The sequence below is a fragment of the Quercus suber genome, unplaced genomic scaffold (assembly GCF_002906115.3).
Source record: "Quercus suber isolate HL8 unplaced genomic scaffold, Cork oak 2.0 scaffold_649, whole genome shotgun sequence".
In the NCBI taxonomy this organism is placed as follows: Eukaryota; Viridiplantae; Streptophyta; class Magnoliopsida; order Fagales; family Fagaceae; genus Quercus; species Quercus suber.
Genome location: NW_027070090.1, coordinates 25325 through 87388, shown reverse-complemented (window position 1 = coordinate 87388; position 62064 = coordinate 25325). Strand labels below are relative to the sequence as shown.

General features: G+C 32.9%; 6 protein-coding genes across 16 annotated transcripts; 1 reads left to right on the top strand and 5 right to left on the bottom strand.

Annotated features, from left to right (window-relative positions):
• Window positions 1–6000: 6000 nt before the first annotated feature.
• On the bottom strand, window positions 6001–44481 carry LOC112036471 (stromal 70 kDa heat shock-related protein, chloroplastic-like). Its single transcript, XM_065765735.1, is given in 14 exon segments — window positions 6001–6883; window positions 7750–7975; window positions 7977–8140; window positions 8473–8662; window positions 8872–8970; window positions 9057–9199; window positions 9300–9379; window positions 16520–16868; window positions 17596–17623; window positions 17625–18038; window positions 43070–43158; window positions 43433–43550; window positions 43898–43969; window positions 44129–44481. Coding segments are annotated over 10 exon segments (2031 nt in total). The 5' UTR covers window positions 17978–18038; window positions 43070–43158; window positions 43433–43550; window positions 43898–43969; window positions 44129–44481; the 3' UTR covers window positions 6001–6484.
• LOC112036498 (uncharacterized) lies at window positions 18021–25372 on the bottom strand. Of its 2 annotated transcripts, XM_065765733.1 has the most exons (15): window positions 25326–25370; window positions 22049–22119; window positions 21694–21782; window positions 21447–21535; window positions 21022–21095; window positions 20855–20927; window positions 20630–20752; window positions 20146–20209; window positions 19595–20013; window positions 19377–19455; window positions 19123–19261; window positions 18937–19035; window positions 18658–18707; window positions 18302–18382; window positions 18021–18132 (listed from the first exon to the last, which is right to left on the bottom strand). In XM_065765733.1, exons 5-8 carry the CDS (start codon window positions 21045–21047, stop codon window positions 20201–20203), a joined length of 231 nt encoding a protein of 76 aa, XP_065621805.1. In that variant the 5' UTR covers window positions 21048–21095; window positions 21447–21535; window positions 21694–21782; window positions 22049–22119; window positions 25326–25370; the 3' UTR covers window positions 18021–18132; window positions 18302–18382; window positions 18658–18707; window positions 18937–19035; window positions 19123–19261; window positions 19377–19455; window positions 19595–20013; window positions 20146–20200. The 2 variants fall into 2 exon arrangements, with proteins under 2 accessions (XP_065621805.1, XP_065621806.1); XM_065765734.1 differs by lacking the exon at window positions 21447–21535 and having other exon boundaries at window positions 25326–25372.
• LOC136064228 (putative disease resistance protein RGA4) lies at window positions 22110–25803 on the bottom strand. The gene has a single exon (XM_065765717.1). The coding sequence runs from the start codon at window positions 25626–25628 to the stop codon at window positions 22110–22112; it is 3519 nt and encodes a 1172-aa protein (XP_065621789.1). The 5' UTR covers window positions 25629–25803.
• Window positions 28684–33480, bottom strand: LOC112036495 (heat shock 70 kDa protein 6, chloroplastic). The gene is made up of 7 exons (XM_065765731.1): window positions 33281–33480; window positions 31752–31831; window positions 31507–31649; window positions 31321–31419; window positions 30922–31111; window positions 30199–30597; window positions 28684–29322 (listed from the first exon to the last, which is right to left on the bottom strand). Exons 1-7 carry the CDS (start codon window positions 33282–33284, stop codon window positions 28924–28926), a joined length of 1314 nt encoding a protein of 437 aa, XP_065621803.1. The 5' UTR covers window positions 33285–33480; the 3' UTR covers window positions 28684–28923.
• On the top strand, window positions 33559–35090 carry LOC136064230 (stromal 70 kDa heat shock-related protein, chloroplastic-like). Its single transcript, XM_065765732.1, has 2 exons — window positions 33559–33858; window positions 34615–35090. The coding sequence occupies exons 1-2, from the start codon at window positions 33655–33657 to the stop codon at window positions 34855–34857; spliced, it is 447 nt and encodes a 148-aa protein (XP_065621804.1). The 5' UTR covers window positions 33559–33654; the 3' UTR covers window positions 34858–35090.
• Window positions 44482–45135: 654 nt separating the features above from the next.
• LOC112036463 (putative disease resistance protein RGA4) lies at window positions 45136–53010 on the bottom strand. Of its 10 annotated transcripts, none has more exons than XM_065765722.1 (13): window positions 49308–53010; window positions 48813–48920; window positions 48474–48562; window positions 47968–48289; window positions 47467–47554; window positions 47310–47372; window positions 47072–47216; window positions 46572–46635; window positions 46263–46408; window positions 45768–46111; window positions 45612–45669; window positions 45427–45524; window positions 45136–45299 (listed from the first exon to the last, which is right to left on the bottom strand). In XM_065765722.1, exon 1 carries the CDS (start codon window positions 52834–52836, stop codon window positions 50470–50472), a length of 2367 nt encoding a protein of 788 aa, XP_065621794.1. In that variant the 5' UTR covers window positions 52837–53010; the 3' UTR covers window positions 45136–45299; window positions 45427–45524; window positions 45612–45669; window positions 45768–46111; window positions 46263–46408; window positions 46572–46635; window positions 47072–47216; window positions 47310–47372; window positions 47467–47554; window positions 47968–48289; window positions 48474–48562; window positions 48813–48920; window positions 49308–50469. The 10 variants fall into 10 exon arrangements, with proteins under 10 accessions (XP_065621794.1, XP_065621796.1, XP_065621800.1 ...); XM_065765724.1 differs by having other exon boundaries at window positions 45768–45847; XM_065765728.1 differs by having other exon boundaries at window positions 45785–45847.
• Window positions 53011–62064: the final 9054 nt, after the last annotated feature.

The following is a 62064-nucleotide window of genomic DNA, read 5'->3' as shown; positions in this document are numbered from 1 at the left end:
ACTAAAGAAAAAAAATTGATTTTATAATAATTTATAAGTCAAAAAATTGGCAGGCATATTCAAATTTCTATTTCCAAAAACAACTAAGTATTAATCCAAACCAAAATTCAATCAAAATTATAAAAGGGAAAGAACAAAATCCTAAAACACATAATTAAAAAAAAAAAAAACCATCAATCTTAATTTGAGTTATAAGAAAGAACAAAAATCTTTTATGTGCAATTGTTCTCTTTATTGGTATTTATTGTTATATATTTTATTTTTACTTTTTTTTTCTTCTCATCTTATGCTGTTCAACATTTAAATTCAGTCACATCTTCTACACCATTAAATTATTTATATTTTCTCTCTTTTTTTTTTTTTTTAATAATTAAATATGGATATTTATTTAAATAAAAAAATTATCCTTAAAAAATTGTACTTTTTTTTTTTTTTTTACATTTACACTTTGTCCAAGCTTTTTCCTTACCTTTATCTTTTCATCTCCCCACTATCTTCTATCTTACTATCACTATTCATCTCCCCACATCTTCCATTTCATTAAATTATTTATATTTTTCTCTCCTTTTTATTTAAAAAAATTAAAAATTAAAAATTATACTTAATTTCAATAAATAAAAGTGTCATCATAAAGTGGATTAATACTAGGGACACACTCATTCTCAAACCCAATACATCAAAGAAAAAATATAATACAAAACAAATGCCAATTGGGAAACACTAAATTAAAAAAAAGAATAATGAGGATATCAAACCAAATTTAATATAAAGAAACTAATAGTTATGGATATACTAACTTAAGGGTAGCAAAAAAAAAAAAAACTACAATGCATATTTAATGCAATAAAATCATCATCAAATTTTGGATAACAGTAGGTTGCCTTTGGAGAGAGAGAGAGAGATGGTAAAGGAAAAAAAATCAATGTCAATTAGTAACTATTAATTGGAAAACAAAGAGGTTGTAAGGAGAAGTAAAAATAAAAAATAAATATGACCAATATGGAGAACATTAAAAACTTTACAGTGCAATAAAATCAACTGTTACATTCACTTAAAAAATTGAATCAATAATCAATAATTATACACAATCATAGCAATTAAACTCTAATTCATAACTAAAAGGAGATGTAAGGTTTTTATTAACTTAAAAGAAAATGAAAAGTCAATTAACAACAACAACAACAACAACAACAACAATAATAATAATAATAATATAGGGGTAATTACATTCCCCTTCCTTGAATTTTGAAGAAATGACACTCTACCCCAAACTTGAAAGAAAAAAATATTTTCACCCTTTACATTTGTTTAACCAAATTTTGTTAAATTAATATTAAAATATTGTGTACTAAACTGCCTGTGCTTAAGGTAGGTTCCAAAATTATCCTTAATTTTAAAATTAAATTCTCTTATTTTAAAATTTTAAATTAAGGTGTATTTCAAAATATTAAGTAATGTCTATTGCTTCTTCTTTCTTTTCCCTTTTCTTTTCCCAATGAGTTATGGAGAGATTTGTCATTTCTAATCTTTTGGTATTTTATAAATTTGTATTTTAATTCTAAAGTTATGAGTAATGTCTTTACTAACCATGGTTAAACATTTATAACCAGATTCTTAAATAAATTTAAAATATTTTGTTATTAATATAAACAAAATGGGAGAGTGTTATTACTTATTACCCCAAATATATTTAATAAGATCGCCCTAAAAAATAATTATCTCACGCAATGCGTGGGTCTACGACTAGTAATAATAATCGCGGAGACCTTGTCAAAGTTGGTCCCCTTTTGCACTAAAACAAAATGAGTGAGACAGAGAATTAGTTGGAAATTTTGGTCCCATACATGTTAATTTAATGTGCTTAATATTAACATTCTATAATGGAGGAGAGAGAGATTATATATATATATATATATATCTTATAAAAAAGTTTTCTGTTCTCTAATGGCATTAATTCTTTCTTTAATGAAACTTTCTTCTCAAGTAGTGTTGGACATTGGATGGGTTGTCCAAGACCATGCCTTAAAGTTTATAGAACATAATAGAAGTTCTCCACTAAGTTTTGTCTAATTAACTACTTAATTCCATTTTGAAATTCTCAGATACGGCCACTGGGCTTATAAGGAAAAATATAATTTTTTAAACATAATTTAGGCTTAACTACTTAAATGTTATGTTTAGTTGGGGTATAAGAGAGAGAATGAAAAAGAAGGGAGGAATATGTGATTTTTCACGATGTTGTCAAGAGAAAGGAGAAAGAAAATGAGGTAGATGAAGCTTTCTACATGATCCATCATTTTTTTTCCTTCCAATTTGGGAAGAAAATGGAAGCTAGGGAACTGGATTTGAGAAGAAAGTTATAAAAATATACATCCACTTTTCCGTCATTCCAGGTACTAATAAAGATATAACAGTAATTTACTCCTCATCAATTTATTTTTTCATTCTCGTTATCACATATACAAGGTGGAGACATGCCAAGTGCTTATCTTTTCTTCTTTGAGGTAAAATAAAGGTTATTTATAAGCTTTTTATAAAAGCCTTGAGATATATTATGAAATAAATAAATTCATTTCTCTTCCACTATTTAGGTGGGGAGAAAAACAAATGGATAAAGTCATAAATCAGCCTTGAGAGAGAATAAAGACCGTATGTTCCATACAATTATATTGCCATCTTTGAGTGAGATGAAATAGTTTTTCCATGATCTGTTTGTAACAATTTTGGCAAAAAAAAAAAAAAAATGAAGAAGGATTGTGAGTCTCTTATTTTGCAAATGATAATTATTTATCACTTTCAATTTTCCCTTAATTTTGTTTATAATCAAACTTTAGGCTGAATTAATTTTGTTATTCTAATAAGTTTTCTTTTGACTAAAGAACATTTTTGGCCCATTAAGTTTGAGATTGTTTTCATTTGAGCCCTTTACGGTCTCATTTCAAAACATTTAGTTTAATTTTGTTTTTATATTAGCAATATTCATTTCTATTAGTAATCTGGTGACACCTGGCATTATATCAGGTACATGACTTAATGGAGACAACTTATCTAGCCGTTGACAATTAGATTACTAATCTATATATATAATAATAGGTGAAACTGAGAGAAATTTAAATTAGAATCCCAAATTAGAGTTTCAATTTTGCACCATGTGTTCTAAATTATTTATTCTTAAAAAGTTTTATTTCTTAATTTTAGAATCAAATATGGGACCATATCATAAATATTCATCCAAGTAAGTTATTAAGTACAAAAACCAAAGAGTCTAGAATAAATTAATCGTTAAAAAAAAGTGCTTCACAATAATTTTAAAAAAAAAAAAAACATGGACAATTTACATTTTATACCTAATAATATGTTTAAATTTTTTTTAAAGTGTTAATAAAATATAAAAATGACTATCAACAATATTTAAATTATATATATAGGAATTATATTATGCATTTTATTATATATCTTTAAGTGTATCCATGCATATGCATGAGGTTACAAGCTAGTAAAAATAAATAACAAGATCAATATGAAGACATAATTAAACATAAAAGCCTAAGGGTCCGTTTGGTTCCCGTAAAATATTTTCTGGAAAATACCTATTTTCCGGAAATGCTATTTTTCGGAAAAGGAAAATTTTTTTAAGTGTTTGGTTGTATTATGAAAATTGTTGTGGAAAATATTTTTATGTGTTTGGTTGTATTAGGAAAATGCTATTTTCCTAACCATTCAACAACAAATTCCGGCAACAAATTCCGGCCACAACAACAATAACAACAAAAAATTCCGGCAACAGCAACACAACAGCAACGACAACAACAATCAAAATTATAAAAAAAAAAAAAACTGAGTCGTTGACGAGATTGAGGAAGAGAGAGCGATGGGTCGCCGTCTGGGTTTGGGTCGACGACGAGCTCCGGGTCGAAGGGCTGGGTCGTTGAAGGCAATGGTTCGAAGGTCGAAGGTCGAAGCCTCGTGCGTTCGTCGGTGGGGTGCGATCTTCGTTGGATCGGTCTTCGGTGGTGATCTGGGCACTGGGTTCGCCGGCGAAGTCGAAGATCAGTTTGTGGCGCGAAGGCGAAGTCGAAGATCGTGGGTTCGCGCTGCCGGCAAAGTCGAAGATCGTGGGTTCGTCGGTTCGGGGGTTCGTCCGTTCGTGGCGCCGGCAAAATCGAAGATCGTGGACGCCGACGATGGGCTGTGGTGGTGGATCGGAGCTCGGGGTGGTTCGTCCTCTCTCTCGCTCTCTCTTGCTCTCGCTGGTTCTCGTTCTCTCTCTAGTTCTCTCTTTTCCGGAAATGATTTGAAGTGAAATTAAAACATGAAAATCATTTCCGGGTCAAGGGTGAAAATTTTGGTCAACTGAAGCTTATTTTCCGGAAAATCCTATTTTCCTTTTCTTCCAAACAGTAGGCTGAGGTGGTAAATGATTTCCTGAAATCATTTACCACCAAAACAAACACAGCCTAAAATGAAAACTTTGATACGTAAAACAGTTTTAAGTGTCAAAATAAAAATAAAATATTTAAGGTCAAAATTTTAATCAAACCAAGATAAAACAAAAATGTTTTCTGCCATAACTAAGAGAAGAGGAAAAATTGTAAACGGGATACAATAGAAGATTAGAAAAATTAATTTATAATCTCCCATTATCATACTTGATATGGGTTATTTATTTATTTATTTTTTATTTTTTGAGTATGTTGATTTTTCAGATTAAAAAGTAAATATGTATTATTTGAAATCGTGCTTTTAAGAAATGTCAACATCATTAGATTACGTTTTTTTTTTTTTTTTTGTATAAAAAAAAGATTTATTTTTTTATTTTATTGGTACAATCATTCAATCATGCAAAGCAAAAGCAAGTAATTTGTCAAGAATTTACTTTACTTTGGAGCAATGTAATGATTGAGGAATTGGGAGGTATTGAATTTGAACCTGGTGGAATTCCTCCCAAGTCTCTCATAATAAATTTTTATCTCTTTTAACTTTTTTAACTTTCACTTTCTTACTTTTATATATATATATATATTAATTCAAGGATTGAGATTGGAAGTTGTTTTATCAACTCTCAATCTCAGCTATTGAAAACAATTACAACAGGTGCAATCCTAATCAATTATAAAAAAAAATATAAAGTGTTCTCCTCCAAAAATGAAACCAGCTGTAATAGATTAGAAAACATAATGGGAAAGCAAGAGTGGAAAAAGTCATAAAGAGATGACAGCAATCAATGTTTATGAACCCTACTTTATTTCAACGTGAATATAAGGCCTTGGGCCCCTTCTGCACCGAAAGAAAATGTGTGGGACGGAGGATTAGTTGGAGTTTTCTTACCTAGTTGGAAATTTAATGGGCTAGTTGCATCATCAATTTCACATTAAGTCCAAGAGTTGGGCCCCTGAGAATTGCACCAAACAAACCTTACTAATTCAAATTCCCATGTAAATTTCTACAATTTTTTTAGAAGGAAATTTCTACAATTAATTGTGTGATGATTGATAAAATCATATTTGCAAAGAGTTTAGCTACAAACATGCTTAAAGTTATTTTATTTCAACCAACTATATAACAATTAAAGAGGCCATTCATATATAATTTAAATCGCATAACATTTTTAACGAGTTATGTAACTTGTTTAAATAAAAAAAAAAAGTTTATATAAAAATTGAGTTGCAAGAATTTTTATGCAACTGAATACGTTGTAATTGAAAAAACTATCCATGTATACTTATAGTCAACAACATTTTTAATGAATTATGTGATTTGATTAATTAATATACGTAAATAGTCTTATAAATAGTTATGTAATGAATTGAATAAAAATTCTTGCAACCCAAGTTTGATATAAACCTTGTACTTTAAACAATACATATGATAAATTCCTCCAAACTGGTTTTGTGAAAATCTTTCTTTGTATGTGACTTTAGCCTTGTCTAAATACAGGGGATAACAATCAAGTGCTCAAAGAACTTTTTCTATAATAAGAAAAGTGCTAAGAGAGCTCTGAAAGTCTGAATGAAGATTCATAAAACCAATCATATGTAGGAAAATGTTTATTTACAACTTGTGTTGTAGGAATTTTTATTCAACTCCACGATACAAGTTCTCAAAGAGATTTTTTTAGGGGGGGGAAAAGTGCTAAAATAAAAACTGTTCTAGTAGTAACATACTTACATTCTATATTACCCCAAAAAAAAAAAAAATACTTAGGTTGTAAACAATTTTTTCAAATACAAACATTGTAAGATATTGAAAAATGGAAGACTCTTGATATTAACTAGCCATGGAAGAGACTAATCCACCTGCCAAGTTTTATGCCTTGACTAACTACCCATTGTCTAAATCACATTGATCACTATGAAGTACTGGGCAGGCTGGAGTCATGATGCACATCATAGCTAATCACAGCCAACAAAGCCTGTACAAACTAACATAAAAAATAAACCAAGTATGCATGGTTGAAATTTTGCCCACCACCAAGTTAAGTGATTTACTTGCTGTCAGTAAAATCTGCTTCGATCACATCATCACCATCAGCTGTTTTCCCAGTTGATCTTGATGACCCTGGAGTAGTAGCAGAAGCAGGATCAGCATCCGGTTGGCCAGGCTGGCTATAGATTGACTGTCCTAGTTGCATAACTTCTTGATTTAGTGCAGCCATTGCATCTTTAATGGCTTGGGTTGATCCACCAGAGATTGCATCCTTGAGCTCTTTCACTTTAGCCTCTACTTTCTCCTTGACTGGGCCAGGAACTTTGTCTCCCAGCTCTTTAAGTTGCTTCTCAGTTTGGTACAATACCGAGTCTGCTTGGTTCTTTGTGTCTATGGCATCCCTCTTTTCCTTGTCTTCCTTTGCAAACTTCTCAGCTTCCTTAACCATCTTATCCACCTGCAGTTATTTTTATTTTGTACATCCAAAGTTGGGATTTAGTAACATTAACAGAATAGGTTTATATGTGGAAATAATAGCCTCAACAATAACTAGTAGTAGAACATCCTTTTATCATGGTTGCTATGTGAAAAAGCATAGCTACTTGAAATGCTGAGATTCAGAAAGAAAAGAAAGATATAGGTTCTTTGGAGAACATGGTAGCATCATTGAAGGGGATAACTAATAAAAGATCAAGAAATAAAAACAAATTAGCATCATTTATCAACAAATTAGCATAAAAACAAGAAGAAGAAAAATCATTTTTTTGCCAACAATGGCTATGGTTCTAGGAGTGTAATATATGAAACCAGCAGAGAGCTCTAACACAATCTTTTCTTGATTTACTTGGTGTGCAGTGAATCTAGTGATGTTTATTCTTTTGAGCTATTATGAAGGTTGAGGAATAGTTATAAGGGTCCTTATGGTAAGAAATATTTATTCCTCACTTTAAGGGAATACTTGTAATGTAAATGCAATCAAACAACTAATTAGCTATTGCGTTTTACGGTTCTAGGAGTATACCATATGTAAGCAGCATATAGCAATAATACACAAATTATTCTTGATTTACTTGGTGTTTGGTGACAAAATCTCTCATAGTTCTGTAGTTGCATTTGTTATGTATATTCAGTTATTTCTTATGTAGTTAATCGGATATAGTCAGCTAAGATAGGTTATGCTCAGGCTATTAAAACCCACAATTTAACCACACATATAGATTTCAAGATATTTTAAATAACAAATCTAATTTGAACTACAACTTGCTTTCTCAACTTTGAAAAGGTAACAAACCCTCTTCGTTACAATAGTTTTTAGAAACATACCTCATCACTTGGCAAGGTGCTAGCACCAGTTATGGTGATGTCCTGCTTCTTTCCAGTTCCCTTGTCAATAGCAGTGACAGAAAGGATGCCATTAGCATCAATATCAAATTTCACCTCAATTTGAGGAACCCCACGTGGGGCAGGTGGGATTCCATCTAAGCGAAAGCTTCCAAGGGATTTGTTATCCCTCACGAACTCTCTCTCACCCTGACAGACATTAATCTCTCTGCCCATCTGCCGCAGTGGAGAACACCTCTGATTTGGAAGTCGGCAAAGTTGTGTTCTTTGGGATAATCTTTGTCATTACACCACCCAAAGTTTCGAGTCCTAGAGACAATGGAGTGACATCCAAGAGCACAATGTCACTAACTTCTCCAGCTAAAACACTAGCCTGGAAAAAAAAAGAAAAAAAGACCAAAATAAATATTGATGCCTCAACAATTAATGCAATATCAATAAGTATTACTGCAGATAATATCAGAAATAGAGATACATAGTCATTTATTTTTCAAATAGACTAAGAAAAAAAAAATTAGAGCGCGTTAAAATAATTGTTAAATAATTTAATTCACCATTTCTAGTAGCTTAAGCTATAAGTACAAGTAGTAACATATCTTCATATCAGAGAGTTCAACTGCTCTACCTCCTATTAAAAAAATCAAAAAATCCTACATGTTGCAACCCACTTAAGTGGTAGTTTATCTCAACAAGATAAGGACAAACCTGAACTGCAGCCCCAAGAGCAACAACTTCATCAGGATTTACAGTCACATTGGGCTCTTTTCCAGTCATCTTCCTCACAAGCTCCTGAACAGCTGGGATGCGAGTAGAACCCCCAACAAGGATTACTTCATCTAAATCTTTGAAAGAAAGATTTGCATCTTTCAAGGCAGTTTCAACTGGTCCTCATAGCCTAAGAAAAAAATAGATTTCAGTTGTAATCCACTGAACTTATGCAGGCTGATAGGCATTCATATTGGCAAAAACATACTGTTTTAAATCAATAGGCAGCAAACTCCAGTAATGGAAATCAAACACACACTGATCTTTCATATGAGAATTATTCCATTTTGGAACATGCATAGAGGGCAACCAGAGAGTAGCAGTTTTCAACTTACATACCTGTCTAGCAAATCTGAACATAATTCTTCAAATTTGACCCTTGTCAGGGTGGTGTCAATGTGTTTTGGGCCATCCGCAGTGGCGGTAATGAAAGGTAAACTGTAAAAACAGAAAGCTTTTCCTCAGTGATCATGCCAAAGAGAGAGATCCATTCATAGAAAGAAGGCATAGAAATTGTCACATACCTAATACTGGTCTGAGTCAGAGATGACAGCTCCATCTTTGCTTTGTTTGCAGTCTCTGTGAGACGGTGTAGAGCTTGCTTGTCTTTCAGAAGGTCTATTCCTTCATCTCTTTTAAAGTTTTGGGCAAGCCAATCAACTATTCTCTGTTTAAGCTTATAGAATATAGACGTGTAATTTTAGTAACAACTAACAGACCAGAAAACAAAGAATAGCAAAAGCTCTATTCATTTGTCTTGTTCAAACCTTGTCAAAATCATCTCCTCCTAGATGAGTGTCCCCTGATGTGGAAAGTACCTCAAACACTGCATCTCCAACCTCAAGAACTGTAGATTTAAAACATAACAGACCACAACAATCACTGACTAACAATTTCCTTGTGCACCAAAAGAAAACAAGTGAAAAATCACATATGACTAGAAAAAATGAGCTATGCCTTGTAAAGATCGGCCAACATTTATCTAAAGACAATGACACCAAGAAATTCCTGAACTAGAAATCCATTTCAGAAATTTCTCCTAAAACAAAAATAGCTTGATTTCAAATTACATTAAAGGGCATAACAAAAAAGAATCCAATAATTAAGAGGAGTAACAAAGCAATTGGCATACCTGAAACGTCAAAAGTATCACCTCCAAGTCCAAGGTCAAAAACCAGAATGGTCTCATTGTTTTTCTTCTCAAACCCATAAGCAAGCGAAGCTCCATCTAACCCTGCAATGCGACCTGCATCTTTCGTAGCTTCGTTTAAGCACACGGCGTCGTTTACAGGTCCCACATGCTGAACGCGCTTTGCATTACGGTGTCGTTTGTTTTTTTGTTTAGTTGTTGCTCTTTTAGGCTTTAAAAAATCCAACGCAACCATATAGGTTTTCGGTCCAGGTCCCAGACTGGACCGGTCCGGACCGGAATGAAAAGTTACTATATATAATTTTTAATATTTTATATTAAAAAAAAAAAAAAAAAACCCAAAAACACACATGGACCGGAATGAAAAGTTACTATATATAATTTTTAATATTTTATATTAAAAAAAAAAAAAAAAAACCCAAAAACACACACTCTCTCTTGTGGTGTTGTTATACATGAAAGACTTGGGGCTAGTAATGCTTAGGCAGCTGTTTCCTCTATGGCTCTCTCCTCACTTAATTACTTAAAAATGGTAAGAGTTTCAATTGAAAAATTAGAAGATTGGTCTTTCTTACTTGTATAAAATTCTAGACATGAAAATAATATGAATGAAGATGATTTAGTCTCTTGACTAACATATAATTTTGGCAAAAATATTCTTTTCGGTCTTGAAATATAATCTATATTCTATTCTTTCCCCTAAAATTTAAGAGGTTCTATACCCGTTCTTGAAAATTTAGAATGTCCACTATCTATTTTTGTTATTTTTTTGTTTCGTGTAATGGAATGCATATTCTAGGGATCAAAATAGAATCAAGACTATTTTCCGAATGAAAGAAAGTTTATCTTTGAAATATGGTTTAGATTTTTTTTTTTTTTTTTTTGTCCTTTCATTAAATATAAAAAAAAAATTAATAAGATAAAAATTTATTATATTTTAACCCATAATGAATAATCTCCAACGTTCTTTCTATTCTAATGCTTGAGATATAGCATAAACAACAATAGCGACCAGTAGATGACAACCCCCGGTATGATTGGTTTCACAGGCTTCTCCTTACATAGAAATCTTAAGCTCATAAAAACTGGGAGAAGGAAGAGATTCAAGATTTTTAAGGCCAGATCAAGGTTCAACCAATGTAGAACCGTTGTAGAACTGTGATGACATCAAAATTAATTTAATATTAATTAAAATACAAATAAATGTATTAAATGTGTAAAAATATGAAAATTTACCCTTAAAAATTTTTTAAGAAATTTAAACAACTTTCAAATGTATTTTTGTTATTTTTATAAAGTGAGTAGAAAATAATAAATATAAACAAGCTTTAAAAAATTGTATTTATTAATCTTTCAAATAAAAAATGCATTTTAATTTAAAATAAAATCATTTTTAGCATAAATTTACAATTTTCATATTCATATTTATTGATGTGAAAGAATAATTCTTGAAAAAAAAATACTATTAAGTAAATAGTGATAAAATTAAATCCAAAATTATTAATCTTGTAAAATTAAAATAAATAAAATATAAATTTCAAGTAGGTCACAAGGAAGCCAATTTGAAAGCAATATACTATAGTCCAATCTTTTATACAGAAACAGCTTTAATTGGAGGGCTGCTTTACCCAATTTGAAATGTTCCCCTACAAATTAACATTACTTCAGCCATAGAAGAGTACACTATAAGAAACACGAGGTGTAAATATTACACTTTAATAAACATTGTTTTGAAAGCTATATATTACAGGCCAAATTTTGCAAATACAAACCTTGTGAAATATTTGAAACACAAAATCCTCATAACCTTAAAATCCAATGTTGCTGTGAGACCAAACAATGTATACCTAGCTGCAATATGTTGAAACCATTTAGGCAACATCATTCATGCATGGACTGTGACTGATGTAAAAGGTGATCCTCTGTAGGCTAAAGCCTAAGCGGCACTCTTGGCTATTTCTAGTGCAATTATACAAGTGTGCATGGTCAGAATTGAAGTTCTATGAGTTTACTTGCTATTAGTGAAATCTGCATTGATCAGATCATCGCCCTTAGCTGCTTTCCCAGTTTATCTAAATGACCCAAATGTTGTACTAGAAGAGATCTCACAAATAAATATTATGAGGGGAAAAAAAAAACGAAAGAAAAATAGACAACCACACACAAGAGAGAACACCAAGGATTTACGTGGTTCAGCCTTTGGCCTACATCCACGGGCGGTGACAAGGAAAAAGTTTCACTAACAAATATGGAGAGTACAAATGTGGTGTAGACCCAATCTCACAAACCCAAACCCCAATACACCCAAATAACTCTATATCAAAGAGTTCTCTCTCAACTATAACATAATTCAAGGCTACACAATAGTGGCTGTCCATGCAAAGAAGTCAATCTGAAAAAAGCTAATAGACAATCCAATTCAAATTCACATCAACATTAACTACCACAGTTACATAATTTCTTGATTCAGGACAGCCATTGCATCTTTAATGGCTTGGAACATTGTCTCCCAGCTCTTTTATTCGCTTCTAGTTTGGTACAAAACTGAGTCAGCTTGGTTTTTTGTGTATATGGCATCCCACTTTTCCTTGTCTTCCTTTTGCAAAATTTTCGGCTTCTTTAACCATCCTATATACCTGCAACATTTTTATTTTGTACATGCATGGGGTTTAGTAATATAATTAGGTTAGGTTTACAGGTACTAACAAAAAAAGTGAACGTTTCCATTTTTTTATTTTTTTTTTTAAATCGAAAACCTTGATGCTTGAAAGTTGGAATGCTGAGATTTTTGAAAGAACAGAAAGATGTAGGTTCATTGTAGAACATGGTAACATCATTGAAAGGGGTTATAAAATATAAAAACAAGAATCTCCTTGTGTTGCATATAAATTGTAAGAAAAAAAATTGAAGTTAAAAAAAGTGAAGACATAAAAGCATTTTTCAGTCTACACACTGATTACAACATTAACAGGAGGGGAGGGGAGGGGGGGGGGGGGGGGGGNTAGTTTGAGCAAAATCCAAATTCTCTTCAAAACAACAGTTTTTGCAAATACATACCCTATCACTTGGCATAGTGCTAGCACTGGTTCTCCCTCATGAACTCTCACTCACCCTGATAGACATTAATCTCTTCACTGGTCTGTCCATCTGCTGTGGTGGAGAACACCTCTGATTTGGAAGTTGGTGAAGTTGACACCACCCAAAATTTCAAGTCCTTCTTTGGTGAGACATCCAAGAGCACAATGTCATTAACTTCTCCAGCAAGAAAACACCACTCTGGAAATAAAAGTAACAAAAAAATAATAACAAGTTGAATTACATAATAACAAGAAAAGGACAAACCTGAACTACAGTCCCAAGAACAAAAACTTCATCCATATCTTCCAGCTCCTAAACAGCTGGGATATGAGTTGTAATCCAGTGAGCTTAAGCTGGAAATAGACTTCCAGATGAGAGAAAAAGAGAGTTCAAAATCAAAAGAAAGAAAACTAAAGTGATGGAGATAAAAAAAATACATTGATATTACATATGAGAGTTATTCTATTTCTAAACATGCATAGTGTGAAACCATAGAGTAATAATTTCTATTGTTAAAAGGCTTACTTTTCTAACAAATCTGAACACAGTTCTTCAAATTTGACACTAGCCAGTGTGGTGTCAATCCAAAAAAAGCTAATAGACAATCCAAATAAAATTCATATCGACATTGACTACCACAGTTACATAATTTCTTAATTTAGGACAGCCATTGCATCTTTAATGGCTTGGGTAGATCCACCAGAGATGGCATCCTTGACCTCATTCACTTTAGCCTCTACATTCTCCTCGTCTAGCTAGGTACATTGTCTCCCAACTCTTTTTGTTGCTTCTAGTTTGGTACAAAACTGAGTCAGCTTGGTTCTTTGTGTCTATGGCTTCCCTCTTTTCCTTGTCTTCCTTTTGCAAAATTTTCAGCTTCATTAACCATCCTATCCACCTACAACATTTTTATTTTGTACATACAAACATGGGGTTTAGTAACATAATTAGGTTACTAATATAAAATGTGAATGTTTCCATTTATTTTTATTTATTTATTAATTGAAAAACATAGATGCTAGAAATGTTGAGACTTCAGAAAGAAAAGAAAGATATAGTTTCTTTGTAGAACATGGTAGCATCATTGAAATGGGTAATAAATATAAAAAAAGAAGTTCCTTGTGCCACAATATAGATTATAAGAAAAAAAAAATTGAAGTTACAAAAATGAAGACATAAAAGCATTTTTCAGTCTATTTACAAATTAGAACATACACAGGGGGGGGGGGGTGTGAGGGAATTTGCAGCCACTGCCAATGGCTATGGTTCTAGACCAATATAAGAAAGCAGCATATTCCACAAATGGTCTAAATTTATCTTTATATATATATATATATATATAGAAGTCATTTATCAAATAGATAAATTAGTTATCGTTAGCTTAGATAGTTTGGGTTTCAGGCTTATTCAAACTCATCCTAATAATATCTCCAGCCACAACATTTTCAACCACCAGATTCTAAATCACGCATTCTGTGAAGAACTAAAACTTGCTATATCTAGTTTGAATAAAAACCGAATTGTCTTCAAAACAACAGTTTTTGCAAATACATACCTCATCACTTTGTGTGATGGTGCTAGCACCGGTTTTGGTGTCTAAGCAAAAGCTTCCAAGGGATTTGTTGTCCCTCATGAACACTCTCTCACCCTTTTTTTAGAGAGATAAATAACTCTCTCTCACCCTAATAGACATTAATCTCTTCACTAGTCTGTCCATCTGCTGCGGTGGAGAACAACGTACTATGATTTGGAAGTTGGTGAAGCTGTGTTCCTTGGGATAATGTTTTTCATTACACCACCCAAAGTTTCAAGTCCTACTGCAGTGAGACATCCAAGAGCACAATGCCAATAACTTCTCCCGCTAAAAAACACCAGTTTGGAAATAAAAGTGACAAAAATAAGTATTGATGCCTCAACAGTTAGTGCAAGTCGTTCCAACCTCAACAGTTCTGAGGTTGGAAATGTGCTCCACCTCCAACCTCAAGAACTGCAGATTTAAAACATAACAGACCACAACAATCACTGACTAACAATTTCCTTGTGCACCAAAATAAAACAAGTGAAAAATCACATCTAATGGGTATTAGTGTGCTATTTTTAGAAAACTATAATCATATTTTCATAATTCTGGTAAAACTATCTCTTATACATGCTGTTTAATTGAATTAAAGGACTAGGATCCAATAGCAATGGTAAGAAAAAGGTAAAAGTAGTGAAAAGGCATAGTGTTCAAATGATTGTATGCTACCTAACTACAGTTGTGTTAAATCAAAAACCTTTTAAGAGATCAGATGTTTCAAAATCACAAGGTCCAGGTCACTCTTTTAATCTATAAAACTTCTTTTGGAAGATTGAATTTCGGGAATCACAAAATACCATATGTTCACTGAATGCTTATTAACACATGTAAGGATCGCCACATTACCACCTTTTGCTTGTTAATTTGTTTCATATGTATTCCTAAGAGGCTAAGACTTTCCTCAATTCTTTTTTGGCAATCTCCCCCAACATAATACCTGAATATAATACTTAAAATTACAGTTGGGGAGCAGATGCCAAAGCAGCAATATAGGTAAAACCTTTTACAACACTGTAAATAGAGCTTCCAAACTGCAGCTGGAAGAACAACATCCGAACCTGAGCTACATTTCATGCAATGGTATAATCCCACAAACTAGAAAAAATGAGCTATGCCTTGTAAAGATCAGCCAACATTTATCAAAAGACAATGAAACCAAGAAGTTCCTGAACAAGAAATCCATTTCAGAAATTCTCCTAAAAAATAATAGCTTGATTTCAAAATACATTAAAGGGCATAGCAAAATCAATTAAAATTTTCATATCATTGCCCAAAAATCCCAAAATGCTATAGAGAGAAGTCCTGACTCAATTCATGAGAAAAGTTGAGGCATGCTGATTATTTCTGATTGGTCATGTTTTTTTTTTTTTTTTTTTTTTTTTTTTTTTTTTTTTTGCAATTTGGTTGTCAGATATGTGTGTGTGTGTAATTTGTAGAGGATGATGGAAGCCTTAATTTGTTCTTTTGCTAACGGCCAAGCTGCTAGTTGCTCTTTATCAACAAAGGGGCTCATTCTATTTTTGTAAGTCCCAAATGGTCAATGCAGCCATTAAGTTGAACTAGATTGAGGAACCCAATGTACAACACCAAAGGAGATATACCTAAATTTTATGGAATAGTTTGCAGCAAAGCTGCTAGTTCTCTGTAATCTGCCTTGAAGAATTCCTCTGGTTTGGATAAAGATCTTATCATCCCCTAAAGAACAAATGAATAAAGAGAGTGAATGAGAGGAAATCTGTCATTATTAACCTATGGTCAAGCAAAAGCATCCATATTATCTAATACCTAAGACTGCTAGGAATAGATACAAGAACAAAAGGCACACCAAAATATGGAGGAATCACTCACACATGTAGTTATCTCATTTGTGTTACCCCCACCTCTCAGATAGTCAAACTGGGAAGAATTTCAAACATTAATATTCATCAAACTCACTGAATTATAACACATAGAATGAGTGACTTGGAACTTGAAAACCTCCAATTTAACAGACATTTGAGGCAATGACCAGAACTAATACATGGTGGAGAACCCAAAAGATTCTACTTCACATATGCAAATGGAACAACTTGACTACAATCCACAAGGATAATTCTCTATAAAATTAGTAAAAACAAACATATGAGGTGGATTAGCCGGAGAAAAATCCAATAAGAGGAGTAACAAAGCAATTGGTATACCTGAAACGTCAAAAGTACCACCTCCAAGGTCAAAAACCAGGATGGTCTCATTGTTTTTCTTCTCAAACCCATAAGCAAGCGAAGCAGCAGTAGGTTCATTGATTATTCGCAGGACGTCTAACCCTGCAATGCGACCTGCATCTTTCGTAGCTGTCCTCTGCGAATCATTGAAGTATGCTGGCACTGTGATTACTGCTTTACTCACCCCATCATTCAGAAACTTGGATGCATCCTCCATAAGCTTCCACAATACCTGTGCAGAAATCTCCTCAGCTGCAAATTGCTTGCCTATGGCCAGACAGTCAAGCTTCACATTGCCATTTTCTTCCCACACGATCTTGTATGACGCCTATATTGGAATATTGGAATAATGGTTAAATGATTAAATTCACACTAGTTTATCATAGTATCAAAAAATTGATCCAAAAATCCTTTCTCTAATTAGTCAACCACTAGTTAAAATATTATAAAGAATAACAATTTAAGCTTTTTCAATAAGTAATAGTTTCTCATGATATAAGACATCAGATGATCCAAATTCAAATTATCTCCAACATACTAATAATTAAATAATTTTATTAAACATTGTCTATCATGATATCTGAACATGTGATAGCATACTAATGGTTATAAGAATATAAAATTATCAAAATTTACCATTTAAGTGATAGTTTATTGTGATTGCATAACAAGTAACATCTAATCCAAATTCAAATCCTATCTATAATCTACTAGTATTTAAATGATTAAATTTACAGTCATTTATAATAATAATATATGTTTGATTCAAAAAAAAAAAAAAAAAACTATTCAAGATTAATCTAAAAATTGGGTTTTGATCAAACAATACTAGAACATGTCCCGGTATCCAACAAAGCAATCCTAAGTTCCTATCTCCAAATAGCATACTAATAGTTAAAAGATCATTAAAATTCACAGTTCAAGCTCTTGTGAACACTAATCCAAATACAAATGCTGTCTCTAATCTACAAATTCTGCCTCCAATTTACAAATGGTCAAGTTAAAATACTACCTTTACAGTATAAACTTATAAGAAAAGTGATAAATTTACCAACCTGTTTGGCCTCCTCATCAACTTCAGTTCCTCCCAATAAACCTTTTCACAGAAAAGAAAGTGTTCTCAGGATTCACCACAGCCTGTCTCTTAGCAATTTGCCCCACAAGCTTATCACCATTCTTAGTGTACGCCACAACAGATGGTGTCATTCTCTGCCCCTCAGCATTAGTCACAATCGTTGGCTTCCCAACTTCCACAGCTGCCACTACACTGTTAGTTGTTCCCAAGTCAATACCAACCACTTTCTCACACACCACCACATTGTTGTTCCCATTTCTCCTCCTCCTACTACTATAACTACACCATTTCGTTTTTGGTTGCTGACCCAAGAACAAGTTTCTCACCATAATAGACATTAACCTCTTCACTGGTCTGTCCATCTGCTGCGGTGGAGAACAACTCTGATTTGGAAGTTGGTGAAGTTGTGTTCCTTGGGATAATCTTTGTCATTACACCACCCAAAGTTTCAAGTCCTACTGCAGTGAGAAATCCAAGAGCACAATGTCAATAACTTCTCCAGCTAAAAAACACCAGTCTGGAAATAAAAGTGACAAAAATAAGTATTGATGCCTCAACAGTTAGTGCAAGTCGTTCTAATAAGTATTACAATAGACAATATCAGAAATAGAGAGCTCTACTTCTTCTTCTTTTTTTTCTTTTTTTATGTGAGGAAAAATAGAATGATCCCAAAACAAGAAAATCACCTTAGCTGTTGACTTGTTGCACTAGTTCATATGGCTTTGAATATGCCCTGATATCCTTTCATTCTGTGTTTCCAATTCATTCTATATCCAATTTCAAAAGTGAAAAGAGTCAAAAACATTACAATTTGAGTTACTAAAAAGGATAAGGATTGTTAATTAACATTTTTGTGCTATATATATATATATATATATGAAAACATTACGATTTGAGCAAAGTAAGGCCAACCCTCCCCTTTTTGTTGTTGACTTTAGAATATTTATTAGACTTTTTTGTTTGATTTGGAAGCAAATTGATTAACTCAAGCACCACAGTGTTGATAAGCACAAATTGGAAATCCCAATGGGAGTAGAATTACCTCATCTATATCTTTGAAGTAAGGCTTTGCATCTCTTAAGGATGTTTCAACTGGTGCTCAAAGCATATGAGAAAGTTAGTTGCAGTTGTAATTTAGTGAACTTAAGCTGGCAAGTAGACTACCAGATGACAGAAAAAGAGAGTTCAAAATCAAAAGAAAGAAAACTAAAGTGAGAGAGATAAAACAAATACAGTGATATTACATATGAGAGTTATTCTATTTCTGAACATGCATAGTGCAAAACCATATAGTAATAATTTATATTGTTAAAAGGCTTACCTGTCTAACAAATCTGAACACAGTTCTTCAAGTTTGACACTAGTCAGCGTGGTGTCAATGTGTTTTGGGATTTCCGCAATGGCAATAATGAAAGGTAAACTGGAAAGGCAAATATTTTTTCTCTGTGATTATGGAAAAGAGAGATATATCAACTTAAATAAAGAAGGCATAGAAAAAGCCACATACCTAATATTGGTCAGAGTTAGAGATGACCGCTCCATCTTTGCTTTCTAGCAGTCTCTGTGAGATGTTGTAGAGCTTGCCTGTCAAACAGAATATCTACGCCTTCATATTTAAGACGTTTGCAGAAAGCCAATCAACTAATCTGTATTAAAAATTATAGAACGTAAGGGACTAAGGGTGTAATTTATTAACAACTAACTATAACTCAGAAAATAAAGAATATAAGCTAAAGATGTACTCATTTCTCTTGTTCCAACCTTGTCGAAATCATCACCTCCTAGGTGAGTATCAGCCAAGCTAGAACGTACCTCAAATACTCCTTCTACAACCTCAAGACTGCATGAGAAAAATGTAACAGAAGTACATAACGTTCATTACCTATTCTCTATATATTAACATGCTCACAACTAAGGATTGTTCAAATTTGATTATGATCAAACATAAGATTTGATTATAGGCAAATCTAATAGAGTACCTTAGCCACGTCAGCTTCTCAAATCCTGAAACTATCCAAGCGATACAATCCATCATCAGATTTCCACAGAAATTTCTTCAGATTATCTGATTCTTCTAGATAATCGTTTGCAAGATGCTTAATCCCTATAAAATATTTCTCATGATAGTTCTTGTAATTAAGTTCATATGGATGCTTACAGTACTGTTATGTATATAGGTAAAAGAGTTACAATTTGAAATGCATTAAAAAAAAACTTCATCACAACCTGGTTTTGTTATTGAAACAACTAAACTAAGATAAACGTTTGCAATAAGCTTAGATTTCACAGAGGGTGGCTGAAAAGTCCAAGAACCAGTCACCCTGAAATTGAACTTTAAACTGAAAATAGGTAGTGCTCTTGTTGCTAACACCAAGCTACAGTCTTCATCCGATTCAACCTATCAAAAAAAGAGAGGAAAATAATACTAATTCTACCATCTTGCAATCAAATTTCCAATAATTCAAAACAAATGAACCATTTACCCTTATCTTTGAGATAAGATATATAAAGATAGGAGTGAGATATGCACCTCTTTATCTTCTTGTAGTTGCAGTAAATTCACTAAAAACCATCTGTTTCCAAATTCAAAGTTCCTACATACAGAATTCAACAAATGATAAATTCACTAAACCTGAAACAAAAAGGAAGAATAAAGAGAGCCAGTGGTAAATTCAAAGCGAACTTAGAAAGGAGATGCATGAATATAAGAAAATAGTGGCATTAAATCCCTCTGAATCAACTGACCAGATCTCAAGATTTTTTTGTTTCTCAAATATATTGGAGTTATGAAGCATCTGCCTAAGTGAAAAACAATTTTTCCCCCTCCTAGTTCCCAGATAACAATGTAATGAAATAAAACTAAATAAAATTTATAGTTGCGCTGTAGAGAACAACTTGATTTTTATTGTTCATTTTATGATTCATACGGTTACAGAGTAAAGTGAGTTACAGAGTAAACTCAGAATCATGGCCAACCTGTTTTAATTAAGAAAAAAATATAGTGAAATAATTACCTGTTTAGGTTTGAAAATTTTCAATAGCTTCACTAAGAAATCAGCTGCGCACATAATGAAGCCATTCTTGATAAGGAACAACTCTTCTGTTGTCACCTTGTTGTGATCTTTATCCATGCCAAACTGCCAGATGTAAGTTTGAGAACATACAAAAATAAAAGTAAAAATGAAAGGGAAAAAAAAAAACAAAAGATTTACCACTGATTTTTTTCATTTGAGTCTTACATAATTGCAGTATTGACTCCCTTTGGAGGTCACAAACTCTGGTCTGTTTTTATATTCCCAGCTTTTCCTCATTCTGCACACAAATTATACTTCTAATTGAAGGAAAACAAGAGGAATTTGGATAATTTATTAACAAAGAAAGCTGAAATTAAAGGAGATGTATGGACCTGTAGTATATCCTTCTGAAATACATTCAATTTAGGATGCGAGCAGTCTTGGACCATTCCCCAGCAATTTCTGCCTGGAATCATTCCAAAATAGTGAGGAAAAGAATATAAAACAAAGTTTCTAATATTATGTTTTATGTCAGTTTGGTTTACAAAAAAAAAAAAAAAAAAACTGTCCATTTGATGTGAGAATTCAATTGGTTAACTCTATATTTTTATTTTATTGATCATATCTTTGTATCCAAATATTGTGCATAAAGTTAAATCCATAACAGAACTTCTGCAAGTCCAAACTAAGTTATCATCGTACAGTGAACAAAAATCAGACATAATGTAAGAACCCAAAAACCTCACTGGATATTGTTGTTTGTTGATTAAAATAGGTAGTAATAATAAAGTGTTAAAGCTAACAAAATGACAAATACCTGAATATAAAACAGCTTCCTAGAGGGTAGTTGTCAATAATGATCATTCACCAGAATGTTATCGAATTTAACAAGTGCCAGATATTACTCTGTTTATTCAGAATCAAGAACCCAAACAAAGACGTGTCATGTTGTAGTTTATATAAAGGCAGAAATCATTAGAATGAACAAACAAATGAGAATCATATCTAGAATGAAATTTTTATGCAAAGGGAAAAGAGAATGAAACAAAAAACAAGATAATCACCTAAGCCGTGGACTCGTTGCACTTGTTCCTAAGGTTCTGAACATGCCCAGATATTTACACTTCCGTTTGTCCTGTGCTTCCAATTAATTCTATATCAAAAATCAAATAAAATTATAGTATTAAAATTTAAGAAGAAATCCTATAAGTCTATGCGGTTAAGCTGTTCCAAAATAAATAAATAAAAGTCTCTGATTTTTTATTACCAAAAAACCTAAACAAAATACCAATTCAATTATACCAGGGCTGAATATATATAATATTGTTTCTATACAAAATAGAATTCGAAAAAGTGTCTGATTTTAATAAAAAATAATAGTAAAAAGCTTAGTTTCATTTGAAAGCATAGAATGCGTACCAAGTGAAAGAGGGGAGGGGCCGTTGCAGAAGACAAAGTAGAGCCGTTTGCTGCTGTGGTCTCATAACCCTCTGATTTCCAAATTAGGGAAATCCTTATCGATTTTTTTTTTTTTGTATTTTTCCGATAACTGAGGACAAAAATAAATTTCCAGTTTTTGTAAAGACTTGAGACAACCATCATCAGGTAGTGTTGTGAGATTGGGACAATTCAAAATGGAAAGCGTTTCAAGTGAGATTGGATTCCTAATTGATTCGGGAAAAGTAATCAAATTGGAAAAGTCTCCAATTTGCAGCGACCGTAAAGAAGTGAGACAACTAATCTCAAGAAGTGATGTCAGATTAGGCTCGCATCTGTAAATCCCAAGATATTCAAGTGAGGTGAGCTCCGGCAAAGTCATTAAATTGGGACAGTTTGAAATGGTGAGGTGTTTTAGGGTGGAAATACATTGAAGACCCACAGGGAGAGACTTCAGTTTCGGAATGCCACTGAAACGTAAATGATGGAGGCAATTGAGGCATCGCCATTCCATGCCATCATCATGCATGTCTCTTAATGGATCGAACTCTTCGCAATTGGCAATTGATAGCGAACAGAGGGAGGTGAGATATCGCACCACTCTAGACATAGATGCTAGTTTAGGGCAGTTCCAAATTTGTAGTTCCTTGAGAGAATATAGTGCCCACTCAGCCGGAAGAGACTCTATATCTTTTATAGAATCCAACATCATCTTATTTAATTTGGAGAGAGGAGAAGAAGAGGATAATGAAGAGGAGGAAGAGGGAACTAAAAAATTCATTGACATTGTCTCCTGCAAAGGCTTTAAACTGGCATTCTTTAAATATAGCTTTTCTTCGAGATTGGGAAACAGGGGCATGGAATTCATTTTAGGGCAATTTCTAATCTGCAAATAAGAAAGAAGAGGAAATAAAGGCATAGAGTTGTGAGACTGATCTTGTTGATGACCTGGTGTTGACGCAGATGTTGTTGCAACTAAATCCCTCCCTGTTCTCCCCCACCATCCCTTCAAATTAGGACATTCTTTTATTTTGAGTGACTTCAAAGATTGGAAGAACGCTGCTGATAATGTTGTGGATGATGCATACACCTCTTTACTCATATCATTTTCGGATATGTACACCAAATCATTCATTGAATCAAGCTTTAGATATTTTAAAGAGGGAAGATGAGAAAATGGTGGCAGATATCGGCATCTCTCACAATTCTTTATCCTTAAATCAACAAGATTTGTAAGAGAAGAGGCCCAACTTGAAAACTTCACACCTTTGTAATGATACACTTCCAAATATTTGAGATTTTGGTGTGGCTGGAAGTCTTCTAATAACTTCTCTTCCTTTTTATTATCTACTTGATCTTGATAATGCCATTTTAATATCAGTTTTTCAAGATGTTGTTTTTCCCATAAATTCACAATAATGGATTTTGAGTTAGGTTCTTCCAACCGTCCCAAACGTGAGATCTCTAATGTACCTCGCAGGTTGTTTAGCTCCTTCAATTCGCCTAATCCACCAGTTTGGGACGAGGTGCTCACAATGAATAATTGTAATGTTTGAAGTGAAGTCATTTGCCCTAATCCATGAGGCATATGACTCAAATTATAACAACCATCAATATAAAGATGTTTGAGGCTAACCAATTCTCTTATGTGTTTGGGTAATTCTTTGAGACCTTCACAACTACAAAGTTTTAATGTTTGCAAATTCAACAATGTAGTAATTGAATCAGGGAGAGTTTCAATATCTTGATTAAAAGAAAGATCGAGGTACTTTAGATGTATTAGTTTCCCTATAGAATTTGGCACTCTTGTGATCTCCAATTTATGTAAATCTAATGCACGCAAGCGTCTAAAACTCAAAATAAGAGTATTCAACATTGACTCATCCAAAGCATTAGATCTATACATTTCACATGTTTGAAGAAATGTCCGTATCTTGTTTGATTTAATCGATGACTTTAAAGTTTCAATAAAAGACAAGTCAATAAAAAATGGACATGATACATGACGATTTTTTTCATTAATATTTTTCCCATGAAAATCAATGAGCTTGCAGTCCTCGCCTGCGATAGATGCTGCAAGATCATGAATTAAATCATGCATTTTGTATTTTAGGAGTCCATATGCATCTATTACTTCTTCAAAGAAAGACCTCCAAAGTAAATCTTTGAAGTACTTATCACCAACATCCTCTAATTGTTGGTTTTTGTTTGATGTTTGGATAAACCCCTGTGCAATCCATAGTTGTATCACGGTGTCCTTATCCATTTCATAATCCTTGGGAAACAAAGAGCAAAAGGCAAAACAACTCTTTAAATGTGATGGGAGATTATCATAACTCAACTTTAAAATTGGAAAAATCTCATTTCCTTCAATTACATTTGCTAGTAAATTATCCTTCACAAGTAACCATTCAGATGCTGTTTCCTCACAATATAACACATGTCCTATGGACATTATGGCAAGGGGTACCCCTTGACATATTTTTACAATCTCCCTTCCAATTGTAACTAATGTAGGATTATTGGCCACTTGCCCTTTACTAAATGCCACTTGCTCAAATAAAGACCATGATTGTTCTTCGGAGAGACCTTTGAGAATATATGGTGAAACAGTGTGTGTAATCTTTGCAACCAATCCACTACGAGTGGTTATTATAATCTTACTTCCTTTTGAACCACCCATTAAAATATCTATCAAGTTTAGCCATTTTCCACGGTCTTCATTCCATACATCATCCAATACTAGTAAGTATTTTTTTCGATCAATATTTTCACGAAGTTGCCTTTGCAATTGATCCATTTCCAGATTTCCAGGTGCATTACCTGTAACAGATGCTATTATCTTTTCAATAATTATTTTCAACTCGAAGACATCTGAAATGCATACCCACATTTTTAACTCAAAACATTTTTCGACTTTCTCATCATTGTACACATATTGAGCAAGTGTAGTCTTCCCTAGTCCCCCTATCCCCACAATGGGAATGACCGAAACATTCTCCTCTACATTAGAGTCTAATAATAGCTCTATGATAGCCTTTCTATCATCTTCCCTCCCAATAATTTTTTCTTCACGTACAAATGAGTGAGTTGGTTCCCTCTTCCTACTCACAACATTTGTCTCTACATGGTATTCTTCCAAGCGAAAGTTTTTCCTATCTTCTGCTATCGCATTTAGTTTTTGCCTCATTTCCTTTATTTTACTACTCATCTTACCACGAAAAGCTAGTTGGTTTGACTTTGAAAAGAAAGTGCGTACCTCTTTTGTGACTTTATTCCCACTCGCCGCTCTTCGCCGCATAGCTTCAGTGGAGAACTCACTCAACAAGTCATCTGCTTCATAAACTGCATCGTTGAGCTTTTGGAGCCAGTCCTTGACTTGATGGTCATGACTCTGTTTCTCCACTGCATCCAGAAGTACAGCTTGGATTGTGGACACTGTGTTCTTGATTTTTTCAAGCTCACCTTTGACACCCCATAGTGATCCAATCTCTTGGAAAGTCTGAGAGCCCAAATTTTCAATCATTTTCCGTGCAAGACCAAATAGGATTACTTCGGCCATTTCTTCTTAGTGGCTGAAAGGAATGCTAAGAGAGAGAGAAAGAGAGAGAGGAAAGCCAGAGAGGGTTGGCTTGAAGTGATGAAGTGTGAGTGAACGTAATGTTGCTGTGAAAGAGGACTGAGTTAATGAAGACGAATGTCTTTAGTTTTCTTTTTCATTTTCTTGGTACAATAATGCAAAGAAAAAGCAACCAATTCTATCAAGAGCACATGAAGCACAATATGAGTGTTGGGCCCCTTCTGCACCGAAAGAAAATGAGTGGGACAGAGGCTTAGTTGGAAATTTTGTCCACTATCTGGAAAATTTTTGTCGCAGTCCTATCATCATTCTAATGGAAGACCATGTCCAAAAGTTGGGCCCCCTGAGAACTGCACTAAACTAATGGTTTTGTAATTTTAGCTAACTAGTTTTTTTTTTTTTTTTAAATAAAAATTATATTTTAGAAAAAAGTTTTCTTTTCTTTTAATGGCTTGAAATTTTGATTTAATGGACATTGGACAGGTTGTCCGAGATCAATAGAAGTAATAATTAAGAGATTGAGAGGAAAAATCCAAAAAAAAAAAAAAGAGATTGAGAGGTATTGCACCAGTGAAATTCCTCCCAAGTCTCTTAAAATAAAATTTTATCTCTTTAACTTTTCACCTTTCACTTTCTTACTTTTTTTTTTTTATTCAACTATTGAGATTGAAATTTTTTTTTTCAACTCTCAATTTTAACTATTAAAAGAAATTGTAACCGGTGCAATCTCAATCTATTATAAAAAATATAAAGTGTTCTCTAAAAATAAAACCAACTGTAATACATTAGAAAACATAGAGTGGAAAAAGTCATAAAGAAAAGGTAGCAATCATAGTTTATGGATTCCTACTTTATTTCAATGTGAACACAAGGCCTTGGGCCCCTTTTGCACCGAAAGAAAATGAGTGAAATAGAGGATTACTTGGAATTTTCGTGGAAAAGTGAAATAGTGGGCCAGTCACATCATGAATTTCGCATTAAGTCCAAGAGTTCGGCCCACTGAAAATCGCACCAAACAAGCCTTACTAATTCAAATTCACATTTAAAATTCAACAATTAATTACGTGATAATTGGTAAAATGATGTTTGCAAAAAATTTGACTACAAACATATTTAGAGTTATTTTATTTCAACTTGTTATGTAATAACTAAAAAAATCACTCATATATAATTTAAGTCACATAACAATTTTATCAAGAATTATGTGACTTGTTTAAATAAATAAAAAAAATTTATACAAAAATTGATTTGTAACAATTTTTATGCAACCGAATATGTGATAATTAAAAAAACTATCCGCATATACTTATAATCAATGACATTTTTTATGAATTATGTGACTTAATTAAATAATATACAGTTAATCTTATAAATAGCCATATGATAGGTTAAAAAAAATTCTTACAACTCAAATTTGATATAAACCTTGTACTTTAAATAATACATATGAATTATTTTATGTATCACCATTTAATAAATTCCACCAAGCCAGTTTTGCGAAAATCTTTCTTTATATGTGGTTTTAACCTTGTCTAATTAGTAAATACACTTGGACAGTTTTGCGAAAATCTTTCTTTGTATGGTTTTAACCGTCTAAATAGTAAATACACTTGGAAAAAAAAATCAAGTGCTCAAAATAGCTTTTTCAATAATAAAAAAGAGTGCTAAAAGGGCCCTAAATGACAATACATAAAACTATTCATAAGTATTAGTTTAGAAAAAATGTTTATATACAGCTTGAGTTGTAGGAATTTTTATTCGACTTGGTGATACAAGTTCTCTAAGAGATTTTTTTAGGGGGTAAAGAAGTGCGAAAATTAAATTTTTTCTAGTAGAAACATACTTACATTGTAGACGATTTTTACAAACACAAACATTGAGATATTCGGAAAAAAAAAAAAAAAAAAAAGAATCCTCTTGATATTAACTAGCCATGGAAGAGAGACTAAGAGGCTGTTTAGATGGCTAATTCTTATGACTCAATTTTCAGTTTTCATAACTCAATTCTCAAAAATAGTAAAACTCATAGCAAAATACTCGTTTGCCTGCACCAATACTCTATTTTCATAACTCTGTTTTCAATACTCAATTCTCTACTTTTTGAGTTATGAGTTATGAAAACTGAAAACAACTTTTAGCTGTTTTCAGTTTTCAATTCTCAATTCTCAATGGCAAAACTGTAAATACCATTACAAACTCGATCCCACCATCTGACTTTTGCTCCCTCTTTATCTCCTTTTCTCTTTTTTTTTCTTTTCTTTTTGTCTTTCACATGATCTAGGACGCTCCTCCTCCTCCTCCTCTTCTTCTTCTTCTTCTTCTTCTTTTTCTTTTCTTTCCTTTTCACTTTCTGAGCTTGGTTCTTTTTTTTTTTTTTTCTTCTTTTCTTCTCTTTTCACTTTCTGGGGTTGATTCTTTTTTTTTTTTTTTCCTTCTTTTCTATTCTCCTTTCTTTTCTGAGCTTGGTTCTTTTTTTCTTTTTTTTCTTCTTCTTTTCTTCTCTTTCACTTTCTGGGGTTGATTCTTTTTTTTTTTTTTTTTCCTTCTTTTCTTTTCTTTTCACGTTGGTTTTTGGGTTTGGTTTGGGCTTGGGTTCTTTTTTTTTTTTTTTTTTTTCCTTTTCACTGGGTTTCCATTCTTCTTTTTTTTTTTTTTCTTCTTCTTCTTTCATTGGGTTCGGTCTTCAGTTCTTCTTTTTTTTTTTTTTTTTTTACCTGATTGGCCACATTTTGTTGTTGTTGTTGTTGTTGATGCCGCTGTTGCTGTTGCTGTTTTCGTTATTGTGGTTGGAGCTGGGTTCAGGTTTGTGTTTTGGGAAAGTATCAGGGGTTAAGGAGGGGAAATTAGAACAGAAAAAATTGTAGGGTCCACAAAACAGTTTTTTTTCTGACCAAATGACAGGCATAGGACCCATAAATAGTGTGAAAAATATTGAATGATGAAAATTGAGGAATGGTGCCAAACGGATGTAGTATTTAGAGTGATGGGTGATGAGTTATGAGTAATGAGTGATGAGTGATAAGTTATGAAAATTGAGTGACGAAAATTGAGTGATGAAATTTTTGAAGCCAAACAGCCTCTAAACCACCTGCCAAATTTTATGCCTTGACTACCCATTGTCCAAATCACATTGATCACTATGAAGTACTGGGCAGGCTAGACTCATGATGCACATCATAGCTAACAAAATCACGGCCAACAAAGCCTGTACAAACTAACATAGAAAATAAACCAAGTATGCATGGTTGAAATTTTTCCCACCACCAAGTTATGTGATTTACTTGCTGTCAGTAAAATCTGCTTCGATCACATCATCACCATCAGCTGTTTTCCCAGTTGATCTTGATGACCCTGGTGCAGTAGCAGAAGCAGGATCAGCGTCCGGTTGGCCAGGCTGGCTATAGATTGACTGTCCTAGTTGCATAACTTCTTGATTTAGTGCAGCCATTGCATCTTTAATGGCTTGGGTTGATCCACAAGAGATTGCATCCTTGAGCTCTTTCACTTTAGCCTCTACTTTCTCCTTGATTGGGCCAGGAACTTTGTCTCCCAGCTCTTTAAGTTGCTTCTCAGTTTGGTACAATACCGAGTCTGCTTGGTTCTTTGTGTCTATGGCATCCCTCTTTTCCTTGTCTTCCTTTGCAAACTTCTCAGCTTCCTTAACCATCTTATCCACCTGCAGTTATTTTTATTTTGTACATCCAAAGTTGGGATTTAGTAACATAAATAGAATAGGTTTATATGTGGTAATAATAGCTTCAACAATAACAAGTAGTAGAACATCCTTTTATCATGGTTGATATGTGAAAAAGCATAGCTACTTGAAATGCTGAGATTCAGAAAGAAAAGAAAGATATAGGTTCTTTGGAGAACATGGTAGCATCATTGAAGGGGATAACTAATAAAATTAAATATAAGAAAAAAGACCCCAAAGTTAAAGATCAAGAAGTAAAAACAATTAGCATCATTTATCAACAAATTAGCATAAAAACAAGAAGAAGAAAAAAATCATTTTTTTGCCAACAATGGCTATGGTTCTAGGTGTATAATATATGTAATCAGCAGATAGCTCTAACACAATTTTTTCTTGATTTACTTAGTGTGTGGTGAATCTAGTGATGTTTATTCTTTTGAGCTATTCTGACGGTTGAGGAATAGTTATAAGGGTCCTTATGGTAAGAAATATTTATCCCTCACAATAAGGTAATCCTTGTAATGAAAATGCAATCAAAACTAATTAGCTATTTTGTTTTATGGTTCTAGGAGTATACCATATGTAAGCAGAATATAGCAATAATACACAAATTATTCTTGATTTACTTGGTGTTTTGTGACAAAATCTTTCATAGTTCTGCAGCTGCCTTTGTTATGTATATTCAGTTATTTCTTATGTAGTTAATTGATTATAGTCAGCAAAGATAGGTTATGCTTAGTCTATTTACCCACAAATTAACCACACACATTGATTTCAAACTCATTTAAATAACAAATCTAATTTGAACTACAACTTGCTATCTCAAGCTTGCAATATCAATAGTTTTTAGAAACATACCTCATCACTTGGCAAGGTGCTAGCACCAGTTATGGTTATATCCTGCTTCTTTCCGGTTCCCTTGTCAATAGCGGTGACAGAAAGGATGCCATTAGCATCAATATCAAATTTCACCTCAATTTGAGGAACTCCTCGTGGGGCAGGTGGGATTCCATCTAAGCGAAAGCTTCCAAGGGATTTGTTATCCCTCACGAACTCTCTCTCACCCTGACAGACATTAATCTCTACACTGGTCTGCCCATCTGCCGCAGTGGAGAACACCTCTGATTTGGAAGTCGGCAAAGTTGTGTTCTTTGGGATAATCTTTGTCATTACACCACCCAAAGTTTCGAGTCCGAGAGACAATGGAGTGACATCCAGGAGCACAATGTCACTAACTTCTCCAGCTAAAACACCAGCCTGAAAAAAAAAGTTGTCCGAAATAAATATTGATGCCTCAACAATTTACGCAATATCAATAAGTATTACAGCAGATAATATCAGAAATAGAGAGTTATAGTCATTTATTTTTCAAATAAACTAAGAAAAAAATTTAGAGCATAGCAGAATAATGGTTAAATAATTAAATTCACCATTCTAGTAGCTTAAGCTATTAGACCAAGAAGTAATTTATCTTCATATCAGAGAGTTCAACTGCTCTACCTCCTATTAAAAAAATTAAAAAAATCCTACATGTTGCAACCCACTTAAGTGGTAATTTATCTCAACAAGAAAAGGACAAACCTGAACTGCAGCCCCAAAAGCAACAACTTCATCACGATTTACAGTCACATTGGGCTCTTTTCCAGTCATCTTCCTCACAAGCTCCTGAACAGCTGGGATGCGAGTAGAACCACCAACAAGGATTACTTCATCTAAATCTTTGAAGGAAAGATTTGCATCTTTCAAGGCAGTTTCAACTGGTCTTCGTAGCCTAAGAAAAAAATAGATTTCAATTGTAATCCACTGAACTTATGCAGGCAGATAGGTATTCATATTGGCAAAAACATACTGTTTTAAATCAATAGGCAGCAAACTCCAGTAATGGAAATCAAACACACACTGATATTTCATATGAGAATTATTCCATTTTGAAACATGCATAGAGGGCAACCACAGAGTAGCAGTTTTGAACTTACATACCTGTCTAGCAAATCTGAACACAATTCTTCAAATTTGACCCTTGTCAGGGTGGTGTCAATGTGTTTTGGGCCATCTGCAGTGGCAGTAATGAAAGGTAAACTGTAACAAAAGAAAGCTTTTCCCTCAGTGATCATGAAAAAGAGAGAGATCCACTCATAGAAAGAAGGCAAAGAAATTGTCACATACCTAATACTGGTCTGAGTCAGAGATGACAGCTCCATCTTTGCTTTCTCCGCAGTCTCTGAGAGACGTTGTAGAGCTTGCTTGTCTTTCAGAAGGTCTATTCCTTCATCTCTTTTAAAGTTTTGGGCAAGCCAATCAACTATTCTCTGTTTTTAAGATTATAGAATATAGAAGTGTAATTTTAGTAACAACTAACAGACCAGAAAACAAAGAATAGCAAAAGCTCTATTCATTTGTCTTGTTCAAACCTTGTCAAAATCATCTCCTCCTAGATGAGTGTCCCCTGATGTGGAAAGTACCTCAAATACTCCATCTCCAACCTCAAGAACTGCAGATTTAAAACATAACAGAGTACAACAATCACTGACTAACAATTTCCTTGTGCACCAAAAGAAAACAAGTGGAAAATCACATCTGATGAGTATTATTGTACTATTTTTAGAAAACCATAGTCCATATATTCATAATTCTGGTAAAAATATTGCTTATATGTGCTGTTTAATTGAATTAAAGGACCAGGATCCAATAGCAATGGTAACAAAAAGGTAAAAAAGTAGTGAAAGGGCATAGTGTTCAAATGATTGTATGCTACCTAACTACTGTTGTATTAATTCAAAAACCTTTTAAGAGATCAGATGTTTCAAAACCACAAGGTCCAGGTCACTCTTATAATCTATAAAACTGCTGTTGGAAGATTGAATTTCAGGAATCACAAAATACCACATGTTCACCGAATGCTCATTGACACACATATGGATTGTCACATTACCACCTTGTGCTTGTTAATTTGTTTCATAATTCATATGTATTCCTAAGAGGCTAAGACTTTCCTAAATTCATTTTTGGCAATCTCCCCCAACACAATACCTTAATATAATACTTAAAATTACAGTTGGGGAGCAGATGCCAATGCAGCAAGATAGGTAAAACCTTTTACAACACTGTAAATAGAGCTTCCAAACTGCAGCTGAAAGAACAACATCTGAACCTGAGCTATATTTCATGCAATGGTATAATCCCACAAACTAGAAAAAATGACTATGCCTTGTAAAGATCGGCCAACATTTATCTAAAGACAATAACACTGAGAAATTCCTGAACTAGAAATCCAATTCAGAAATTTCTCCTAAAACAAAAATAGCTTGATTTCAAATTACATTAAAGGGCATAGCAAAATCAATTAAAACGTTCAAATCATTGCTCAAAAATCCCAAAATGCTATAGAGAGAAGTCCTGACTCAATTCATGAGAAAATTTGAGGCATGCTGATTATTTCTGATTGGTCCTGGTTTGTTTTTTGCAATTTGGTTGTGTCAGAAATATGTGTGTGTGTGCACGCAGAGGATAATGGAAGTTTTAATTTGTTCTTTTGCTAACAGCCAAGCTGCTAGTTGCTCTTTATCAACAATAAGTCCCAAAGGGGCTCATTCTATTTTTGGAAGTCCCAAGTGGTCAATGCAGTCATCAAGTTGAACTAGATTGAGGAATCCAATGTACAACACCAAAGGAGCTATACCTAAATTTTAAGGAATAGTTTGCAGCAAAGCTGCTAGTTCTCTGTAATCTGCCCTGAAAAATTCCTCTGGTTTGGATAAAGATCTTATCATCCCCCAAAGAACAAATGTATAAAGAGAGTGAACGAGAGGAAATCTGTTATTGTTAACCTATGGTCAAGCATGTAAGTTATCAACAGTGCATCCATGTTATCTAATACCTAACACAGCTAGGAATAGATACAAGAATAAAAGGCACACCAAAATGTGGAGGAATCACTCACACATGTAGTCATCTCATTTATGTTATTGCATACCCCCACCTCTCAGATAGTCAAGCTGGGAAGAATTTCAAACATTAATATTTGTCAAACTCACTGAATTATACCACATAGAATGAGTGACTTGGAACTTGTAAACCTCCAATTTCGCAGGCATTTGAGGCAATGACCAGAACTAATACAGACAAAATATTCTACTTTGCATATGCAAATGGAACATCCTGACTACAATCCACAAGGATAATTCTCTACAAAATAAGTAAAAAAAAAAAAAAAAAAGTAGTAGAAGGAGGAGGAGAAATGGGAACAACAAGGTGGTGGTGTGTGAGAAAGTGGTTGGTATTGACTTGGGGACAACCAACAGTGCAGTGGCAGCCATGGAAGGTGGGAAGCCAACGATTGTGACTAATGCTGAGGGGCAGAGAACGACACCATCTGTGGTGGCGTACACCAAGAATGGTGATAAGCTTGTGGGGCAAATTGCTGAGAGACAAGCTGTGGTGAATCCTGAGAACACTTTCTTTTCTGTCAAAAGGTTTATTGGGAGGAAGATGTCTGAAGTTGATGAGGAGGCCAAGCAGGTTGGTAAATTTATCACTTTTATTATAAGTTTAGACTGTAAAGTTAGTATTTTAATTTGACCATTTGTAAATTGGAGGCAGAATTTGTTGATTAGAGACAGAATTTGTATTTGGATTAGTGTGCACTAGAGCTTATAAAGTGAATTTTAATGATCTTTCAAGTATTATTATGCTATTTGGAGGCAGGAACTTAAAATTGCTTTGTTGGATACCATGACTTGTTCTGGTATTGTTTGATCAAAACCCAATTTTTAGATTAATCTTGAATGGTTTTTTTTCTTTTTTTTGGGGGGGGGGGGGGGGGGAGAATCAAACATATTTATTATTATTATTATTATTATTATTATTATAAATGATTGTGAGTTAAATCATTTAAATACTAGTAGATTATAGATAGGATATGAATTTGGATTAGATGTTACTTGTTATGCAATCATAATAAACTATCACTTAAATGGTAAATTTTGATAATTTTATATTCTTATAACCATTAGTATGCTATCACATGTTCAGATATCTGATAGACAATATTTAATAAAATCATTTAATTATTAGTATGTTCGAGATAATTTGAATTTGGACCATCTGATGTCTTATATCATGAGAAACTGTTACTTGTTGAAAAAGCTTAATCTTTATAATATTTTAACTAGTAGTTGACTAATTAGAGATAGGAATTTTGGATCAATTGTTTGATACTATGATAAACTAGTGTGAATTTAATCATTTAACCATTATTCCAATATTCCAATATAGGTGTCATACAAGGTCGTGCGGGACGAAAATGGCAATGTGAAGCTCGAGTGTCCGGCCATAGGCAAGCAATTTGCAGCTGAGGAGATTTCTGCACAGGTATTGAGGAAGCTTGTGGAGGATGCATCCAAGTTTCTGAATGATGGGGTGAGTAAAGCAGTGATCACAGTGCCGGCATACTTCAATGATTCACAGAGGACAGCTACGAAAGATGCAGGTCGCATTGCAGGGTTAGACGTTCTGTGAATAATCAATGAACCTACTGCAGCTTCGCTTGCTTATGGGTTTGAGAAGAAAAACAATGAGACCATTCTGGTTTTTGACCTTGGAGGTGGTACTTTTGATGTTTCAGGTATGCCAATTGCTTTGTTACTCCTCTTATTGGATTTGTTTTGTTATTTATAAGTTACATGCAAACCCAGTTGAAAAATCTCAACCATAGCCCTTTTTTATGAGAGGAGTAAGGCAGAGTTCATTGACTTTTTTCCTNCCCATTTCTCCTCCTCCTTCTACTACTACAACTACTCCATTTCGTTTTTGGTTGCTGACCCAAGAACAAGTTTCTTGAGCTAGTTATGGTACACCAAGTGTTTTTGCTTGGCTTATGGGAACACGAAGGATAGAAGTGGATATGGGTTGGTGTTAAAGTTGCCATTTTTCTTTTTTTCTTTTGGGTTTGCTATTTGCAAAGACTTGAACTTTTTGTGTTTGTGTGATAATGCAAAGAGTGTTTTGGGTTTTGTAATAAGAGAGAGATATCCATGTGGGCACTTCTGGAATGCTCTGGGTTTGCTTATTTTTGGAAGGAACAGTAAGGAAGCGCCTAGAAAGTCGAAAGCTTGGGAGTTGGGACTTTGAACTATTTCTAGTATTCTCGTTTCGCACGTGTGACATGGTTCAAGCTCAAGATTGGGAAGAGTAAAGATTAAAAATATATATAAACAGATTTTTTTATTTTTTTATTTAAGATTGAAAATAGAAAATCTCTTGGTGATTAGAAGGTAGTAAAAGAGAACTAGAGAATGCTAATTTGGCCCAACCCAATATCTCGTATTTGGATTGGTAATATTTCTAACCCATGCAATCTAACTCAATCAATAGTACTATTAATAGTTTAAAAAACTATATTTTTTTAATTTATTAGTTTGATTTATTTTGGATTTTGGATTTCGGGATTTAGTTTAAAATTGATGTGTTCTAGTTTAAATTATTTTGGTATTTTGAGACTTAGTTTTGAAGAAACTGGAATATATTAGGCTCAATTGTTGTAATTATTAATTAATTAAAAGACATGAATTGTTGAATAAAAACCTAATTATTTTTATTAGGTCTCACAGGTGAGACTAACCCAATTCACCCAAGTTGGGTTGCTTTTAAAGGTAACATGGATTGGATTAGCTTCAAGATTTCTCAACTCAAAGGTTGGATTGAGTTGAAAATATATACTACAAATCTAATCCAACCTAACCTACAAATTGAAAGAAATTAAGCCTTTTTATCCAACGTGTGTGTGCTATTTATTTATTTATTTTTAAATATATCTAACGTGGGTGAGATATATTTAAAATGAAAGTGTGCTAATTTTTAGGAAAAGAAAGTTTTTCTGGTAGTTCTTTTTTATATAAATTTTATTGAATTACAATTATAACCATATTTTTTATTTTTTAAGAATAAAGATTATCTAATTAGGTTAGGGGTATTTTTGAGGCATAATTAACTTTTTGAATCCTCTTAATATATAGAAATAATTTTTTTTCTTTTTTTTAAGAATGAGATAAAGAATTGTCAAAAAAAAAAAAAAGAATGAGATAAAGATTTACAATATAAGCTTTTTTTTAATAAGTAATAGTTTCTCATGATATAAAACATCAGATGATATAAAAGCATTTTTCAGTTTATATACAAATTAGAACAAAAACAAAGGGGGAAAGCAACTAATTCCACTAATGGTCCAAATTTTTCTTGATATATATATTAGTTATTTCTCAAATAGATTAAATAATTATAGTTAGCTAAGATAGTTTGGGTTTTAGGCTTATTCAAACTCATTCTAATAATATCTCTAGCCATAACGTCTTCAACCACCAGATTCTAATTCATGTCTTCTGTTAAGAACTAAAACTTGCTATATCCGGATTGAACAAAAACCAATTTCTCTTCAAAACAAAAGTTTTTGCAAATACATACCTCATCAGTTGGCATGGTCTGATGGTGCTAGCACCGGTTTTAGTGTCTAAGCTCATTCATAAACAGAGCACTGATTTTCAAAATCGAAATTATTTTTTACATTGATTGCTATTTTGTTTAGCACCTGGGATTTTAATAGTTTGCTACATTGTGTATCTATTTCGTTTAAAATGTGTACACATATATGCAACCTAACAAGGACTAGATATTATTGTGTATCAAAATGTAGCATTGTAATCATCAATTACTAATTAGTGTACAAAAATATGCTTATAAGCTATAAGTTCATGTCCATGTTTTATTTTATTTTTTAAAATACTAAGTATTTTAACACACACACACACACATGAGGGAGAGGGGAGAAAGTTTTAAAGAAACTGATAGTGATGTATATCCAAAAGAACATATTTTATAAATGTTTTATAGTGTATAGAAAGAAAGAAAAAAAAAAAAAAAAAAAAAAAAGAACATGAATACATTAATACCTAGAAAAGAGAACATGAATACATCTCTTGACCATGAACACGACGTTGTTTATAGGTCCCACGTGCTGAACACGTGCATTACTAAATGTCACACTTGTATTACGACGTCGTATATTCTTTAGTTGTTGTCCTTTTATAACATATATACATACATGTTTTTGGTCCAGGTCCCATAAAGGACTGGACTGGACCTAACAATAACTAACTATATTTAAATTTGGATATTTTATATTTATAATTAAAAAAAAAAAAAAAAACCCAAAAACCCTCTCATCTCGCATGATCTCACTCTCATTCCCTGTCTCACTTGTTTTTGTGGTGTTGCTATACATGAAAGACTAGGGGCTAGCTATGCGTAGGTAGCTGCTTCCTCCATGACTCTCTCCTCGCTTAATTGCTTAAAAATGTTAAGAGTTTCAATTGAACAATTAGATGCAATATATAATAGAAACATTAATCTTTCTTACTTGTATAAAATTCTAGACATGAAAATAATATGAACGTAGATAATTTAAAGTCTTGACTAATATATAATTTTTGGCAAAAAAAGAAATTTCTTTAAGGTCTTGAAATATAATCTATATTTTATTCCTTTCGCTTAAAATTTAAAAGGTTCTATTCTAGTTCTTGAAAATTTATAATGCCCATCTATCTATTTTTGTTATGTTTTTTGTTTATGTGTAACAGAATGCATATTTTAGGGATCAAAATAGAATCAAGACTATTTTAGGAATGAATGAAAGTTTATCTTTGAAATATGCTTTCGATTTTTTTTTTTTTCCTTTCATTAAAAAAAAAAAAAAAACTTAATAAGATTGAAGGAAAATACCAATTGAAGAACATTTGAATTTTTTATGGAAGAATGAGAATGAAGATAAAACTTGATTATATTTTAACCCATAATGAATTATCTCCAACGTTCTTTCTATTCTAATGCTTGAGATATAGCATAAACAACAATGGAGACCAGCAAATGACAACCCCCCGGTACCATTGGTTTCACAGGCTTCTCCTACATAGAAATCTTGAGCTCATAAAAACTGATAAGGTGACAAGCGCATAAGCAATATTGGCAAAAGACTTGAAATTTGCTTTGCTTGTGCCATAGAAGAGACTAAAGCTCCTGCCTATGCCATTAAAAACTACCATTCTCTAAATCACACTTGAAAATATACACATCATACTTTCCAAAATTACAAATCAACATAGCCAATACAAACTAACATAAAAATTACACAAATATGCAAGTATGCACGGTTAGAATTGAAGTTCTAAGAGTAGCTCACTATTTGTGAAATCTGCATTGATCATATCATCACCGTTAACTTTTTTCCAATTGATCCCGAGTGTTATAGCAGAAGCAACCCAACACCGAGTTGGCTAGGTTGACTATAGATTGACTGTTGCAGGAAAGAGTATCCAGATGGCACTCCTGCATAAGTTTTATTTATAAAAATATTATGACTTTAGAAAGATTTAACAAATAATTATTATGAGGAAAAAAAAGAATAAAAGAAAAATAGACAACCACACAAGAGAGAGAACACCAAGAATTTACGTGGTTCGGCCTTTGGCTACATCACGGGCGGTGACAAGGAGAAAGTTTCACTAACAAATATGGAGAGTACAAAGATGGTGTAGAACCACTCTCACAAACCCAAACCCCAATACACCCAAATAACTCTATATCAAAGAGTTCTCTCTCAACTCTAACATAATTCAGGCTAAACAATAGTTGCCGTCCATGCAAAGAAGTCAATCCAAAAAAAGCTAATAGAGAATCCAATTCAAATTCATATCAACATTGACAACCACAGTTACATAGTTTCTTGATTCAGGACAGCCATTGCTTCTTTAATGGCTTGGGTAGATCCACTAGAGATGGTATCCTTGACCTCATTCACTTTAGCCTCTACATTCTCCTTGTCTAGCTAGGAACATTGTCTCCCAGCTCTTTTAGTTGCTTCTAGTATGGTACAAAACTGAGTTAGCTTGTTCTCTGTGTCTATGGCATCCCTCTTTTCCTTGTCTTCCTTTTGCAAAATTTTCAACTTCGTTAACCATCCCATCCACCTGCAACATTTTTATTTTGTACATACAAACATGTGGTTTAGTAACATAATTAGGTTACTATATAAAATGTGAACGTTTCCATTTATTTTTATTCATTTATTAATCGAAAAACATAGATGCTAGAAATGCTGAGATTTCAGAAAGAAAAGAAAGATATAGGTTCTTTGTAGAACATTGTAGCATCATTGAAATGGGTAAAAAAAAAAAAAAAGAGAAGCTCCTTGTGCCACAATATAAATTATAAGAAAAAAAAATTGAAGTTACAAAAATGAGGACATTAAAGCATTTTTCAGCCTGTATACAAGTTAGAACTTAAACGGGGGGGGGGGGNATAAACAGAGCACTGATTTTCAAAATCCCGGAGACAAAGACAATGACTCAAAATTCAAGGATCATTTTAAGGTATATGGTAGTACAAATTGAAATTAAAAAAAAAAAAAAAAAAGATAAAAAAAGCATTGTACAAATTCATAAAAATAAACTTGATAGTAGAAATGAAAAAAATAAATTACACTTTATATTTAATAAGTTTGGGTTTATTTAGATTGGGATTGGACTCTAGATTTCGCCTTGCTCCAGGAGTGACCAACACCATATCGTTAGTTTACAAATTTTTTCTACAAAAGGGCATATATGTTATTGTGTAGTTTTAACCAATGGTTTTTTTTTTTTTTTAATTTCTTAATTAAAAAAATAGATTAGATCTTAGAAAAATAGTTTTCTTTTCTCTCATGGTTTTAGATTTCGCTTCAATGAAACGTTCTTCTCAAATAGTAGTAGTGAGCATTGGATAGGTTGTGAAAGATCATGCTTCTAAGCTGAATCTAACATGTAATGCCAAAGTCTACCATCCTGATAGGTCTTTTGAGTTGTTGAATACATGGAAGGCCAGAGGGATAATTTATGAACATTTTTTTTTTGAAGTGACAGAAGAAACCTGCCTTGGATGAACCATAGGAGATTTAGTTATATCTTCATTATAGTTTTGAAATTATTTTTTACATTGATTGCTATTTTGTTTAGCACCTGGGATTTTAATAGTTTGCTACATTGTGTATCTATTTCGTTTAAAATGTGTACACATATATGCAACCTAACAAGGACTAGATATTATTGTGTATCAAAATGTAGCATTGTAATCATCAATTACTAATTAGTGTACAAAAATATGCTTATAAGCTATAAGTTCATGTCCATGTTTTATTTTATTTTTTAAAATACTAAGTATTTTAACACACACACACACATGAGGAGAGGGGAGAAAGTTTTAAAGAAACTGATAGTGATGTATATCCAAAAGAACATATTTTATAAATGTTTTATAGTGTATAGAAAGAAAGAAAAAAAAAAAAAAAAAAAAAAAAGAACATGAATACATTAATACCTAGAAAAGAGAACATGAATACATCTCTTGACCATGAACACGACGTTGTTTATAGGTCCCACGTGCTGAACACGTGCATTACTAAATGTCACACTTGTATTACGACGTCGTATATTCTTTAGTTGTTGTCCTTTTATAACATATATACATACATGTTTTTGGTCCAGGTCCCATAAAGGACTGGACTGGACCTAACAATAACTAACTATATTTAAATTTGGATATTTTATATTTATAATTAAAAAAAAAAAAAAAACCCAAAAACCCTCTCATCTCGCATGATCTCACTCTCATTCCCTGTCTCACTTGTTTTTGTGGTGTTGCTATACATGAAAGACTAGGGGCTAGCTATGCGTAGGTAGCTGCTTCCTCCATGACTCTCTCCTCGCTTAATTGCTTAAAAATGTTAAGAGTTTCAATTGAACAATTAGATGCAATATATAATAGAAACATTAATCTTTCTTACTTGTATAAAATTCTAGACATGAAAATAATATGAACGTAGATAATTTAAAGTCTTGACTAATATATAATTTTTGGCAAAAAAAGAAATTTCTTTAAGGTCTTGAAATATAATCTATATTTTATTCCTTTCGCTTAAAATTTAAAAGGTTCTATTCTAGTTCTTGAAAATTTATAATGCCCATCTATCTATTTTTGTTATGTTTTTTGTTTATGTGTAACAGAATGCATATTTTAGGGATCAAAATAGAATCAAGACTATTTTAGGAATGAATGAAAGTTTATCTTTGAAATATGCTTTCGATTTTTTTTTTTTTGTCCTTTCATTAAAAAAAAAAAAAAAAACTTAATAAGATTGAAGGAAAATACCAATTGAAGAACATTTGAATTTTTTATGGAAGAATGAGAATGAAGATAAAACTTGATTATATTTTAACCCATAATGAATTATCTCCAACGTTCTTTCTATTCTAATGCTTGAGATATAGCATAAACAACAATGGAGACCAGCAAATGACAACCCCCCGGTACCATTGGTTTCACAGGCTTCTCCTTACATAGAAATCTTGAGCTCATAAAAACTGATAAGGTGACAAGCGCATAAGCAATATTGGCAAAAGACTTGAAATTTGCTTTGCTTGTGCCATAGAAGAGACTAAAGCTCCTGCCTATGCCATTAAAAACTACCATTCTCTAAATCACACTTGAAAATATACACATCATACTTTCCAAAATTACAAATCAACATAGCCAATACAAACTAACATAAAAATTACACAAATATGCAAGTATGCACGGTTAGAATTGAAGTTCTAAGAGTAGCTCACTATTTGTGAAATCTGCATTGATCATATCATCACCGTTAACTTTTTTCCAATTGATCCCGAGTGTTATAGCAGAAGCAACCCAACACCGAGTTGGCTAGGTTGACTATAGATTGACTGTTGCAGGAAAGAGTATCCAGATGGCACTCCTGCATAAGTTTTATTTATAAAAATATTATGACTTTAGAAAGATTTAACAAATAATTATTATGAGGAAAAAAAAGAATAAAAGAAAAATAGACAACCACACAAGGGGGGGGTTGGAAGGGAATTTGCAGCCACTGCCAATGGCTATGGTTCTAGACCAATATAAGAAAGCAGCATATTCCACAAATGGTGTAAATTTTTCTTTATATATATATATTAGTTATTTATCAAATAGATAAATTAGTTATAGTTAGCTAAGATAGTTTGGGTTTCAAGCTTATTCAAACTCGTTCTAATAATATCTATAGCCACAACATTTTCAACCACCAGATTCTAATTCATGCCTTCTGTGAAGAACTAAAACTTGCTATATCTAGTTTGAATAAAAACCAAATTCTCTTCAAAACAACAGTTTTTGCAAATACATACCTCATCACTTTGTGTGATGGTGCTAGCACCGGTTTTGGTGTCTAAGCAAAAGCTTCCAAGGGATTTGTTGTCCCTCATGAACTCTCTCTCACCCCTTTTTCAGAGAGATAAATACCACTCTCTCACCCTGATAGACATTAATCTCTTCACTGGTCTGTCCATCTTCTGCGGTGGAGAACAACTCTGACTTGGAAGTTGGTGAAGTTGTCTTCCTTGGGATAATCTGTCATTACACCACCCAAAGTTTCAAGTCTTTCTACAGTGAGACATCCAAGGGCACAATGTCAATAACTTCTCCAGCTAAAAAACACCAGTCTGGATATAAAAGAGACAAAAATAAGTATTGATGCCTCAACAGTTAGTGCAAGTTCCAATAAGTATTAAAATAGACAATATCAGAAATAGAGAGCTCTACTTGTTTTTTTTATGTGAAGAAAAAATAGAATGATCCCAAAATGAGAAATCACCTTAGCTGTTGACTTGTTGCACTTGTTCATATGGTTCTGAATATGCCTCAATATATACACATCCTTTCATTTTGTGTTTCCAATTCAATCTACATCCAATTCAAAAGTGATAAGAGTCAAAAACATTACAATTTGAGTTACTAAAAAGGATTAAGATTGTTAATTAACATTTTTGTGGTGTATATATATATATATATATGAAAACATTATGATTTGAGCAGAGTAAGGCCAACCCTCCCCTTTTTGTTGTTGACTTTGGAATATTTATTAGACTTTTTTGTTCGATTTGGCAGCAAATTGATTAACTCAAGCACCATAGTGTTGATAAGCACAAATTGGAAATCACAATGCAAGTAGAATTACCTCATCAATATCTTTGAAGTAAAGCTTTGTATCTCTTAAGGAAGTTTCAACTGGTGCTCAAAGCCTATGAGAAAGTTAATTGCAGTTGTAATCCAGTGAACTTAAGCAGGCAAGTAGACTACCAGATGACAGAAAAAGAGAGTTCAAAATCAAAAGAAAGAAAACTGAAGTGGTGGAGATAAAACAAATACAGTGATATTACAAAAAAAGAACTATGCATTTGATGTGAGAATTCAATTGGTTAACTCTATATTTTCATTTTATTGATCCTATCTTTGTATCCAAATAGCGTGCTTAAAGTAAAATCCATCACAGCCCTTCTGCATGTCCAAACTAAGTTATCATTGTACAATGAACAAAAATCAGACATAATGTAAGAACCGAAAAACAACACTGGATATTGTTGTCTGTTGATAAAAAAAGGCAGTAATAATAAGGTGTTAAAGCTAACAAAATAACAAATACCTGAATATAAAACAGCTTCCTAGAGGGCAGTTGTCAATAATGATCATTCACCAGAATGTTATTGATATTACTCTGTTTATTCAAAATCAAGAACCCAAACAAAGAAGTGTCATTTTGTAGTTTATATAAAGGCAGAAATCATTAGAATGAACAATCAAATGTGAATCATATCTAGAATGAAATTTGTACGCAAAGGGAAAAAAAGAATGAAACACAAAACAAGATAATCACCTAAGCCATGGACTCGTTGTACTTGTTCCTAAGGTTCTGAACCAATTCAAATTCACATCAACATTGACAACCACAGTTACATAATTTCTTGATTCAGGAGAGCCATTGCATCTTTAATGTCTTGGGTAGAACCACCAAAGATGGCATCCATGACTTCATTCACTTTAGCCTCTACATTCTCCTTGTCTAGCTAGGAACATTGTCTTCCAGCTCTTTTAGTTTCTTCTAGTTTGGTACAAAACTGAGTCAGCTTGATTCTTTGTGTCTATGGCATCCCTCTTTTCCTTGGTCTTCCTTTTGCAAAATTTCAAGTCCTTCTATGGTGAGACATCCAAGAGCACAATGTCATTAACTTCTCCAACAAAAAAAACACCAGTATGGAAATAAAAGTAACAAAAAAATAATAATTCAAGAACCCAAACAAAGAAGTGTCATTTTGTAGTTTATATAAAGGCAGAAATCATTAGAATGAACAATCAAATGTGAATCATATCTAGAATGAAATTTGTACGCAAAGGGAAAAAAAGAATGAAACACAAAACAAGATAATCACCTAAGCCATGGACTCGTTGTACTTGTTCCTAAGGTTCTGAACCAATTCAAATTCACATCAACATTGACAACCACAGTTACATAATTTCTTGATTCAGGAGAGCCATTGCATCTTTAATGTCTTGGGTAGAACCACCAAAGATGGCATCCATGACTTCATTCACTTTAGCCTCTACATTCTCCTTGTCTAGCTAGGAACATTGTCTTCCAGCTCTTTTAGTTTCTTCTAGTTTGGTACAAAACTGAGTCAGCTTGATTCTTTGTGTCTATGGCATCCCTCTTTTCCTTGGTCTTCCTTTTGCAAAATTTCAAGTCCTTCTATGGTGAGACATCCAAGAGCACAATGTCATTAACTTCTCCAACAAAAAAAACACCAGTATGGAAATAAAAGTAACAAAAAAATAATAACTTGAATTACATAATAACAAGAAAAGGACAAACCTGAACTACAGCCTCAAGAACAGAAACTTCTTCCATATTTTTCAGCTCCTAAACAGCTGGGATACAAGTTGAATTACATCCATATCTTTGAAGGAAAGCTTTGCATCTCTCATGGAAGTTTCAACTAGCACTCAGAGCCTATGAGTTGTAATCCAGTGAACTTAAGCAGGCAATTAGACTACCAGATGAGAGAAAAAGAGAGTTCAAAATCAAAAGAAAGAAAACTGAAGTGATGGAGATAAAAAAATAATAATAATACAATCATATTACATATGACTAATAATTTCAATTGTCGAAAGGCATACCTGTCTAACAAATCTGAACACAGTTCTTCAAATTTGACACTAGTCAGTGTGGTGTCAATGTGTTTTGGGCCATCCGAATGGTGATAATGAAAGGTAAACTGGAAAAGCAAATGCTTTTTCTCTGTGATTATGGCAAAGAGAGAGAGATCAACTTAAAGAAAGAAGGCATAGAAACAGCCACATACCTAATATTATTGGTCTGAGTCAGAGATGACAGCTCCATCTTCGCTTTCTCAGCAGTCTCTATGTAAGGGTGTAAGGGTGTAAGTTAGTAACAGCTAACAATAAATCAGAAAACAAAGAATATAAGCTAAAGATCTACTAATTTCTCTTGTTTCAACCTTGTCGAAATCATCACCTCCTAGATGAGTGTCAGCCAAAGTAGGACGTACCTCAAATACTCCGTCTCCAGCCTCAAGAACTGCTTAGGAAAAGCATAACAGAAGCATATAAGGTTCATTACCTATTCTTTATATATTTACACGTCACAACTCAGGATTCTTCAAATTTGATTATGATCAAACATAATATTTGATTATAGACAAGTTTAACTGGTACCTTAGCTACATCAGCTTCTCAAATCCTGAAACTATCCAAGCAATACATCCCATCATTAGGTTTCACAAAAATTTCTTCAGATTATCTGATTCTTCTTGATAATTGGCATATTCTAGATGTTTAATCCCTATAAAATATTTCTCAAGATAATTCTTATAATTAAGTTCATATGGATGCTTTAAAGTACAGTTATGTATATAGGTAAAAGGGTTCCAATTTGAAAAGCATTAAAAAAAAAAAAATTCATCACAAGCTTGTTTTGTTATTGAAACAATTACACTAAGATAAATGTTTGCAATCGGCATAGGTTTCACAGAGGGTGGCTGAAAAGTCTAAGAACCAGTCACCCTGAAATTGAACTTTAATTGAAGATAGGCAGTAATCTTGTTGCTAACACCAAGGTACAGTCTTCATCTGATTCAACCTATCAAAAATAAGTTTGAGAATTAACTTAAGGAAAAGGAAAAGATAGGAAAATAATACTATTTCTACTATCTTGCAATCAAATTTCCAAAAATTCAAAACAAGTGAACCCTGTAACCTAATCTATGTAATAAGATATATAAAGATAGGAGTGCGATATGCACCTATTTATCTTCTTGTAGTTGTTGTAAATTCACTAAAAATTGTCTGTTTCCAAATTCAAAGTTCCTACATACAAAATTCAATAACTGATAAATTCACTAAACCTGAAACAAAAAGGATGAATGAAGAGAGTCAGTATTTGGTAAATTCAAAGCAAACTTAGAAAGGAGATGCACGAATGTAAGAAAGTAGTGGCGTTAAATCCCTCTGATCAACTGACCAGATCTCAAGATTTTTTTTCTCAATAATATTGGCGTTATGAAGCATATACCTAAGTGAAAAGCTTTTTTTTTTTCCCTTCCCAGTTCCTAGATAACAATTTACTGAGATAAAAGTAAATAAAAATTTATAGTTGCATTGTAGAGAACATGATTTTTATTACTCATTTTATGATTCATATGGTTACAGAGTGAAGTGAGTTACAGAAACTAAAGCTACAAACTGAGAATCGTGGCCCACTTGTTTTAATTAAGAAATAAATATAGTGAGTTGAAATAATTACCTGTTTAGGTTGAAAATTTTCAATAGCTTCATTAAAGAGTTGTCAAATATCCAAGGAATTAGCTGCGAGCATAATCAAGCCATTCTTGAAAAGGAACAACTCTTCTGTTAACACCTAGTTGTGATCTTTATCCATGCCAAACTACCTGAAATAAGTTTCAGAACATACGAAAATAAGCATACAAATGAAAGAAAAAAAAAAAAAAGGATTTTTCAACAACTTTTCATTAGAGGCTTACATAATTGGAGTATCGACTCACTTTGGAGATCACAAACTCTGGTCTGTTTTTATATTCCATACACTGCACAAAAATTATACTTCTAATTGATGGAAAACAAGAGGAATTTGGATAATTTATCAACAAAGAAAACTTAATTTAGAGGAGATGAATGGACCTGTAGTAATATTGGACGAGAACATCCTTCTTAAATACATTCAATTAAGGATTCGAGCAGTCTTGGACCATTTCCCACCAATTTCTGCCTGGAATCATTCCAAAAAAGTGAGGAAAAAAACATAAAACAAAGTTTCTAATATTATGTTTCATGTCAATTTGGTTTACAAAAAAAGGACTACACATTCGATGTGAGAATTCAATTGATTTTTTTTCTCCTCTTTCAAATGACAAACTATTTTATGTATAACTCTATATTTTTATTTTATTGATCCTAACTTTTTATCCAAATATTGTGCATAAAGTAAAATCTATCACAGCACTTCTGCATGTCTAAACTCAAAATCAGAAGCCATGCATTAATCCAAACTAAGTTCTCATTATACAGTGAACAAAAACCAGCAATTATGTAAGAACCCAAAAAACCATATCTGGATATTTTGTTTGTTGATATAAATAGGTAGTAATAATAAAGAGTTGAAGCAAACAAAATAATATATACCTGAATATAAAATCGCTTCCTAGATGGTGGTTGTCAAATAATGATCTCTCACTAGATGTTATGAAAATATCAACAAGTGCCAGACTTCAATCTATTTAGTGTGATGTATGGAATTTATGACAAGGGTGGAAGTCAGTTGATTTTTCCAAAGAACTGGAAGCAAAGCACTATGCAAGGGCGGGGGACAGGAAAAGGAATGGCTCCGAGGAAAGAAATTGGGGTTCCCAATGCTTCCCCTGACCATCAAACAACAAGAGAGTGTAGCTTTTCTGAAGAAGTTAAGGGATTGAAATTGAGTACTGCCTTCCCGAGTGTACTTCCCCTAAAGAACGCAACAGAAAAAGTGTCATTTTATAATTTATATAAAGATAAAAATCAATAGAATGAACAAACAAATGTGGATTTATGCATCTTCCCTCTTGGGTTCCCTCTTAGTATGAGATTCATATCTAGAATGAAAATTTTACGTGAGGGAAAAAAGAATGAACCCAAAACAAGATAATCACCTTAGCTGTTGACTTGTTGCACTTTTTCATATGGTTCTTAATATGCCCAGATACATACACCTCCTTTCATTCTGTGTTTCCAAATTATTCTACATCCAATTTCAAAAGTGAGAAGAGTCAAAAACATTACAATTTTTTGATAAGTAAAAAAAAAAATTGAGCAGTGTAAGGCCAAACCTCCCCTGCTCATTTTTTCCAATTGTTAGACATTTTTTGATTTATTTGAAAGCAAATTGATTAACTCAAGCACCATTGTTTTGATAAACACAAATTGGAAATCCCAATGCTGTTCCAAAAAATTCAATAATCATTAGATTATAAATGAATCTAACTGAATACCTTAGCTGCATCAACTTCCCAAATCTTGAAAGTATCCAAGTGATTTATCCCATGACCATATTGCCCTAGAAACTTATTCAAATTCTTCAGATAATTATCCCCATGAAGCTGTTAACAGAATACAAAGCATGTACTTTAAAACAATAATATTAATAGTTATGATAATAACGCTTTAAAGTAGAAATCCGAAGCAATACACCGTTTAGTTGCTGCAAGATCAATAAAATTTAACAAGAAAACCTCTGATTTTTGATTACCAGAAAACCTAAACAAAATACCAAAATAAATAAATAAAAGTCTCTGATTTTTTATTACCAGAAAACCTAAACAAAATACCAATTCAATTATAACAGGGCTGAATATATATAATATTGTTTCTATAAAGAATAGAATTCGAAAAAGTGACAAATTCTAATTAAATATATGGAAATCAACGTAACATAGAGAATATAATTGTAAAAAGCTCAGTTTCTTTTGAAAGCATAGAATGCGTACCAAGTGAAAAAGGGGAGTGGCAGTTGCAGATGACGAAGTAGAGCCGTTTGCTGCTGTGGTCTCACCACCAATTCCATTTGATTTCCAAATTAGGGAAATCCTTATCGATTTTATTTTTGTATTTTTCCTCTAACTGAGGACACCACACAATTCTCAGTTCTTGTAAAGACTTGAGACAGCCATCATCAGGTAGTGTTGTGAGATTGGGACAAGACCGAATTTCCAGTTCTTGTAAAGACTTGAGAAAACCATTATCAGGTAGTGTTGTGAGATTGGGACAGTCTCGAATATACAGCCGCCGTAAAGAAGTGAGACAACTAATCTCAAGAAGTGATGTCAGATTAGGCAAAGTCATTAAATTGGGACAGTTTGAAATGGCGAGGGATTTTAGGGTGGAAATACATTGAAGACCCACAGGGAGAGACTTCAGTTTCGGAATGCCTTTGAGACTTAAAGAACTAAGGCAAATGAGGCATCGCCATTCCATGCCATCATCATGCATGTCTCTTAATGGATCGAACTCCTCGCAATTGCCAATTGTTAGCTCACAGAGGGAGGTGAGATTGCGCACCGCTTTAGACAAAGAGGTTAGTTTAGGGCAATTCTTAATTATTAGTTTCTTGAGAGAATATAGTGCCCACTGAGCCGGAAGAGACACTATATCTTCTATAGAATCCAAAGTCATATCATTTAATTTGGAGAGAGGAGAAGAAGAGGATAATGAAGAGGAGGAAGAGGGAACTAAAAAACTCATTGAGATTGTCTCTTGCAAAGGCTTCGAACTGGCATTCTTTAAATATAGCTCTTCTTCGAGATTGGGAAACAGGGGCATGGAAGTCATTTTAGGGCAATTAATAATCCACAAATAAGAAAGAAGAGGAAATAAAGGCAGTGAGTTGTGAGACTGATCTTGTTGATGATCTGGTGTTGACGCAGATGTTGTTGCAACTAAATCCCTCCCTGTTCTCCCCCACCATCCCTTCAAATTAGGACATTCTTCTATTGTGAGTGACTTTAAAGATTGGAAGAACGGTGTTGATAATGTTGTGGATGAAGCAGGAACCTCTTTACTCATATCATTATCGGATATGTACTCCAAATCATTCATCCTGTCAAGATATAGAGATTTTAAAGAGGGGAGATGAGACAATGGTGGCAGATATCAGCATCTCTTACAATTCTCTATCCTTAAATCAACAAGATTTGTGAGAGAAGAGGCCCAACTTGAAAATTTCACACCCTTGTAATGATACACTTCCAAATATTTGAGATTTTGGTGTGGCTGGAGGTCTTCTAATAACTTCTCATCTTCATTATTATCTACTTGATCTTGATGATACCATTTTAATATCAATTTTTCAAGATGTTGCTTCTCCCTTAAATTCACAACAATGGATTCTGAGTTAGCTTCTTCCAACCGTTCTAAATGTGAGATCTCTAATGTTCCTCGCAAGTTGTTTAACTCCTTTAATTCGCCTAATCCACCAGTGTGGGAGGAGGTGCTCACAATGAATAATTGTAATGTTTGAAGTGAAGTCATTTGCCCTAATCCACAAGGCATATGACTCAAATGATCACAACCAGAATTATAAAGATGTTTGAGGCTAACCAATTCTCTAAACTTTTTGGGTAATTCTTTAAGAAATCGACAACCATTGAGTTTTAGTGTTTGCAAATTCAATAGTGTAGTAATTGAATCAGGGAGGGTTTCAATATCATTAAAAGAAAGATCAAGGTACTTTAGATGTATTAACTTCCCTATAGAATTTGGCACTCTTCTTATTCTCAATCCATGTAAATCTAACGTACGCAAGCTCCTGAAACTCAATGTAAGTGTATTCAACATTGACTCCTCCAAGGCACCGGAGTACATCTCCCTAAATATTAGAAGAAATGTACGTAACTTGACCGCTTTAACCAACAAGCTTAAAGTTTCCCTAAAAGATGAGTCAATATAAGATGGACATGATACATGATGATTTTTTTCATTAATATTTTTGCCATCAAAACTAACAAGCCTGCACTCCTCGCCTGCAACAGCTTCCGCAAGATCATGAATTAAATCATGCATCTTGTATTTTGGGTCTCCATATACATTTATTTCCTCAAAGAAAGACCTCCAAAGTAAATCCTTGAAATACTCATCACCAATATCCTCTAATTGTTGGTTTTTGTTTGATAATTGGACAAGCCCTTGTGCTATCCATAGTTGTATTATTGTTTCCTTATCCATCTCATAATCTTTAGGAAACAAAGAGCAATAAGTGAAACAACTCTTTAAATGTGATGGGAGATGATCATAACTCAACTTTAAAATTGGTAAAATTTCATTCCCCTGAGTTACATTTGCTTCTATATTATTCTTCACGAATGACCATTCAGACTCTTTTTCCTTGAAGTATAACACATTTCCTATGGACTTTACAGCAAGTGGAACCCCTTGACACATGTTTACAATCTCCCTTCCAATTTTCACTAGTTTAGGATTGTTGGCCTCTTGCCCTTTTTTAAATGCCACTTGCCTAAATAAAACCCAAGATTGTTCTTCGGACAAACCTTTGAGAAAATATGGTGAAACTGTGTGTGTAATCTCTGCAACCAATCTAAGACGACTAGTTATTATAATCTTACTGCCTTTGGAACCACCCATTAAAAGACATTTCAATTCACGCCAATTTTCAGGATCTTCAGTCCATATATCATCTAATACAAGTAAGTATTTTTGTTTATCAATTTTTTCACGAAGTTGACATTGCAACTGATCTATTACAAGGTTTCCAACTGGTGCATTACCAGAAGTAGATGCTATTATTTTTTCAATAATTATTTTTAAATCAAAGACATCAGAGACGCATGCCCACATTTTTAACTCAAAGTATTTTTGAACTTTCTCATCATTGTACACATATTGAGCAAGTGTAGTCTTCCCTAAGCCCCCAATCCCCACAATGGGAATGACCGAAACATTCTCTTCTACATTAGAGTCAAATAACAGGTCTATGATATTCTTTTTGTCCTCATCCCTTCCAATAACATCTTCTCCAGGAACAAAAGAGTGAGTCTCCCTCTTCCTACTCACATCATTTGTCTCTACATGGAATTCTTTCAGGTGAAAGTTTTTCCTGTTTTCTGCTATCGCATTTAGTTTTTGCCTCATTGCCTTTATTTTACGACTCATCTTATAACGAAAAGCAAGTGGGTTTGAACATGAAAAGCAAGTGCGTACCTCTTTTGCAACTTTATTCTTACTCACCATGCTTCGCCTTGTAGCTTCAGTTGAGAACTCACTCAACAGGTCATCTGCGTCATAAACTGCATCGTTGAGCTTTTCGAGCCAGTGCTTGACTTGATGGTTATGACTTTGCTGCTCCGCTGCATCCTGAAGTACAGCTTGGATTGTGGAAACAGTGTCCTTGAGTTTTTCAAGCTCACCTTCGACACCCCAGAGTGATCCAATCTCTTGGAAAGTCTGAGAGCTCAGATTTTCAATCATTTTCTGTGCAAGACCAAAGAGGATTGCTTCGGCCATTTCTTCTTAGTGGCTGAAAGGAATGCTGAGAGAGAGAGAGAGAGAGGAAAGCTAAGAGAGGATTGGCTTGAAGTGATGAAGTGTGAGTGAAAGTAATGTTGCTGTGAAAGAGGACTGAGTTAATGAAGACGAATATCTTTAGTTTTCTTTTTCATTTTCTTGGTACAATAATGCAAAGAAAAGGCAACCAATACTATCAAGAGCACATGTTGGGCCCCTTCTGCACCGAAAGAAAATGAGTGGGACAGAGGCTTAGTTGGAAATTTTGCCACTAGCTGGGAAATTTTTGTCGCAGTCCTATCATCATTCTAATGGAAGACCATGTCCAAAAGTTGGGCCCCCTGAGAACTGCACCAAACTCATGGTTTTGTAATTTTAGCTAACTAGTTTTTGTTTTTTTTAAAAATAAAAATTATATTTTAGAAAAAAGTTTTCTTTTCTTTTAATGGCTTGAAATTTTGATTTAATGGACATTGGACAGGTTGTCCAAGATCAATAGAAGTAATAATTAAGAGATTGAGAGGAAAAATCCAAAAAAAAAAAAAAAAAAAAGAGATTGAGAGGTATTGCACCTAGTGAAATTCCTCCCAAGTCTCTTAAAATAAAATTTTATCTCTTTAACTTTTCACCTTTCACTTTCTTACTTTTTTTTTTTTTTTATTCAACTATTGAGATTGAATTTTTTTTTTTTCAACTCTCAATTTTAACTATTAAAAGAAATTGTAACCGGTGCAATCTCAATCTATTATAAAAAATATAAAGTGTTCTCTAAAAATAAAACTGCATCTAGTGGAATTCCTCCCAAGTCTCTTAAAATAAAATTTTATCTCTTTAACTTTCTACAAATAAAACCAACTATAATAGATTAGAAAACATAGAGCGGAAAAAGTCATAAAGAAAAGATAGCAATCATTGCTTATGTATTCCTACTTTATTTCAATGTGAACACAAGGCCTTGGGCCCCTTTTGCACCGAAAGAAAATAAGTGGAATAGAGGAATACTTGGAACTTTCTTCCCTAGATGTAAATTTAGTGGGCCAGTCATATCATGAATTTCGCATTAAGTCTAAGAATTGGGCTCCTGGGAATTCACCAAACAAGCCTTACTAATTCAAATTCACATTTAAATTTCAACAATTAATTGCGTGATAATTGATAAAATGATGTTTGCAAAAAATTTGGCTACAAACATGTTTAAAGTTATTTTATTTCAACCTATTATGTAACAATTAAAGAAACCATTCATATACAATTTAAGTCACATAACATTTTTAATGAGTTATGTGATTTGTTTAAATAAAGAAAAAGTTTATACAAAAATTGAGTTGTAAGAATTTTTATGCAATCGAATATGTGGTAGTTAAAAAAACTATTCACGTATGCTTATAGTCAACAACATTTTTAATAAATTATGTGACTTGATTAAATAATACACGTAGTTAATCTTATAAATAGCCATGTGATAGGTTGAATGAAAATTCTTGCAACTCAATTTTGATATAAACCTTGTACTTTAAATAATACATATGAATTATTTTATGTATCACCATTTAATAAATTCCACCAAACTAGTTTTGCGAAAATCTTTCTTTGGATGTGGTTTTAACCTTGTCTAAATACACTTGGAAAAATAATCAAGTGCTCAAAATAGCTTTTTCAATAATAAAAAAGAGTGTTAAAAGGGCTCTAAATGACAATACATAAAACCATTCATAATTATTTTAGAAAAAATGTTTATATACAGCTTGAGTTGTAGGAATTTTTATTCAACTTGGTGATACTACAAGTTCTCAAAGAGATTTTTTTAGGGGAAAAGAAGTGCGAAAATTAATTTTTTTCTAGTAGTAACATACTTGCATTATAGACATTTTTTACAAACACAAACATTGAGATATTCGAAAAAAAGGAATCCTCTTGATATTAACTAGCCATGGAAGAGACTAAACCACCTGCCAAGTTTTATGCCTTGACTAACTACCCATTGTCTAAATCACATTGATCACTATGAAGTACTGGGCAGGCTGGAGTCATGATGCACATCATAGCTAACAAAATCACAGCCAACAAAGCCTGTACAAACTAACATTGAAAATAAACCAATTGCCACGTAGCAAAATTGTGGTAATATTTGTTGCACTGGACTTGCTCATACTACATTACCATGCACCATGAAGCACAATGATGAATGTTGGGCCTTGGGCCCCTTCTGCACCGAAAAAAAATGAGTGGGCCATAGACTTAGTTGGAAATTTTGTCCACTAGCTGGAAAATTATTGTACCATTCATAACATCCTTTCTAATGGTCGACCATGTCCAAAAGTTGGGCCCTGAAAACTGATATAAATGGTACAATAATTATATCTTAGAAGAAAGTTAAAAAATTTTAGCTAACCTATTTTCATCTTTTAAGAAAAATTATATCTTAGAAAAAAGTTACAAAATCATCCCTCCACTTGAAAATAAAATTATAAAAATATCCCATTACTTTTTCATTTTTCCATCTAATAATAAGTACGTGGTTAATAACAAGAGAAAAAAGATCAAAATTTACTCTCTATCATTTCAATTTTCTACATCTCTACCAAATATACATGGTGGAAAGAAAATATTTTGTACAGGGTTAATTACAAAAGAAAAAAAGATCAAATTTCAGCTCAGGTAGATTTTTTTTTTTTTTTTTTTTAACTTAAATTTTAGAAAAGGCAACACAGGCCAAGTGGTTATCTCTTCTTTGTTGTGGTTAATCTTATATAAGCCTTGAGATATTATTAAATGAATGAATGCATTCCTTTTTCACTATTTAGGTGAAGAGAGAAATAAATGGATAAAGTGATACATTAGCCTTAAGAGACTAAGAGAGAATAAAGACCATATGCTCAAAATCCAATTAAGTAGGCCTGGCTTTTAGTGTGATGAAATAATTCTTGCATGGATTATCTCTCTGTAGAAATGTAGGCAAATAAAAGGGTTTTGAGTCTCCTATTTTGCAAATGATAATTAGTTTATATCACTTTCAATTTTCTTTTTAAAAAATTATTTTTCTAATCTAACTTTATGCTGAATTAATTTATTACTCTAAAAAAAAATTATTTTAATTATAGAACATTTTTGGCTCCTTAAAATTTGGGATAGTATTTAATTTAGACCCTTACATCTCATTTTGACTCTTTATATTTAATTTTGGTTTTCATATAGGCTTTGTCGTCCATTTCCACTAGTAATATGGTGACAACTTCCATAATATTGCTGACCTGACTTAATAGACACCACTTGTTTGATAGTAAATGGTTAGATTACTAACAAAAATAAACCGTAAGGCTAATATGAAAATGGAATTAAACATGAAGGAATATAGCTCCAAAGTCCAAACTATCTAGTTTCAAACTAAACTTTTTCCCAATTTTTTACAACTTCTTTAACATAGCATGTTGTGTTATAAAAAATAATAATAATAAAACATACGGTGATTGATGCATAATAGAATTCATGTCAAAGGTAAATTCATGCAAAAGTGATGTTGCTCCACTCATAATTTATCTTCTTTATAAGATATGTTGTAAAAAGAACTGTGTCTCTCGTATTACTTGTTTAAAAGTCACCTTCCAATAATGATGACAAAAGCATCAAATTAGAAGAAATATAGTCATCAAATTAAAGTGAGAAGCTTGAGAATTGAACTAACACCAAAATATCAAAGAAACAAGTAAAATATAAACCCATGGAGCACAAAAGAAGGGAATTTTTATGTCTTATTCCTCCCATTTCCATCAACAGCTCTCAGATGCCAAAATGACTTTTGTAAATGATAAAAAGAAAGCTATTTAAGAAGGAAGAATTGTCAGCAATATTGGTCCCCTTAACATCGAGAGAAAACTGTGTGGACCCTTTCACCCTTATACCTTGCATTATTACCATTTCCATTTCCTTTTTTTATAACTAAAAACAATTCATTTGTCACAAAAATTATATAAATACATATATATATATATATATATATATATGTGGGGGGGGGCATGATTGAATGATTGTACCAATAAAATAAAAAAAAGTAATCTAATGATGTTGACATTTGTTAAAAGACAATTTCAATAATATATATTTACTTTTTAATCTACAAAATCAACATACTTAAAAAAAAAAAAAAAAAAAAAACTCGCATACCAAGTTTATCAGAATATTGTCCATGTGTGTGACTAGTGCATGCTAATATATGATAATGGGAGATTATAAATTTTTTTTTAATCTTCTATTGTATCATGTTTACAATTTTTCCTCTTCTCTCAGTTATCGTAGAAAACATTTTTGTTTTATCTTGGTTTGATTAAAATTTTGACCTTAAAGTTAAAATTTATTTTTATTTTGACACTTAAACTGTTTTACGTATCAAAGTTTTATTTTCAGGCTTTTATGTTTAATTGCGTTTTCATATTGATCTTGTTATTTATTTCTATTAGTAATCTAATTGTTAACTGCTAGATAAGTTGTGTCATTACATCATGTCACCGATATAATGCCAGGTGTCACCAATTACTATGAAATGGACGAAAAGCCTATATAAAAACAAAATTAAATAAAAGTGAAATGAGAGTAAGGCTAAATAAATACAATCCAAATTAAGGGGCCAAAAATGTTCTATAATTAAAATAATTTTTAGATAAAAAATTAATTCAGCTAAAGTTGATTAGAAAAATAATTTTTTAAGGAAAATTGAAAGTGATATAAACTAATTATCATTTGCAAAATAGGAGACTCAAACCCTTTTTTTTGCCAAAATTTCTACAGAAAGATCCATGCAAGAATATTTCATCCCACTAAAAGCCAGGCATATAATTGTGATGGACATATGGTCTTTTTCTCTTCTCTTAAGCTATGTTATACTTTATCATTTATTTCTCCTCTCACCTAAATAGTGAAAAAGAATTTGATTCATATCATATATATCTCAAGGCTTTTAAAAAAGCTTATAAATAACCTTTATTTTACCTCAAAAAAGAAAAGATAAGCACTTGGCATGTTTCCAAGTATATGTGATAACAAGAATGAAAAATAAATTGATGAGGAGTAAATTACTATTATATCTTTACTAGCTTGTAATCCCATACATTTGCACGGATATACTTAAAAGATATACATTAAGATATATAGTATAATAATCTTACATATATAATTTAAATATTATTGATAGTCATTCTTATATATATTATATATATATATTAACTCTTTAAAAAGTCTTGTAAGAATGTTATTAGGTAGAAAATGCAAATTGTCAATTTTTAAATATTTTTATGTTCATTAATTCTAAACTTTTTGATTTTTGTACACAATAACTCACTTGAATGGATATTTATGATATAGTCCAATTTGATTTTAAAATTAAGAAATAAAACTCTCTCTAAAAATAAATAATTTAGGATACATAGCGCAAAAATTGGACTTCAATTATAAAAGATAAAGTTTAGCTACAAAATTGGTTGTAGCTTAAAGTTACAAATTCACTAATAAAATAAATATTACAACATTGTTGAAAATCTAACCATTGAATTACATGTTCTTTATGCTCTTAATACACATGTTAAATTTTGTGTTAATCGGATATTATTTACTATATGATTTATAAGTTTATATTTTGTGCATTATTAAATTACAAAAACTTGCAATTTAAAAATTCTTGATGGCATAACTATTAATTTTAATTTTCTTGAAATTTTACAAATATGAAGGATATAAGAAGAAGATGTAATTCAATGGTGAATTTGTCAAAATTCACTTCTAATAAAAAAATATTAAATAAGTTTGTAGCTTAAAGTTACGACTAAATTTGTAGCTAAATTTGTCTATTGTGGAATCTAATTGGATTTTCTCTAAATTTTACNGTGACCATTACTGTTCACTCTACAGTACCCCGACAGAAATTCACGGATTCACTGTTTGCTTTCGGCTGAAATGATTATTCACCCGAGTTAAAGTAATTTACCCTCCGGATTTCCAACAGTCTTCAGCAGTATCCGATGCTCCCTTCCTCTATATAAGGTAGCCTCCTCTCCAGTCTGAAGCAGGTCCAATTGGAGGTTCAAAATTGTAGTTCCTCTGAAGTCTTTTAGCTCAGTTCCAGTAAAACACTTCATAAATCCTCCCTTCTCATTACAACCCCTAATCTTGTAATCAGATGGCAGTTTTATTTCTTATCCCAGTTTACATTTGTAACCTGTACCTTTTATATTTCCGCAATCAGATGGCAAGAACCCATCTCTTGTAACTTCCCCCCTTTTGGTATCAGAGCCAAGTTTTGGCCGATCGTGTTGTAAGTCAAGATAACCAACTATGTTCGGATCATTTGACCAATGGTGTGAATACTTCAGAATGCTGGTCACCACCCGCTTCCCAATGATTGGTGAATTTGACGATGATCCTGAAGCCCCCGTAGATCGGGCATTGACACAAGCTGCTTGGGAAGAATACTTTGGGAGCAGCCAGAGGGTTTATGAAAACACACACCCTTTTCCTGGTCTCATAATCAATTATGAAGACGGATACGATGATGATGAGGTGGACAGAAATTCCAGCTGGCTCTCATAAATGTTTGAGTATGGTTTTATCAGATTGATTAAACTAACTCACCAAGGCCAGATCATTCAGCTGCCACAAATCATTCAACAAGTTGTCACCAAGGTCAGGAGTCCCTTTGCGTCGATCAGATGCTGGAGCACCCTCCCACAATGGGACGGTAGCAACTGGATGGATGTCATACCATCAAAACATTTGGTGCTTATTAATGGTTATACCCACCAAGGTCCTTGGTATGAGGGAAACACTTATCTTGACTATAGTAACCCCCATAGTCTTGCTGAATGTTGGAGGACCCATTTCAGCAATATAATCCCCATTATTGCTGATGAATTGTGGAAGAACTACCATTTTGTTGGAAGTACAGGAAGGATTTCTGTCTTCACCACCAGAACCTACTCCACTGCGGCCTTGGGCCTCCGCTGGATTAATTACAATACTAATCCCAGCGATTTCATTACCCGACCATCAGAGCATGAAGATTTAAATTGGTGTGGAGTTTGTGATAAATTCGCCACCTTCCATGAACATGATGACCATGATAGCCCTCCTTCATGGTACAGCTATGATACTGATTAATGAAAAAGGATTGCAAGTCCAAAGGATGATATTGGATCCTCCTCCAAATCCTCCAAATTATATGGATTCTCTCCTTCGGCCCAGTAGCTTATTCCTAGAAGATAGAGTTTTTCAAATAGCACCAGTCACTATTTGGAACAGTTCCCAAACCCGGTTACTATGCAAGATTCTGCACAGCTACAGTACCCAGACAAACCACTATTCATCAAACAGTAAGGATGAACAGTGATTCTGAAAAGCAAGGGGACAAAGTACTGTTCATATACAGTGACCATTACTGTTCACTCTACAGTACCCCGACAGAAATTCACGGATTCACTGTTTGCTTTCGGCTGAAATGATTATTCACCCGAGTTAAAGTAATTTACCCTCCAGATTTTCAGCAGTCTTCAGCAGTATCCGATGCTCCCTTCCTCTATATAAGGCAGCCTCCTCTCCAGTCTGAAGCAGGTCCAATTGGAGATTCAAAATTGTAGTTCCTCTGAAGTCTTTAGCTCAGTTCCAGTAAAACACTTCATAAGTCCTCCCTTCTCATTACAACTCCTAATCTTGTAATCAGATGGCAGTTTTATTTCTTATCCCAGTTTACATTTGTAACCTGTACCCTTTATATTTCCGCAATCAGATGGCAAGAACCCATCTCTTGTAACTTCCCCCCTTTTGAGTTCTTGCCATCTGATTGTGGAAATATAAAGGGTACAGGTTACAAATGTAAACTGGGATAAGAAATAAAACTGTCATCTGATTACAAGATTAGGGGTTGTAATGAGAATGGAGGATTTATGAAGTGTTTTACTGGGACTGAGCTAAAAGACTTCAAAGGAACTACAATTTTGGACCTCCAATTGGACCTGCTTCACACTGGAGAGGAGGCTACCTTATATAGAGGAAGGGAGCATCGGATACTGCTGAAGACTGCTGGAAATCCGGAGGGTAAATTACTTTAACTCGGGTGAATAATCATTTCAGCCGAAAGCAAACAGTGAATCCGTGAATTTCTGTCGGGGTACTGTAGAGTGAACAGTAATGGTCACTGTATATGAACAGTACTTTGTCCTCTTGCTTTTCAGAATCACTGTTCATCCTATATATATATATATATATTAACTCTTTAAAAAGTCTTGTAAGAATGTTATTAGGTAGAAAATGCAAATTGTCAATTTTTAAAATATTTTTATGTTCATTAATTCTAAACTTTTTGATTTTTGTACACAATAACTCACTTGAATGGATATTTATGATATAGTCCCATATTTGATTTTAAAATTAAGAAATAAAACTCTCTCTAAAAATAAATAATTTAGGATACATAGCGCAAAAATTGGACTTCAATTATAAAAGGATAAAGTTTAGCTACAAAATTGGTTGTAGCTTAAAGTTACAAATTCACTTAATAAAATAAATATTACAACATTGTTGAAAATCTAACCATTGAATTACATGTTCTTTATGCTCTTAATACACATGTTAAATTTTGTGTTAATCGGATATTATTTACTATATGATTTATAAGTTTATATTTTGTGCATTATTAAATTACAAAAACTTGCAATTTAAAAAAATTCTTGATGGCATAACTATTAATTTTTAATTTTCTTGAAATTTTACAAATATGAAGGATATAAGAAGAAGATGTAATTCAATGGTGAATTTGTCAAAATTCACTTCTAATAAAAAAAATATTAAATAAGTTTGTAGCTTAAAGTTACGACTAAATTTGTAGCTAAATTTTGTCTATTGTGGAATCTAATTGGATTTTCTCTAAACTTCACCTATATATATATATATTGTAGGGTCAACTTTTGTAACCCAGGCCCAAAAGATTCAGATTATGAGCCCAACAAACCCAGAACAATGAATTTGTAGAGAGTGGGTGACAGAGTTGGGCAAGTTGTGAATTAAACAGTAGTTAACTGTGGTGCTTAAGAATGAATTAACATGAGATAGTGCTTGAAAAACTGAATAAATGAACGTCCGAAGAGATGTTTTATTGAATGAGAAGTGATTACAACTCTCTGAGCTACAGTAAAGTTATTTTTTCTCCTGTCTTTCTCCTCCATCTACTAGAGGTCTCTTCTCTTTATA

Coding starts and splice junctions, on each gene's coding strand:
- LOC112036498 (XM_065765734.1), bottom strand. CDS start 21,047: ATGTATTTCAGAAGGATATACTACAG. Junction 20,928..21,021: donor TTCAGAAGGATATACTACAG/GTCCATACATCT, acceptor ATTTGTGTGCAG/AATGAGGAAAAGCTGGGAAT. Junction 20,753..20,854: donor GGAGTCAATACTGCAATTAT/GTAAGACTCAAA, acceptor TACATCTGGCAG/TTTGGCATGGATAAAGATCA.
- LOC136064228 (XM_065765717.1), bottom strand. CDS start 25,628: ATGGCCGAAGTAATCCTATTTGGTCTTGCACGGAAAATGATTGAAAAT.
- LOC112036495 (XM_065765731.1), bottom strand. Junction 31,112..31,320: donor TGTTCAGATTTGCTAGACAG/GTATGTAAGTTC, acceptor TTTTTTTCTTAG/GCTACGAAGACCAGTTGAAA. Junction 29,323..30,198: donor GCACCTTGCCAAGTGATGAG/GTATGTTTCTAA, acceptor AAATAACTGCAG/GTGGATAAGATGGTTAAGGA.
- LOC136064230 (XM_065765732.1), top strand. CDS start 33,655: ATGGAAGGTGGGAAGCCAACGATTGTGACTAATGCTGAGGGGCAGAGA. Junction 33,859..34,614: donor TTGATGAGGAGGCCAAGCAG/GTTGGTAAATTT, acceptor ATTCCAATATAG/GTGTCATACAAGGTCGTGCG.
- LOC112036463 (XM_065765722.1), bottom strand. CDS start 52,836: ATGGCCGAAGCAATCCTCTTTGGTCTTGCACAGAAAATGATTGAAAAT.